The sequence below is a fragment of the Ictidomys tridecemlineatus genome, chromosome 2 (genome assembly GCF_052094955.1).
Source record: "Ictidomys tridecemlineatus isolate mIctTri1 chromosome 2, mIctTri1.hap1, whole genome shotgun sequence".
NCBI lineage: Eukaryota > Metazoa > Chordata > Mammalia > Rodentia > Sciuridae > Ictidomys > Ictidomys tridecemlineatus.
Window position 1 is genome coordinate 153,035,657 of NC_135478.1, and position 72,089 is coordinate 153,107,745.

The following is a 72,089-nucleotide window of genomic DNA, read 5'->3' on the forward strand; positions in this document are numbered from 1 at the left end:
TTGTGGCTTCAGGGACTATAGATATAATTCTGGCTTTAACTTCTCTCATGACCTACAAATGTCTCGCACTGATCACTGGCCATGTTGGATTGCTTGGAAGTACCTCAGTTCCCTTCTTCCTTTATTTCTAAATTCATAATTTTTCCCATTATCTCTAACCTCACCCAATCATTTATCCAAAGTTTCATCCTTGACACAGTCACCATCATAGCTCCTCTCAAGGAGCCTTGCAGTTTTACCTCTGAAACATTTATAAAATCGACTCGTTCCCCTTAGGCTTCTTTTGCTTCCGTTTAGAATCTCACCAGTTCTCACTCAGACCCAAACCTTCACAGCCATCTTAGGCATTTGTTTTGTTTTGTTTTTATCGCCCTCCTATTGCAACTCAAAGTGTCTTTCTAAAGCACACATTTTATTGAGAAGCTCTCTTGGTTCAACCAAAGAAAGCTGCTCACTAAAGCATGAAATCCAAACCTCATGACACCCACCAGTTCTACCTCCATGTGGTTTCTTGCTTATTCTGCTTTGGATTTGCTGAGCTTCTCTGACCTGTTAGTATTTTATATCAAAATTATTTCTTGAAATCTTTTCTTTCTCCTTTCTCTGTGGGATTCTATTTACCCATGTGTTGCATCATTTGCTGTTACCTCAAAATGCTAAGATTCTGTTCATTTTTTCTTTAATCTTTTTTTTTCCGTTCTCTTCAAATTAGGGAATTTTTATTAGCTTCAAATATATGCATTCTTTTTTTTTTTCATTATTAATCTACCATTGAGCCTGAAAAAATTTTTTTCATCTGTTATATAATTCTCAGGTGTAGAATTTCAGGGTTTTTTTCTATTGATATTTCTGTTTATTCATTGGTACATTTTTATTTAATTATCTGAGTATATTTCTTTCTTGCTTTCTCTCTCCCTATCTTTGAAGTGTTCAACTGCTAATCCAAAATGTAGGCCCGCTTGAAATCACCTTCCATTATTTTTTTTCCCTTTTCTTCCTCCTCCTCCTTTTCCTCCTCCTCCTTCTCCTTCTTTTTGTTTCTATAGGTCTCATTGCCATTTGTTTGCAAGACTAGTAATTTTTTGATGGAAAACCAGACATTGTAAATGAAATTCCCTTATCTCTTCTGAAATTGTTGATTGTTTTTCCTAGTAATCAGTTGATTTGCCTGGGCACAAACAGCAAACTTTGTCTTCCCACTGGTTATGGCAAACTATATCTGTGTCTTTGCTATGGTTTGGATGTAAATTATTTCCTCAAAACTCCTGGGTTAATGCAGGAATGTTCAGATGATAAAATGATTATGAGGGCTAGTATCTCTCCTGTGAAGTTTCACTTGCTTTTATATCCCTGACATTTGATCTCTGATACCTTGAGCTTGTAAATCTACAATTTCTACTGTGACTGTTTTACACAACCCTATCTTTGGGGTTTGGCAAGTGCCCATAAGCTAGAAACTTACAAAATCAGAATTGTTATCCTTTACAACTATATAGTTCCAAGAATAAACAATCCAATTGCTTCTGTTTTCTTTTGGATAATTTTTAGTATTTTAATTAATTTTTAAAAATTCAGGGGCTTCAGGTGTAGCTCAAGGGTAAGGCACTTGCATAGCATACATGAGGCCCTGGATTTGATCCCAACTCTATAAAAAACAAAGAAACAAATTTCAAGGTAGAATTTCTCATGAAGGTTTTCTGTTTTCTATGTTCTATACTATTTCTACCAAAGATTATTAGTTTTAGAGTATTAGAATTTTGAATATAAAATGAGTTCTTTCTTCACAGGGAGAACCTTTCCCTTTTAAGATTAGGGTTTTTTCAAGAATGTAAGTTATACTATTCTTTTTGGAATCTATTGATATCTTGAGATTGGGTTTTCTATTATCTATTGTATGGAAATATGCTGAGCCTTAGCAAACAACCTTGAATGGACTGATAGAACTAGTCATTCATGGCTAAATGATACAAATGAATTGGCAGGAAGTCCGATTACAGTTAAGAGCAAGTGCTGCCATAATAGAAGATTCTTCTGCAGCATTTGGATATTATTTCCCAACATGTCAATCTACAGGAATCTTGAGCTACAGAATTCCAACATTGCTTTAGAGATCATTTTTAACTTGCAGAATTTGAAACTAGCACTGTACAGAACTATTTCATTTTCATTAGGTTATCTGCCTAGCCATTGGAGTATTGTCTATTTGAAGTGCCTTTGAAACTACTGGAAAAATGCTAACTCTATGTCTCATTCTATCCTGAGATAATGAAGTCAGCTTGGAATTTACTGTTGGTGGATGTAACAAAACCAAGTTAGTGAGATGGATTTCATAATGAACATGCAGTTGTTCATGCAGTGAACAGCTTCTGGATTTTTTTATAAGTCAAAACCTCAAGTGTCCTCAAGTTCTCCAGACTTCAGAAGCCACCTCTTCCCTTTAATACTTAAAAAGCAATAATTCAGGTCCTATTTTGTAGGTTATCACGAAGTCCCAACATCTCTCCTAATGTTTATGAGGGTTCTTGGGAGAGGCACACAAATAACTCATCATCCCAGTCCTGAAACATAACTGCATCACGAATTCCAGCAACATAGGATGGTTGCACTCGGCTGTGACTATCCAAGGAAGAAAGCCACCACTACAGGTTAGCTCTCAAGCATTGTCAGCTGAGATACTTTGGTTCATCTCTCATTTACAAATATACAGAGAAATGGTAGTAAATAAAAGATATCTTTTTAATGAGATGATTGGGGGAAAAAAAGTGAAGTGGAGAACAATGGTTCTATTATGGTAGACAAGTAACTCTTATTTGAGATTCAGCCTATCTTAATGAATACTCTAGGAGCCCAAAGGACTCTCCAGCACACCTCTAGATAGAGAAAAGACTTAAGAACAGTGAGGTAAATTAGAAGTCACCATCTTCCCTACTAAAAAGTTAAGTGTTTCTATGAAAACATGAAACATCAGGCTGGGGTTGTGGCTCAGTGGTAGAGTGCTTGCCTTGTGCGTGTGAGGCACTGGGTTCAATTCTCAGCACCACATAAAAATAAATAAACAGAGTCAAGGTATTTGTCCATCTACAACTAAAAAATAAATATTAAAAAAAGAAAATATGAAATAACAAGTGCCACATGAAATATCATAGTCTTGCAGTTTAACTTCTTGTGTCTTCATACACCACTTCGATTTAGGACCAGGATGTGTGCAGAGAGCACCCATTTTGTTGGCAAAGGCTGCAGCAGAGGTAATATCATTCAGGAGACGGCATCTGCAGTGGCTTCTAATTCTGCTTCAGTGGTTTCCTAAGTGTGGCAGGAACAATGGTCCCTTGTGGGATGTGGCTTTGCATATCATGGCACCCCAGTCTATGGTGTCTTTCTAGAGCTCCTCCAGGATTTCACAGGCTACCTACATTCCATAGTAAATCCTTTTATTAAACTAAAAGGGGAAGAATGCTGTTGACCCAGTTCATTACACTGCCCATTTCTCAGTATGTCAGCTGGTCCTAATCTGTTATTCATTTGTAACTTTGATAATTATCACTGGAAATCACATAACCAAGCTTGTTAAGGTAATAAGCTCAATACACTTCTTAGTCATCAGGTTTAGTGGAGTGTTATAGAGTAAAGTGCACAGATTTGGACACTATTTTTGTATTTTATTCTGAAATAGACCATTAAGTTTCTAGTTCTGGGAACTGATAGGTAAAGATGTCTAGAAAAGCAGAAAGTGCCATAATAAAATTGGACATAGAATAAATAAATATATATATGCTAAACCTTTTAATTCTAAAAAGGAAGGTAATACTTACCTGAGAAGAAAAATTCAAAACTTTCAAACATGTTTGCTCTCCAAATTTTCTTCCTAAGTTTTAAAATCTTTCATCACAAAATTTCTTCTTCTCCTTCTTCTTCTTCTCTTCTTCTCATCCCTCCTCCTTATTTTCCTTTTTCTTTTTCTTTTTGGTATAGTACTAGGTGTTGAACCCAGGAGTGCCTCACCACTGAGCTACATCATCAGCCTTTTTTACTTATTTTGGAACAGGGTCTCATTGAGTTTCCCAGGCTGGCTATGAACTTGCAATCCCCCCCCCCCCGCAGCCTCCCATGTAGCTGAGAGTGCACTACCCTCATTCTTGCCCAGCTAAATATATTCTTGTTTAAACATTGTTACTTATACTGTTTATTACAAACTTTATTCCATGGTATTACCCACAGTAAAGTCACACATAGCTGGCATGTATACCAAGGTGTCAAAATTAATTACTAGCTTGAAGATAGCAAATCCCAAATATACTGGCATCAGTAGCTCATCATAAAATTATTGCTGTAAAATAAAAGTAAACATGGAAAACAAATATATGGTTATTTAATTTATAAAGTTAATTAAGTTTGGCTATAAATATTGGTATTAAAACTTGAAATAAACATAAATCATTATTTTTTTGTTTTTTAAAGAGATGTATGATTAATAATGATAATATGAAAGCACAAAGACCATTATGATTAACTCTGTGATGTGTTTAATTCTAGCACTTATTCTATAGGTAGATTTTATTGTTTATTTATTTATTTGTTTATAGTATAGGGGATTAAACTTAGGGGTACTTAACCACTGAGCCACATCCGCAGCCCTATTTTGTATTCCTATTTAGAGACAGGGTCTCACTGAGTAGCTTAACACTTTTATAGGTGTAAATACCTGAGAATTCCATGAGTTGTCTCTTTCACTTATTTTTTAAGCATACTGTTTTTTTTAATTTTTACATATTCCACCTAGTTTTATGAGTATATGTCTAGCCCTAGCATCTAATAAGTTAAGTGTTTTCCCTATTAGCAATAACAAAAATTTTGGGTTGTTTTCAGTTTATGGTGATATAAATAATTGTATGACAAACATCTCAGTGTGTGCAGTTATTTTTTCATATTTAGGATTCTTGATTTAGGAGAGATACCCAGAAAAGTAATTAGTGGAACTTCTTGAAGAAAATTTACTACAAGCTTTCTAAAATGAATATTCCAAATTATATTCCACTTGAAATGCCAGAACTTGAGGGAAAACACTGTGAAGAAATCAAACCACTGGATATGAAAAAGAGTGAATAGGTAATGGTGCAAGGTAATTTGAAATTTGTAATTGCTAGTGAAACTGAAAATTTTGCCACATATTTGTTAACAAATCAACGCTTCTGTTTCACGAATTATGACTTATGGGAGTCTTGGTAGTCATCTCATTAAGTTTTTTGTAAGCAACTTTTATGGAATAAGATTTCAGTATGTGGCCTTAGACAAGATCACAGGTAGTTGAGGGAGAGGCAGGTCCAAGACCACTTGTAACAACCAGCAATTATCATAGTACCAACAGTATCAGAGTATCAGAAATCAGAATAGCAAGAGATCAAAGAAAGAAACATACAAGGAATAAAAGGCTATGTCAGAAGCCAGCTTCTGGGTACTCTTGTGGCCTCATAAAAGAATTAGTTGAACAAAGGATGAGTACCACAAAGCTTTGAGGTAACGAATTTAGTTCCCAAGTTTCAAAGTTCCATTAAGTGTTTTATACCATTAATATAGCTAAGAAAATGTTGCTGGTTCAAATATTCAGGATCTCAAAGAGAACTGGTAAAATTTATTTCATGGACCTTATGAATAGTAACTCAACAAAATTATATTTATATATTTACTTCCTTGAAATGTGTGTTTCCTGAAATACAAAAGCATGTAGAATATTTGGGGTATATGGTGTAACAATAAATGGGCTAAGGGTGCATGGGAGAAGGTATATTGTGAGCCTGCATAGAGGCCTTGAAAGTTTTGCCTAATTAGATTTGAAAGCCAAATTATTTAAAAAATACATTGTTAAGTTAACACTCTTTCAGTCTAAAACAGAAAACCTCCTTTTTTATCCCTGAAGAGAGGACCTATGCTGGTGTGTATGCACAGTCTGAGCAGCTTTGCTGCTGAGCCCCTGGGTCCTGGGAGCCTTTATGCTCTCTGTAGAGGCCTCTGTGGTAGAGGCTGAGGGCTGGCTGGTTGAAGGGAAGTGCTCATCTCTGGACTGTAAAGATAACTATCTGTCCAGGAGCAGATAGTGGCTTCCTTCCCCGTGGAAATACCTAGACTTACACAAATAGAACAGCATCCAGGTGGCACTTAGTATGAGGACCTCTGATTGGTCAGATTCAAGGAGCAATGACTGAGCAACTAGTACTCTCCAGGAATATTGCTACCTAGTAGGAGGAAGTTGAGTGGGGAGGATATCTTAAATAGAAAACCGAATAAAAAATGATTTTTGGCATTAAGAAATTAACAATCTAGAGAGAGAGAATAGTTGACAAATAGTCCCAGCACAGGTAGAGTGACAAAGTGGTACGGTCTCTTGGGAGGTGAGGCCCCTGCCTGGGGTATGGGAACCAGCCAAACCATTTGGTTACAGGGGAATCTCAGACTCCTTCCAGCTATGGGGGTGACTCTTCTATCACCCCACCCCCCGTATTTGGCAGAGTTCCTTCTACTCCTTCAAGTACTTCCTTCTGTTCACCAATTCTTCCAGAGGGTCATGGCAATCTCCATTTCACAGGCCTTTACACCAAACCCAGTGTAGGCCTCTTACTGAAAGAGGAAAGGGAGAAGATATTTCCTATTAGGGTAGATTGTTTCAGTACAGAACAGATATATAAGCAATATTTTAATAAAATATGAAAGGAAATGTGTTTAATTCTTACTGGGGTCTCCTATGAACAGCACGAGTAGAAACCTCAACATGGTAGTTTTATGCTGTATTTAAAAAACCATCAGCTGTGTGACAGAAGCTTATGGTCTTCGGAGAGAGGAATGGGGAGATGAGGCAGAACATTTGCTTTATGATCACATCTTACAGATTCTGAATTTCATTCCAAGTTGATTGGGCTTTACTTTGTGAGAATAAAATTAAATTACAATGTGCTCACTTTGGCAGCAAATGAAGTAAAAAAGAAAAGAGAGAATAATAATGTCTACTGCATTTGAAAGCCTACTATAGCATACACTTTATATGTCATGGATAATTAAATCCCTAACACTGCCATATAAACAAACATTATTATTCCCATTTTACAGACAAGGAAAATAAGACTCAGAGAGATTATAAGACATACACAAGATCATTCAGTAAATTGTCTTCAGTGATTCTGCTTGATCTCTTATGGTATGTTGAGAATATATGTTCCAGTATGGGCACTGAGAAATTTTGTAAGACTTTGAGAGGAAGAGAGAAATTTGAAATGTGATTTTTAAAGCACCCATGATGATGGTATAAAGGAAGTGTTAAGGAGGGGAAAGAAAGGAGGCAGGGAAACCTATCAGAAGACAGTGAATGTGTAAGTAAAATAAGGAGAAATCTGCAAGATGGCAGCATCAATGGCATTACTGAGAGGAGAGATACAAGCATTATTATGGAGGTAGGACTGATGGAGACTAGAAAGTAATTGTCTATGTGGGGCTGGGAAGAGACCTGAGTCACTGCAATTTCTAAATGATGGAATTGGGAAGGTAACACTGCAGGATTGAGGTGCTGGCAGGTCTTCCATATGGAGATGATCAAGAGGCATTCAAAATGGTACTGTGGACATAAAACCTCAAGTCACAGTGTTCCCATTTCTCAGCTGACTTACCTGACTTTACTAAATGCCCATGAGTCTGTTCTAGGACTCAATGTTTAAAGGACATTTTGTGAGAAAGCTTGTATTCCAATAGGATGGAGATCTATGGTTCTGATATGTATCATTTATTTTCCTTATTAGCATATAACAGTGATCATTATCATAGCTCCTGTTCTAACAGTTCTAGGGTACAAAAGAATAAAAAAAATCTGTAGCTATGTGTGAGAACTTTTCTTCTTACATTTTATTATTCATTAAGTACCTATGGGGGGGAAAATAAACCCAGTATTTCCCAAGTTGAAGTTGGCAAATTTAGCAAACAAACATATAGGACACCAGTTTCATTTGAATTTCAGATAAAAAATAAATATCAGTTCTGTTTAAATAGGCCCTCTATAATATTTTGAATATATGTATATTTAAAAATGTATTTTTCTTTTTATAAAACTGAAATTCAAATTTCACTGGGCATTTTGTATTTTATATAGCAGTATTACCTGAGATGTTTTTTGTTGAACATGTCTCTATGAAATGTTGAATATTAAATGGGAAAAATTATATGATACATTAAAAATGTAGAGAAATTCTGGAAAAAGAAAAGTTAGAATTTCTTTCCTTCAGGATGTCTCAGGAGCTTTAGTCAGCTTCTACACGTTGGACATTTCATAAAGGAAAGATTTCCCACATTTTTTTTTTTTTTTTTTTTGCCTAGGTATTTCCTTGCTGCTTTGTATATATTGTGTGGAAGATGGTGGCTGATCTTTTTCTTTGTTCCCCATCGTGGTATGATGTTGTGAACAAGGCACAAGATATAGGTTCAGGAATGTAGATTCAAGTGCCAAGCCTATCAGTCTCTGGGTATTTGAAACTAAGCAGGTTTCCAAACGTCACCAAGCTCCATTTCCTCCTTGAGGAATACCCTAACACATAACTTTTGACATTCTTATGAGGCTTAAGAGAGACAATTTGTGGGGCAGCGATTTGCACTTACAAAGCACAATACAGATCTTAGTTTTCTTTATGTAGACTACATTCTTGTTTAGCCTCTAAAATCTTAACTAACGTGTGAATTCATCCTTGACTGAGACAATAAATCTGCTTATCATCTTCTCTGCCTTGTGGGCTTAGGTTAGTGTGGCATGTACGTGTGTGCAGGAGCACAATTCACTAGGACTGTGATGTTAGTGCTTGTGATGCCACAAAGTTGCGTAGTCTACATTCTGTATGGTCATGTGTGCTGGCCCCATTGATTGTAAAATTATTATAAAAACAAGAGGAAAAAAAATGAAGGCTTAGATCCAAGGAGGTGCTAACCATACACCTTTCTCTGAGGTGTCCCAGCCGTAATATTTGAATTCTCAACCTGATTCCCTGTATTTTACTCTTGACCACAATGTCTCATCAGTGTCCAGTACTCCTGGGTGTTGATTACTGTCTTAGAAGAGCTTCTGTCTCATAGTTGGAGCAGAAGTTGCTATCTGGTCCAGATTTCATGCAGTTCTGACTCTGAACACATAGTTGAATCCTATGAGGGTTGACAAGAACATGGAGGGAGCAGTCCATCTGATTCTTGGAAAGTCAATTTAGCTAATTTACTCCTTTCCATTAATTATTCAGTTTCAGCTGGCTGCTTTTCATTGTCATATCAACTGTAGTTGTTTCTGTGCAAAGCTCATGATAGCATTTGGAGTGACATTCAGTTTTTCGTTCCCTAGCTTCTTGTTATAGCTGAGAATGAGTGGAAGTAAGAAAGGAGACATGACAGAGAGGAGAGACAGGGGAGGCAGGCTTGAGGAGTAAGAGGGATCCTTATGAAACTCTTTTTCACTAATAGATTATTATTTGTAGAGATTCTTCAAGCCTAATATTGGCAAATCAGTTATTTGTTAATGACTTTTGCAAAACTGATCTGGAACCAAACAGAAATATTCTTAAAGATGGTCAGGGTTGGTGTTTTCTTTTGTTAGAAAGTCATGGAATCTCCTATTCTAGTTTTGTTATAGTTTGAATAAAGCCTAGTGGGGCTCACCAGGGGAAGATTCTGGGCCCTGAGATGGGTTAAGTTATACCAATTCACATATATGTACATTCTTAACCTTGTACATAGTTAACCAACATAAAATAAGAAAGCTAACAGGAAAACATGGATTCCAAGTACACTTCTAAATAGCAAAGTGAGGCTTTTGTGTTTCTTTGGATTGTTAAGATTTAAAACTGTTTATTTAGTTTTTAAACTTCTCATGTCACTTTGTCTTCCCATTTTTTTTTTTTTTAGTTTTGACTCCCAGACATTTTTGAGACCCTGGCTTCATCGTCTGTGAAGTGGTCCCTAATGGTGACAGTCACAGGGACTCTCTTCCCTGAATGCTATTAGTGACCTGTGAGAGAAGGGCGTGATTTAACTTGCCAGGGAAATGCACAACTGTAGCTGTGCAGAACGACTGAAGACAGCATACGCAACAAGCTGGTATTCATGTGACCTTTAACATCCCTGTGATAGATGGCTGCTGCAGATGTAACTGAACTATAACCAAGAGAAAAGAATTTGTCTCCTCTCTTCAAAGTATCATACTCTTAAAGACATTATCTCACCCAATTTGTTAACGATAAGAGCTCATAGCAGTAAGAACTTGCAGAAGGACGACAGAATGAAAGAGTCTTAATGTATTTTGCCAAAGGGAAATTTACCATCTGCCTGTCTTCATGAATCACATATGCTGAGAATAATATTTTAGAAGATACTGACAACAAGATGCAGTAATTTGTAAATGAAAATTACTGATGCTGCCCTTTTTAAAAGCAATCCGTGGAATAAATCAGTACAGCAATCTATAGGATTACAAGTCAAAGACTTGAAATAGGAGAATAATAAACTATATTATTGGCTTTTTGTAATTGTAATAAAGATACCAAATCTTTAAAATGTAATTACTTTGATTCAAACTCCCCTGTTTCCATTTGCACCCTTTCAATGTGCCCCAAGGCAGGACAGGAAAATACATTATTAAAGCCAAGAGTACAATCGAATCTTACTTGAAAAACATTGTCAGACATGCATTTAAAGATCTCAGAATTACATCATTGACAAGTCTGATCTCTCAGATGGTGTTCCCTATAGCACAAATCATGCAGTGGCCATCAATGGAAGATTTCAAATTTCAATGTGTGCTAAAATCACAAGGTGGAATTTTAACTATTGGAAAAAGTAAAATGTAACTTAAAATTGCAGAAATCCAGTCATAAATTTGGGAACAACCAAGAATTTTCCAGCAGTGGTCTGGTCATGTTCTTGCTTTATCATATACATATCATAAATTTAGAATGGAAAACCATTCAAAGTTGATATAAATTAGGAAATAGGTATTCTCTCCAAAGTTGGTTTTGAAAAGAGTATTAATGAAAATGGAAGGTTTATTTAGACAGTGACACCTCTTATATTATAAATCAGGTGATTTAAGCTTGATTGCATGTGGGCTGAGAAACCAAATTAAAACATTTATTTTCTTTCTTACTACAATTAGTGGTGGTACTGATACTGCCATATTTTTCTTATTAGCTTTTAAAAAATCATTGTATTAGTCAGCTTTCCAGTACTATAACAAATACCTGAGATATTCAATTTATAAAGAGAAAAAATTTTCTTTTCAATTTTATTTTATTTTTAAATTTGTAACTGAGTTGGGAATTGAACCCAGGGCCTCACGCATACTAAATAAATACTCTACCACTGATTACACCCCCACACCAAGGTCTAACTTGGCACAGAGTTTCCATGGTTTTGGTCAATAATCATTTGATCCCTTTGTTTTGGGCTGCTGATGAAGTAGTATATCATGGTGGAAATCCTTGGCAGAACAAAGTACTCACTTTATGGTTGGGAAGTGAAAAGGGGGAAGATCGAGGGCTAGGGTCCCACTATCCCTTTCAAAGGCATTCCCCCAATGATTGAAAGACCTCCAACTAGGCAAGAACTCTTAAAGTTGCCATTGCCTCCAATAGCAGGTGCAGGATTGGGGTCAAGCCTTTAAGACACGGGCCATGGTGGGCAGGGGATCCCAGAGTATTTATATGTTATTTTTATTGTTGTTATTATTAGAGATTGAATCTCTACCTCTACCACTGAACCATAACTCCAGTCCCAGCACTTTATTATCTTGAAACATTGTCTTACTTGCAGGCCTCAGACTTGTAATCCTCTTGATTCAGTCTCCTGAGCAGCTAGAATGACAGTTGTGCACCACTGTGCCTGACCCCAACTAAACCAGTCTTAAAGATGATTTTCTTTTTCTCCCTCTTTTTGGACAAGTTCTTACTATATTGCCCAGGCTGGCCTTGAACTCTCAATCCTCCTGCCACATCATTCTCAGTAGCTAGAGTTATAAGCAATCACAACCACACTTTAGTGGCATAAAGATAATTTTCTAATGGTGAACAGATTACATGAAAGACATGTCTGGAGGACCATGATTGTCTCTTTTTCCACAATAAAAAGTACATGTTTATTTTTCTCTGAAAGCTAAGTAAGAGAAATATTCTCACAAAGAAAAAAATGCATGTTCTGTCAGTATTTATGCATTTCTTCCATAATCCATAAATCTGAGTCTTAAAAGATAGCAGTATATTAGTTAGATATATTCTCTCTTGGATTTGGCAAAACAAGTTACCCAACTTTGTCATTATCACCCAATAGATGGTAGAATATATGGTATATAAATTCTGTTTACTGTATATAATTATTGTTTCTGCCTGAAGTATCCATTTGTATGACAATAAAGTAGCAGTTAGGGTCTGTTTTCTGTTTTCCTAGTTCCTTGAGGTATAGCCTGAAGGCATTAAAGTATATTCTCATTTAGCTTCCATTTTTTTCATGATTTTTGACTTTAAAGATGAAAACTATTTGATAACATCTGAATGTATAACTGAATCAGTATGAATTCCAAGCTGTTGGAAATTCCAAAAGGTGTCAAAGTGTCAATGAAAGTGTTTTTGCTTTCTTCCCCGGAGGATTTAAGAAGTAATAGATGAATTTGGAAGCTTCCAGGAAAAAAAAATTTTGGGAAAGCATTCCTGGCAGAGAAGAATTCAATTCTCAAATTATTGTTGGAAATTATAACTTAAAAATTATATAAAAAATTTTATCAAGAGGAAAAATAAAGGGCATTCAAATCAGAAAAGGGGAAGTCAAACTATCTCTGCAGATGACTTGATCTTATATATAGAAAACCCCAAGACTCTACCCCAAATTATTAAAACTAGTAAATGAATTCAATGAAGTTGCATGATCCAAAATCAACACCAAAAAAATCAACAATCTCGTTATATGTCAATTTTAAATCATCTAAAAGAAAATCAACCATTTGTAATAGCTACATTAAAAAAACAGGAATAAATTTATTCAAAGAGGTGAAAGATTTACAATGGAAGTTATAAAACATTGAGGAAAGGAATTGAAAAAGACACCAAAAAATGGAAAAATGTCCTATGTTCATGAATTGGAAGAATCAATATTGTTAAAAGCATTCATACCACCCAGATTGATCTATGGATTCAATGCAACCCTCACCAAAATACCAGTGATATTCTTCACAGAACTAGAAAAAGTAATCCTAAAATTTGTGTGGAACCATGAACAACCCATTTGTATTTCCATTTGCTTATTTTTTGCTTTTGCTACCTGTGCTCTTGGGGTCTTATCTAAAAAATCCTTGCCCATTCCAATGTCCTAAAGTGTTTCAGCTATGTTTTCTTTTAGTACTTTTATGCTCTACATGTAATTTCTTTAATCCATTTTGAGTTGATTTCTGTATCTGGTAGGAGGAGTCCAGTTTCATTCTTCTGCATGTAGGTATCCAATTTTTGCCATAGCATTTATTTATTTATTTTTAAATACCCTTTCTTGCAATGCCTGCTCTTAGCACCTTTGTCAAATACCAGTTGGCTGTATGTGTGTGGGTTTACTTCCAGCCTCTCTGTACTTGTTTCATTGAGCTATGTGTTTGTTTTTGTGCCAATATGCTCGTTTTGATTGCCACAACTTTGTAGTATCTTTTGAAGTCAGGTAGTGTAATGCCTCCTGCTTTGTTCTTTTTGCTCAAATTGGCTTTGGCTATTTAGGGTTCTTCATGGTTCCATACAAATTTTAGGATTACTAATGAGGAAGCCCTGCTCCCTCATTTCTCTCCATGCATGTATAGTATCCCAGTTGTCTAATAATAATAATCCAATCATTCTTTCATTCTTTCATAATATCTTTTAGTTTAAGCACCTGATATTTGGCAATAGAATTTTATTCTTATGTCCATTTTGCATATACTGTCTTAAAATCCTCAGCTCCTCAGAATGACCTTATTTGGAAATAGGATAGTTGTGCATGAAATAGGTTTAGATGAAGTCACACTGAGTAGGCTTGGTTATGAATCTCATAAGATTAGTGTCCTTATAAGAAAACGATCAATGTGAAGACAGAGATGAATAGCACGATGCTCCATTGGAAGAAGGAAAACCAGAGAGATGTATCTGCAACCCAGGAACACCTGGGGTTACCCAGAGTCAGGAAGAGGCAAAGAAGGAACTCCTGTAGATTTCAGAGGGAGCAGGGCTCTGCTGACACCTGAGTTTTGCTCATCTAGCCTCCAGAACTGTGAGAGAACAAGTTTCTGTTCTCTGAGGCCATGTACTAAAGGCACTTTATCATGGCAACCCTAGAAAACTAATATAGTGACCATTATCAGGTTCCTCACTGTGCCAGGTTTTCCATTTTTAAAGTAGGAGTAACAGGGTTGGGGGTGTGGCTCAGTGGTAGAGCACCAACTTTGCATGTGTGAAGCTCTTGGTTTGACCCTGAACATAGCAAAATAACAACCACAACAACCTACTATTAGGGTTGAGGAATTATATGAAGAAACCAGTGTGAACAATGAATATATTAACAACTTTTCTAAAACTAGGTATTTGATGATTGATTGTTGGCTTACAAAAATTTGACACGAAGATCAGAATATACTTCTGAGTACAAGCCCAGTGCTTATAGACTTTAAAAGCGGCCAAAACCAATATTGATAATAATAATTGAACAAAATGCTGCGACCATGTGAATCAGAGTGTTATAAGATTGGTAGTTGGCTTTCATTCTCTGGTGAATTTGCATTCTCAAATCAGGGTGAATAAAGTAGGCAACTGGATTTTGGAAAATGACAGGAATAGGGAATGCCTTTTATCTTCAGTATTTTTCATCAGTCCCTCCAATCATACAAATGAATAGGGGGTCAGCCAAGGGGAAGATTTTTGGAATGCTATTTGAGTTCTGGAAGCCCCAGGGAGCCAGAATTATTTCTATTGATATTTAAGCCAGGTTGGAATCACCATCAGGCTAGTGGCACCATATCTCAGCTAGGACTAGAACAGAATCGATCCATGCAGATGGACCCCTCCAACTCTGGACTGGCTATGGAGACAGGCTTGCCCAGTTATTTTCTCAGAAGAATGCAACCCTGAATTTCATGAAATTTGAGTTTTTGGAGTTCTTTTATCATGTTGTGTTTAGCAAAATCCATCAGTTTATTAAAAGCCTTGAATTTATCACCTTATTAAATGAGTATGTGGAAATATCTTGTGTGACTCATTTAGCAGTTACCTTTCTATTTTGAAACAGAAACCAATTATGTAGCTCAAGGATGTGAATACCTGTCTGGGTGCAGTTCTTTTCTTTAAATATCAACAGATATGCATATTGTACTCCAAATTAGAAAGATTGACATAGGACTCTCCCCCCCCACACACACCAAGGAGAATGCAATGCAAATAAGAGGTCCATTAGCATGTTGATTCCTGCTGCTGATCCATGCAGTTTTTCCACCTGTTTGGGTATTGTGATCTCTGAGATGAAATATCCAGATACTTAACGGACTTCTTCCTCTTCCCCAATTTATCTGGATATGTTTAGACATATAATATAGATTTAGGCTTACAGGGAAACATTAGACTTGACACTTAATTCTTAAGGAGCAAATTAGCCAGATTGTATGTTGCTAAAATAAGACAAATTAAGAGTGACTTGAATTTCCACCCAAGTGGCAGAATGAGAGGAGGAATAAATAAGTGACCAGGCTATTCTAATTTCAAGAAGCAGGAACCATAAATGATTTGAGGGAGATGACCTAATCAGTAGGGAGGCCTCCGTACCTACCTCCTGATGCTTTACAAAGATTCCTTTTATTTTCCAGGCTCACAGAGATTCCAGGCAGTTAGCAGAAACTTAGGGGTTCTAATTTTAGCCATGTGATTGGTCTTAGAATCCTGAATACTTGGAATCTATTCTCACATAGTTGATAAGTTGAAAGGATAGGCTAAAAAAAATCACCAGTAACCCAAAACATCTAAGTGAGGACCTGGAATCTCATTGACAGCATTCCTCAGAAAAAAGCATCTGTTTGTTGAATTTCACGCTGTTGCATTCTACTAACATATAAAGTAATGTGTAAATAACATTTCATGATAATACTGAGGGCTTGGTCTTTCCCTTCAATATGCTGTGCCTAAAAGCATATTCTGTAAGACTCACTGAGACTCAAGTGAGAGAGGGCAAGACAGCCCTGGTAGGGTGGCTGCTTCTGGCCTGCCATGTGATCCACCAGAATGTGAAGAAAGGCATTTGAAAAGAAGTACAGAGAATCATTTTGCAGTTTGCTGTACCATCTGACTTTTCACTTATCCTTACCTCACTGCCATTACCTTACAGCAAGACAATGCACATTCCTTTAACTGGAAATGCATCTCTCCATGACTAGCTCCAATGCACATATGGCTCTTCTCCAAACCCATAGGCTAAGACATTGCAATTGACATTGTGGTCTTTACACAAAGGGGACACCTGCTCATCGATCCACTGTGTGGGAAACCTCTTAGCTCAAATATTTAATATTTTTCTGATTTGAAAAAGCAATGTGAAGCTTAAACTTGCTATTATCAATGATGTTTGACCTTATAAAGGGCAATATGTATGGTTCAACCTAGTACTGTTCCTTGGTTTGGAGTGGAAAGAGTGGGGAGTTTATTTACTGATTCTTTTTTCCCTCCTAAGATTATGTAAATAAATCAAATAACATATTCAGGAACACATTTTTTTTAAATTCTAAATATCAAGTTTTTTACTCTCCTTACCTCAATTAAAGTATTTGATCAACTTTATTCTGTTTCAGATATACTTCAGATTCCTACTTAAATAACAAACCCAAGACCTTATTTATACTACTTGCCTCTTCAATTTTAAGTCATTTTTACCTTTTGATTTAGATATTCCTGGGCTGTGATATAGCTCAGTGGCAAGGCTTCTGCTTTGCATTCCCAAAGCCCTGGGTTCGACCCCCAGTTCCAAAAAAAAAAAAAAAAAAAAAAAAAAAGAAAAAGTAGAAATTCTAAACAAAATAAATGTCTGAAAAGAGATACTTACGTCTGCTTATTAAATTACTTACGTCATCATGAGTTAAAAAGGAAAGAAAAGCCAGATAACTTTTTTTTTTTCCCCTTCTGTTAACCCCTCTACCACAACAGAATGTAGGAATTTGTGACTTTTTCACTCTCTGAGCCTAGAAAATGCCTGGTGGCTCAGGTCAGCTATGAGAAAGGAGGCAAGCTTCCCTCAGTGTCATTTTGCCAAAGAACTAGCAGAACTCTTCCGGGAGGTGACATGCTTTGGGTTTCTTTAACACTCACATTAATAATGAAAAATGGCATCTGCTATTTAAAGGCCTCCTGTTAAGAGTACAGTTCTGGATTAAAAATTAAATTTCATCTAATCTTTTAGTTAGCTCCATATCCCCCCAGAGACTGTCTCCAATAGAAAGCATTTGATTTGCTAAAGCTGTACAGCATTTTCTTGCTGACAGCTAAAATTAGGACTTTCTGAGGGGGAAGGGGAAGGGAAGCAAGCAGGTGATGAAATATCAGATGCCCTTTGGGAAATGGTTCAAAATTTTTTGTACTGTCAGATTTTTAATTTTTCTCTACCTTTTAAAAAAATCTTTTTAAGTCAACTGGAGATAGAATTTTTAATTTTTTAATCATTTTTTGAAACCAAACTAATTTTGATCTCTTTTGGTCAAAATGGAGAATTTGTTTATAGGAATATAATGTGGACATTTTCAGTTGGAGCTTTAGGAAAAAAAATCTGAAATTTTAACCGAGTCTGGAAACTTTACCTTCCCCATGACTATATCCATACATATATTATTTTATTGTCTTTTTTCATAGGTTTTCTTTTCAGTTGGTAACCTGTTGAGAGTTCTTTATAGCATGGAATGCTATAGATATGATTAACCGTGTGGAAGAAAATAGGTATTTGCTATAGTAATAATTACTTTTTCTACTTATATGATACTATTAATTCAAGAAGTTTCAAACTCCTTAAAGTACTGTGTCTATTTCAATGACAGAAAACCACAGAGGAGTTAGGCACTATAATCATAGTTATAGAAAAGGAATTTGGGAGGCAAATAATTCTAAAAGACTGTAGATGCTTAAATATACTCAAACAATTACATGACTCAGAGGCTCTTTAATATTGGGTGGTAAAATTCAGCACCCCAAATTTAAATATCAGCATTTAAATTTCTTTTCCAACATCCAGGTCTAGTGTTTGTTTGTCTTTTCTCGGGTAATACATTGGCCAATAGTCTTTCCATATAGTGAATTTCAAACACAAAAATGTTGCAATCACATGTACAGAGTAACTGCAATAGTGATGTGAAAGCCAGCTTGCTGCTCCACATTGAGAGCAGGAAGAGATGTCCCAGACTGAAGGTGGTGGATTCCCTTGAATTTTTTAAAAATTTTATTTTATGGCAAAGTACATATTACATAATTTTTTATTTTAGCCATTTTTACATGTACAGTTTGGTGACATTAAGTACATTCATATTATGGTGCAACCATTAATACCATCCATCTTGGAACTCTTTTCCCACATTGAAATTCTATATCCATCAAAAACTATCTCCCAGTCCTCCTTATCCCCAGCCCCTGGCAACCATTATTATAGTTTGTGTCTCTGAATTTGACTTACCTAAGTGCCTCATTTACATGAAATTAGACCATATTTTGTGACTGGCTTCTTTCACTTAGCATGATGTCTTCTTTCATTGTAGTGTATGTCAGAATTTGATTCCTCATTCAGAAAGAGTGATATTCCATTGTATGTATATACCACACTTTGCTTATCCATCAGTCTGTGGACACTTGTGTTGTTTCTACCTTTAGGTACTGTGATTAATGCCAAAATGAACATAGGGGTACAAATACTTCTATGAGATCCCATTTTCAATTTCTTGGGTGAAATTGCTAGATTATATGATAATTCTGTTTAATATTTTAGGGAACTGTCATACCATTTCCCATAGTGGCATGTCATTTTAATCTCACCATTGAAGCACAGGATTCCAATTTCTTCACATGCTCAACAATTCTTGTTAATTGCTGTTTTTTGAAATAATAGCCATCCCAATGGAAGTGCACTGATGTCTCATTGTTATCTAGGATTTGTTTTGTTTGAATGGGTAGACCTGCATAGTGTTTCATCAAAATTTGATTTACTTGTAAACAGTGAGCCCAAAGAGCATTTCTGCCTTCTCACGAATAATCAGATGATCTAGAAGGCACTGAGCTCAAATTTTTGCAAGATGGTCATTTGAGTAGAGATGAATGGCTACTGCCCCCTCTGGATACTATAGGAGGTGCATGCTCAAGTTCTCTATAGACTCTGCCCCTCCTTATTGCACCCTTCTCTTACATTCCTCATGCTAAATTTTAATTCTCTAAGCTCGTAGGCATTTGAGTTTGCAACAAGTTTCTAAACTTAAAAGTCTCAAAGATGATAGTAACATAAAACATGAAATATAAAACATCAAATAGGAGGATCCTCCCACACCCCTCAGTATTAGTCTACTGGAGGGTGGAGAATAGAATGTATTTGAAGGGATAGTCGGAAGACTACAGCAATCTGCAATGACATATATGGTATGTTCAACATTCAATTCACAAAAGATATTGGGGCCTGACTATGTATCAGGTATTGTTCTAAGCATCTGAAAGATATTAGTGAACAAAATAAATATAAGCTCCTGCCCTGTCTTTGTAATACTTCTAGCTAGAGCCAAGGTGTAGAAAATATACAAAAGCATAATTAAATAAGTCAATTATATTATATAACAAGTTAAAAAAGCAGGGTACAAAGTTATTCATTATATTTAATTGTGCCATGTAAGAATCATATCTATTTATAAAAAAGAAAATGTGCAAAAATCTTAATAATTGTATGGTTTTAAAATTTCTGTCTTTTGTTTTCCAAAATTTGACTGTTATTTTTATTTGTCAATTTGATAAAAAAAATTTAACTTCTTGAGAAAAATAAAGTAGTTTATTCCGTTGTTGGACACCAATTTTTTTTATGAGAGACTAAAAATAAATATGCTGGTTTTTGCCATCTGGTGCCCAACATTTGGAGGTAGAGATTTTGCTTCTGGGTTCAAGTTTGTGAATGTATTTTTTAAAATACTTAAAATAATGCAAAAGTTGATATCAAACTTGAGCTTCAGGAAGATAGAGACTCCACAGATAGAGATGCTCAGGCTTACAGCAAGCATATTTTTAATTTTTCTAGGGGTTAGGCACATAATCTGAAATCTACATATATTTGGGCTATGTATTTTTAATATTGACAAAAATGCTGATTTAGTAGAAACACTTTTGGCATATGTAGTTTTTCTTACTTTTCAATTAACCTTTACAATGTTATAACCTTTAAATCTTTCTAAAATACATTTTTATTGGTGCATATGTGTGTAGTATTTATAGTATATAATATATACAGTGAGTTTTTTTCCAATATGAACACATCTGTGACATCAGTACCAGATTAAGAAACAGAACATTCTGTCCCTGAAATGGACATTTTGTCCCTCTTTCTAAACACTAAGCTGCCAAGGTTAAGCACTCTCTGGATGTTTAACAGCACACATTAGCTTTTCTTATTTTGTTTCTTATATAAATGGAAGCATAGAATGTCTCCATTTGATGATATGATTTAAGTAGAACTATACTTGAAAAGCTCAAAATTACAAAGTGACTTATATTCAGCTTCAAAGACATTTACTATTTGATGGAAGTATAACTCATCTCAGAATTTCTACCATTTGCCTACTGGTAGAAATGATAGAGGCATAATTAAAATACAGATTCCCAGGTTTCCTCACTGAAAATCCAAATCTAGCTGGTAGGGTTGGGCCTGGAAATCTGAATTTAGGTAAGCATTCAGGAGATTCTTGAGGAATTCTGGAAATCTCACTCCAGTAGGCTTCCAGGTGGCGAGGTAGTTTTATAGCATCAGGTAGGGATTGTTGATTTGATGTACCAACTCAGTGAAATCAGTCTTGGTTTATCTTGAAATCAGTTTTTTGGTTTCTTTCTTTCTTTCTTTTTTTTTTCTCAATGTGGCTCCCTCCCTTTCTTTCTCTCTCTCTCTCTCTCTCTCTCTCTCTCTCTCTCTCTCTCTCTTCCAGGGATTGAACCTAGGGGCACTCAACCACTGAGCCATATCCCCAGCTCTTTTTTTTTTTTTGTACTTTATTTAGAGACAGCATCTCACTTAGTTGCTTAGGGCCTTGCTAAGTTGCTGAGACTGGTTTTGAGCTCACGATCCTCCTGTATCAGCCTCCTCACTGCAGCCTGGCTTAGTATTTAGTTTTTGAGTGAGCCTCTTGCATTATTAGATGCTTGGTTAAAATGCTGGTGGAACAATGGGGTAACAGCATACTATTTATTTTCATTTCTGGGGTGAATATTGAGACTAATATTAAGTCTGACTAGATGAATAGAAGGATTCAGCAGTGGCCTGGCTCTACTCATATTTTGTTCTGTCTAAAAAAAGAGGAACTGGATTGAGATAAGCTCTACTAAGATGGTAAAACAAAAGAAGGGGACTTTTCCTGCCAATTCTTCCTTACTTTAAAGGCTAACAAAAGCAATTACATAAAATGAGTACAAAATGTTGCTATTGACCTTTGTGCATTGGGCCCTGAGTTTTTTTCCTTTTTCTTTTTTTTTTTAAATTAGGTATATATGACAGCAGAATGCATTTTGATGCATTGTACACAATTGCAGCACAACTTTACATTTCTATGGTTGTACATGATGTATTGTCACACCATATGTGCGGTCATGTGTGTACCTAAGGTAGTGATGTCCATCTCATTCTACCATCTTTCCTACCCCTATGCTTGCTCCCCATCTCTCCCTCTCCTTTTGGGCATTGAGTTTTTTAATGTGAGCCAACTAACAGTCATGTCAACTTTGTGTTCATCATTGTGTGCCATTCACTTCCTCACTGGAACAAAAGTGATATTATAGCTTATCTTTATCTGTTTAGCAAATAAAAGGCATAGCATTCTAGAGGTATGGGAGTCAAGTTCAATCTATAAGTCTGAAACTGCACGTAGTAAAATTCCCTTAAAAGTGGTATAGAAAAGCATTCTGATAAAGATTGACACCCTAGTCTCATTTCTATTCTCCAACAAACTCTGCCCATTCCCTCCTGTGGCTGAGTCTTTACTCACTCTTTGCCTTTTAATCTTTGCCACCCACACTACTGTTCTTCCTCTTCCCTTGGATCCTAGGATAACTGTCACATTCTCAGACATACCTCCTCTAACACCCAATCCAAAGTAGAAGTCATTCCCACCACAGTGGGTTTCAAAGTACAGTTTGGGGAGGCCAGGGGTCTCTAATATTTTATAGGAGTTCAATCAGAGCCAAACTGTTTCCATAATAATGATAAATCATTTTTTTTGCTTTTTTTATTCTTTTTTCATTGTACAGTGAAATTTTCCAGAAGCTACCCAAGGGTAAAGTCACATCTCTCTGATGGCTAATGGAACGTATACTTCAGTGTTTCTGCATTTTAAATAGTTTTCAGTTCTCATCATTGGCATCCTTAGTGATTTTTAAGAATGTATAGTATTTCTAAGACCAAAAAGGAATACTTTATTGCTCTATCACATTACCTCTTTTATTTAAGTAGCCTGCAATATTCTTTTACCATCGGATATTTTTCTTTTCATTTTTTAAAATATAATTAACTAAAGTTACCAGACATCTATACTCCCTTTAATCATTGTAAAAGTAACACAAGTTTATTTTAGCAAATTTGGAATATGCAGAAAATTATTTTTTTAAATCATGTGTATTTCAGCATATTTCCTTCTGGTGCAAATTAATCCATTGGCTCTGATGTCTTATTCATAGGCTGTTAGCACCATGAGGGGAGAGATTTTGCCCATATCACTTACTACAATATTTCAGAGTTTCCAATAGGGCCCAACATGTAGTGTTTTTTTTTTCTTTAAGGTTTCCCCATACTTAATCATTTATTTATCTCATAAATATTTTTTATTTATTCTAATTTGTTATATATGAAAGCAGAATGCATTACAATTCATATCACACATGTAGAGCACAATTTTTCATATCTCTGGTGATAACAAAGTAGAGTTACAGCATTCGTGTCTTCATGTATGTACTTAGGGTACTGAGGTCCATCTCATTCCACCATCTTTCCTACCTCTCCCCCTCTCCCAGCAAGAAAAATGAAGCAGGTGGCATCACTACACCAGACCTTAAACTATACTACAGAGCAATAGTTTAAAAAAAAAAAAAAAAAGCATGTAGACTTGTAGATCAGTGGTACAGAGTATAGGACGCAGAGACAAACCAACATAATTACAATTATCTTATATTAGACAAAAGCACCAAAAACATACATTGGGGAAAAGATAGCCTCTTCAACAAATGCTGCTGGGAAAACTGGAAATCCATATGCAACAAAATAAAATTAAACCTCTATTTCTCACCATGCACAAAACTCAACTCAAAGTGGATCCAGGGCCTAGGAGTTAAACTAGAGACACTGAGTCTAACAGAAGAAAAAGTAGGCCCAAATCTCCATCATGTCGGATTAGGCACCAGATTCCTTAATAAGACTCCTATATCGCAATAATTAAAATCAAGAATCAATAAATGGGATGGACTCAAACTAAAAAGCTTCTCAGCAAAAGAAACAACCAGTGAGGTGAATAGAGAGCCCATGTTCTGGGAGCAATTTTTTACCACAAGTAATCAGATAGAGCACTAATCTCTAGGATATATAAAAAATTCAAAAATCTTTATACCTAAAAAACAAATAACCTAATCAATAAATGGGACAAGGAACTGAACAGACACTTTTCAGAAGATGATATATAATCAATCAACAAATACATGAAAAAATGTTCAACATCTCTAGCAATTAGAGAAATGCAAATCAAAACCCTGAGATTTCATTTCACTCCAGTCAGAATGGCAGATATTGCCGCAGTCCGGCTGCAGCAAAATAACCGGGGGTGACGAGCAACTTGTGTAGATTGATACAGCAGGAGTGGGAGCCGTTTATTGTAGGACAGGAGAGGTATATATACATTCCACACAGCTTATCTTAATTAACATAAACTAGATACAGCAGTCAACCAATAAGAAATCTCCACACTTAATGGCTCGCTGGCGTTATTTCACAAACCACTCCCTCTGGCAAAACGCCAGGCGTCATCCAGACTTGTTTACAGACTCTAACAAGCTATTATGAAGACGAAAAACAAAAAGGGTTAGCGAGGATGTGGGAAAAAAAGACACACTCATATATTGATGGTGGGACTGAAAATTGGTGCAGCCAATATGGAAAGCTGTATGGAGATTCCTTGGAAAACTGGGAATGGAACCACCATTTGACCCAGCTATTCCACTTCTGGGTCTATATCCAAAGGACCTAAAAACAGCATACAACAGGGACACAGCCACATCAAAGTTTTAGAAGCACAATTCATAATAGCTAAACTGTGGAAGCAACCTATATGCCCTTCGGTAGTAGTTGTTTTAATAAACACTTATTAAATGAAAAAGCAAGTGAATGGATAAAGTCAGGAAAAGAAAACAAGATAAAAATAATTTCAAAGGACTATAATAATGTTAAATGTTGTTTGTACCAAGAAATAAAAATTAAAATAAAATTATTACTAAACACTTAAAATGCAAATGTCATAATGCTGTTGAGGTTATGTTGAGACAGGATTCTTTCTTTCTGCTGAAGTGAATATCTGTTGTCTTGTTATTTTTAGAAAGTATTAAGGGCCTTCAAAATGTACCTTCTCTCTTTGAAGCAATGATTAAATTACACTTCTGGAGATATTTTTAAAGGAAATAATTTGAAAAACCAAGTGTATTATTTATATTAGTTAAAAAATGAGAAAAAAAACACATGTTTAAAAATGCTTGTATGGTTACATCAGTTTCAACATATTCATGTAATGAAATATTCTGCAGTCATTGAAAATAAAATTTTTAAATCATATTTAATAGCATGGAGAAATAGTTATATTTATAATTTAAATGAAAAAGCATGATTAAAATGTATAAACACTGATTTCAACTATTAAAAAATGTAACAAAAAGTATTAGCATGAAATACTTCAAAATGGTAATAATGGTTATCTGCAGGTGGTAGGATTGTGGATGATTTTTATTTTCTCTATATTTTCCAAGTTTCTCACAATGAGTTTTTTATTAATATAATAATAAATAGCATATTATAAAACATGGTACATATGCTTATAATTTAATAGAGAAATAAAATGTTTAAAATTACATCACAGTTGTTAAACTGTCACAGACAAAATTGTAAAGACAGAATGGCATAAGGATCAGACTGGTATATCATGAATCAATCTGAGTTGAACTTCTGATGTGTGTGGTTTACTAGCAAGTCCCTGAGATCTGAAATATCAGTGTATTCATCTATAAGGTGAGACAATAGTACCTACTCAGAAGGTATGGTCAGGCTTACATAAGTCTTAGCCCAGTTCTTGGCATCTGTTAACACTGAAGAAACATTAACTATTATTATTATAATATTTAACTACTATTTTTTTTTTTTATATAGGCATCTTTTAGGAAAGAAATCAAAGACCTCTAGGTTTCAAGATTGCTCAGCCAATCAATGTACATGGACAAGATCACAGAGATCTATTTCTCAAGGTTCTGGAATCTCCACATATTGTGAGAAAATATATCCAAGAAGATAAAAGGAATACACAGAACACACATCCAAATGAGAACTGGGAAAAACTGGTGAATACATATCAATGAAATGTCTCTAGACTTTAAATTTTAAGGCTTAAATGTGACAATAAAAGCCAGGGTCAGTAACAGAAAGCTCTGCCTTCAGCCTCTAGCTGGGGTTGGTGATTTCTCACTGCCCTATGTGGGACACATTCTCTGTTTTCTGTATGTAGCTCCTGTCTGCTCTCTCCTTGAGCACCAAGATCTAGGTACATCCAAGCTAGCAACTTTGGCATTGTCCTTGACACCTTCCTCTCCTCTCTTCAACGGGATTGAACTTATTTTTCAGATCCTACTTTTTTTGACCCTGAAACATCCTTAATCTTTCCATTTCTTTCTGTCCTCACTGGCATTATCCTGAACCTACAATCTCCTCAAATGTCTGCCTCTGTCTTACCCCTCTCTAATTCATCCTTTCTACAATAACCAGGATCTCTTAAGAATTATGTCCCATCATGTTCCTTCTGTGCTAAAAGCCTATCAACAATTTTCCATTGCTGTTGCTCTTTGGATAAAGTGTATCCAAATACCCTATTTATGGAATTATGTTTAGACCCTTGAAAGCAATAGGATCTCAGCTGTACCCTGTCTTCCTGAATGCTCTCTATGTTCAAACTCTATCTTTCCTTCTTCCTTCTACCCATATGTTAAGCACTGAATGTTTTTGTCCCTTTAAAATTTGTGTCTTGATCTTAAGTTCAGCTGCCTGTGCAGGTCGGGGACAGCACTAGGTTTCTATTTTTGCTGCCTATCTATTTTGTGTCAAGCCACTAAACTTTCAGATGGTTTAATGCAGCTGATAAAGAATATATGGCCTTTTCCAAGATGGCCGCGAATAGAGGGCATCACACCCCGTGTACCGCGCCACTGCGAGGGTGAATAACGAGTTAGAACGACAAAAAACTATCTTGTTAGGAACTTACAGCAAAATGGGGGTGCACCAAAACCTAGAGGAAGGATTTCCAGCACCGAGGTCCGGTAATTGAGTCTCATACATGAGCCAACTGTGTGACTGGAGATCCAGGCTGACTGATCCGCATGGCCCGCCCCGCGGCTACAGACGGTGGGGAGCCGCCGAGAAGCAACCAGCAAGCAGGGAGATTGCTGCAGATTCTGTGGAATCCTGCCGCCTGAGCACTCACAGAGCCCTGGGCTGAGTTCGGGATTTCAGATGGGGAAGGAAGCGGGACAGTTCTATCCCCCACAACGGAAACTCCATCAAGGAAACCAGTGGCCACCATCCTGGAGAGCTGAAGTAACCACCACCACTCTCCGACAGATTGTAACAATAAAACAGGTGCATGTTACTCAGCTCATCTCCCATACAGCGGGAATTCGCATAAAATCTCTCCTAGGCTCTCGGGGGGGGGGGGGATTATCAGAGCAAGCCTGCATAAAGACGTGGGGAAAACTAGAGACACCCGACCCCCAACTCCCCCTCCCATCAGCGGGGAAAACGAAACCTGTATTGCCAATGCAGGGGGAGGGGCAAGCGGAAAAAATCAAAACAATAGAGTGCGGGGGGGGGGGGGAGCGGTGGGTTCTCAATAGCCACCCTCCATGCCCAACAAACGGCAGGCCCAGAGTATAGTTTGAACTGCCGAGAGGCATCACTCAGGGGAAATCTGGTCTAGCAGGAGAAACCAGGACTAGCAGGAGAAACCAGGGGACTTGAGGCCAGGCCTGCGCAACTGGGTGGCTGGAGTCCGCCCCCCCACCGGCGACTGACTGCGTGACTGGGCAGCTAGAGATTGCCTGCCCACCAGTGACAGCTAGCCCATTGCCCCTGCAACTGAGCTGCTGGAGACCGCATGTTCGTGGGCAACCGATCGCCCGCCAGCTGCCCACATGACTGGGAAGCTGGAGACCGCCTGCCCGCCGGTGACCGACCACACGAATAGGCGGCTAGAGATTGCCCGCCCACCAGCGACAGCCGGCCCATTGCCGCTTCGACTGGGCGGCTGGAGACCGCCTGGCCGCCGGCGTCCAGGAGCTGAAACCAACCAGAGACAGTCCAGTCCCACCCCTCCATTTGGATACTCCAGTAAGGAGCCTGGGGCCCGCCATAGCAGAGAGGTGATGTCACTGGAGCTCGGCCGTCGGAATTCCTTCCCAGTGGAATCCACTTTAGCAGGCATAGTCTACCAACACAAAGGAGAGACAACAGAGATATAAAAAACCAAAACAAATTTATAGAAGAGAGCAGAAACACAGCAATCAAATAGAGCTTGAAAGTAGCGTGAACATCATGAAAAAACAAGGGAACAAAGGAGTACAAACAATGCAGGACAACTTAAATTTACAGGGGGACCTAGAAGCATCAGAAACAGGGATAGGGAAAGAACTCAAGGCATACCTAACTCAGATGGAAAGGAATATTAGAGAAGACATGAGACAGCAAGTCCAAGCAATAAAAGTCTATTTTGAAAATGAATTAAACAAACAAATTCAAATGGCAAAGAACAAGCTTTACCAGGAGATTGAGATGTTAAAAAAAAATCAAACAGTAATCCTAGAAATGCAGGAGACTATAAACCAAATTAAAAACTCAAATGAGAATATTACAAATAGACTAGATCAAGTAGAAGTCAGAACATCAGATAATGAAGACAAAGTTTATCAACTTGAAAAGAATATAGTCAACACAGAAAAGATGCTTAAATCACACGAGCAATCTATTCAAGAGATATGGGATGTCATAAAAAAACCAAATTTGAGAGTCATCGGGATAGAAGAAGGCATAGAGAATCAAACCAAAGGAATGGACAACCTATTAAATGAAATAATTCTAGAAAACTTCCCAGAGATGAAAGATGGAATGGATTGCCAAATCCTGGAAGCCTACAGGACCCCAAACATTCAAAACCGTAATGGACCAACTCCAAGACATATAATTATGAAGATAGCCAACATACAGAACAAGGAGAGAATATTAAAAGCGACGAGAGAAAGGAGGCAGATTACATTCAGGGGTAAACCAATTAGGTTAACGACTGATTTTTCATCACAGACTTTGAAAGTGAGAAGATCCTGGAACAATGTATTTCAAACGCTGAAAAATAATGGATTTCAAACAAGAATACTGCATCCAGCAAAATTAAGCCTCAGGTTTGACAATGAAATTAAAATCTTTCACGATAAACATAAGCTAAAAAAGAATTCGCAGCCAGAAAACCAGCACTGCAAAGCATTTTGAGCAAAATACTACAAGAAGAGGAATTGAAAAATAGTGCCCAAAACTAACAGCAGGAGGTATCTCAGTAAAGGGGGAGGAAAATAACCAAAAAGTAAAAACTAGCCAAACTAAAATAAATAAATAATTAAACATGACTGGAAGTACAAATCATATTTTAATTGTAACCTTAAATGTTAATGGCCTAAACTCACCAATCAAGAGACATAGGTTAGTAACCTGGATCAAAAAAACAAATCCAACAATATGCTGCCTTCAGGAGACTCATATGATAGGAAAAGACATACACAGGCTGAAGGTAAAAGGTTGGGAAAAATCATATCACTCACATGGCCCTCGGAAGCAAGCAGGAGTGGCCATACTCATATCAAATAATATCAACTTCAAACCTAAGTTAATCAAAAGGGATGAAGAAGGACACTATATACTGTTAAAAGGAACCATCCACCAACAAGACATAAAAATTATCAATTTGTATGCACCAAACAATGGATCTGCAACGTTCATAAAACAAACTCTCCTCAAGTTCAAGAGTCAAATAGACTACAACAAAATAATTATGGGTGACTTCAGCACACCGCTCTCACCATTAGCCAGATCCTCTAGACAAAAGCTGAATAAAGAAACTATTGAACTCAATAGCACAATCAATAACCTAGACTTAACCGACATATATAGAATATATCAACCATCATCAAGTGGATACATGTTCTTCTCAGCAGCACATGGATCCTACTCAAAGATAGACCATATATTATGCCACAGGGCAACTCTTAGTAAATATAAAGGTGTGGAGATAATACCATACACCATATCTGATCATAATGGAATGAGATTGGAAATCAATGATAAAAGAAGGAAGGAAAAGTCCTACATCACATGGAAAATGAACAATATGTTACTGAATGATCAATGGGTTACAGAAAACATAAAGGAGGAGATAAAAAATTCATAGAGATAAATGACAATACAGACACAACATACCAGAATCTATGGGACACAATGAAAGCAGTTTTAAGAGGGAAATTCATTTCTTGGAGTTCTTGCCTCAAAAAAAGAAAAAACCAACAAATAAATGAACTCACACTACACCTCAAAAACCTAGAAAAGGAAGAGCAAAACAACAGCAAATGTAGTAGAAGACAAGAAATAATTAAAATTAGAGCAGAAATCAACGAAATTGAAACAAAAAAAAAACCATTGAAAAAATTGAAAAAACTAAAAGTTGGTTCTTTGAAAAAATAAATAAGATCGACAGGCCCTTAGCCATGCTAACAAAGAGAAGAAGAGAGAGAACTCATATTACTAACATATGGGATGAAAAAGGCAATATCACAACAGACACTACAGAAATACAGAAGAAAATTAGAAAGTATTTTGAAACCCTATATTCCAATAAAATAGAAGATAGTGAAGATATAGATAAATTTCTTAAGTCATACATGATCTGCCCAGATTGAGTCAGGAAGACACACACAATTTAAACAGACCAATAACAATGGAAGAAATTGAAGAAGCCATCAAAAGACTACCAATCAAAAAAAAGCCCTGGACGGATGGGTATACAGTGGAGTTCTACAAAACCTTCAAAGAAGAATTAATACCAATACTTTTCAAGTTATTTCAAGAAATAGAAAATGCTGAGAGCCATTAGCCAAGTAGGTATGACAATTTTCTTGCCAGCGTACCCCATGTTGCTTAGAGGAAAGACTCATGGAAATGGACTTGCCTTGGACATTTGCAGTGACATTGCATGTATGTTTGAGAAAGGTGACCCTGCTCAAGGACCAGGGTGGATCTGGGTTTAGGGAGGATCCTACTGGATTACAGCGGATCCAGGTTTAGGGTGTATCCTGCTAGGAATAGGGAGTATCCCGCTCCTTGGGTTTAGGGCAGTTCCAGGTTTAAGGTGTACCCTGCTGGGAATAGGGCATATCCTGCTGCCTCAGGCACGCCCGTTCCCAGAGTATTTGGGATTCAGAACGTGGATTTTGCCCAGAACGTGAATTTCCCCAGAATGTGTTTGTAGAGGGCCGGTGTGAGTTCGGGAATAAAGAATTGCTGTTTGACTCTACAAGGCTGTGAGTGGCTCATGATTTTGTGCCCAGCCAGACTGCGGCAAGAAAAAGAAGGAACTCTTCCAAATTCATTCTATGAGGCCAACATCACCCTGATCCCGAAACCAGACAAAGACACTTCAAAGAAAGAAAACTACAGACCAATATCTCTAATGAACTTGGATGCAAAAATTCTCAATAAAATCCTGGTGAATCGAATACAAAAGCATATCAAAAAAATTGTGCACCATGATCAAGTAGGATTCATCCCTGGGATGCAAGGCTGGTTCAATATACGGAAATCAATAAATACTATTCACCACATTACAATAGACTTAAAGACAAGAACCATATGATCATCTCGATAGATGCAGAAAAAGAATTTGACAAAGTACAGCATCCCTTTATGTTCAAAACACTAGAAAAACTAGGGATAACAGGAACTCACCTCAACATTGTAAAAGCTATATTTGCTAAACCTCAGGCTAGCATCATCCTAAATGCAGAAAAACTGAAGGCATTCCCTTTAAAATCTGGAACAAGACAGGGATGCCCTCTATCACCACTTCTATTCAATTTAGTTCTTGAAACACTGGCCAGAGCAATTATACAGACAAAAGAAATTAAAAGCATAAAAATAGGGAAAGAAGAACTTAAATTATCGCTATTTGCAGATGACATGATAATATATTTAACAGACCCAAAAGGGTCTACAAAGAAACTGCTAGAGTTAATAAATGAATTTAGAAAAATTGCAGGATATAAAATCAACATGCATAAATCAAAGGCATTCCTGTATATCAGCAACAAAACTTCTGAAATGGAAATGAGGAAAACCACTCCATTCACAATATCCTCAAAGAAAATAAAATACTTAGGAATCAACCTAACAAAAGAGGTGACAGATTTATAAAATGAAAACTACATAACCCTAAAGAGAGAAATAGAAGAAGATCTTAGAAGATGGAAAAATGTACCCTGCTCATGGATAGGCAGAACTAACATCATCAAAATGGCGATACTACCCAAAGTTCTCTACAGGTTTAATGTGATACCAATTAAAATCCCAATGGCATTTCTTGTAGAAATAGATAAAGCAATCATGAAATTCATATGGAAAAACAGAAGACCCAGAATAGCAAAAGCAATTCTAAGCAGGAAGTGTGAATCTGGAGGTATAGCGATACCAGAGCTCAAACTGTACTACAAAGCAATAGTAACAAAAACAGCATGGTACTGATACCAAAACAGGCAGGTGGACCAATGGTACGGAATAGAGGACACAGAAACCAATCCACAAAATTACAACTTTTTTATATTTGATAAAGGGGCTAAAAGCATGCAATGGAGGAAGGATAGCATCTTCAACAAATGGTGCTGGGAAAATTGGAAATCCATATGCAACAAAATGAAACTGAATCCCTTTCTCTCACCATGCACAAAAGTTAACTCAAAATGGATCAAGGAGCTAGATATCAAATCAGAGACACTGCATCTGATAGAAGAAAAAGTTGGCTACGATCTACATTCTGTGGGGTCGGGCTCCAAATTCCTTAATAGGACGCCCATAGCCCAAGAATTAACAACAAGAATAAATAAATGGGACTTAGTTAAACTAAAAAGTTTTTTTCTCAGCAAGAGAAACAATAAGAGAGGTAAATAGAGAGCCTACATCTTGGGAACAAATTTTTACCCCTCACACTTCAGATAGAGCCCTAATATCCAGAATATACAAAAATCTCAAAAAATTAGACAATAAGATAACAAATAACCCAATCAACAAATGGGCCAAGGACATGAACAGACACTTCTCAGAGGAGGACATACAATCAATCAACAAGTACATGAAAAAATGCTCACCATCCCTAGCAGTCAGAGAAATGCAAATCAAAACCACCCTAAAATACCATCTCACTCCAGTAAGATTGGCAGCCACTATGAAGTCAAACAACACTAAGTGTTGGCGAGGATGTGGGGAAAAGGGTACACTTGTACACTGCTGGTGGGACTGCAAATTGGTAAGGCCAATTTGGAAAGCAGCATGGATATACCTGGGAAAGCTGGGAATGGATCCACCATTTGACCCAGCTATCGTCCTCCTCAGACTATTCCCTGAGGATCTTAAAAGAGTGTACTATAGGGATACTGCCACATCAATGATTATAGTGGCACAATTCACAATAGCTAGACTGTGGAACGAACCTAGATGCCCTTCAATAGATGAATGGATAAAAAAAATGTGGCATCTATACACAATGGAGTACTACGCAGCAATAAAAAATGACAAAATCATAGAATTTGCAGGGAAATGGATGGCATTAGAGCAGATTATGCTAAGCAAAGCTAGCCAATCCTTAAAAAACAAATGCCAAATGTCTTCTTTGATATAAAGAGAGCAACTAAGAACAGAACAGGGAGGAAGAACATGAGGAAAAGATTAACATTAAACAAAGATGAGTGGGGGGAGAGAAAGGGAGAGAGAAGGGAAAGCATATGGAAATGGTAGGAGACCCTCAATGTTACACAAAATTACATAGAAGAGGATGTGGGGGGAAGGTGGGCGGGGAAACAAGGGAGAGAATTGAACAACAGCAGATGAGGTAGAGAGGGATGATGGGAGGGGGGATAGTAGGGGATAGGAAAGGTAGCAGAATACAACAGTCACTAATATGCCATTATGTAAAAATGTGAGTGTGTAACCGATGTGATTCTGCAATTTGTATTTGGGGTAAAAATGGGAGTTCATAACCCAATTGAGTCAAATGTATGAAAGATGGTATATCATGAGCTTTGTAATGTTTTGAACAACCAATAAAAAAAAATTTGTGTCTAGCCAGGTGCAGTGGTGCATACCTGTAATCCCAGCAGCTCAGGAGGTAGAGGCAGGAGGATGGAAGGTTCAAAGCCAGCTTCAGCAACTTAGTGAGGCTTTAAGCAACCTAGTGAGACCCTGTCTCAAAAAATAAAAAATAAAACAACTGGGAATGTGGCTCAGTAGTTAAATGCCCTTGGGTTTAATTGCTGAGAACAACAACAACAAAAAATGTATACTCCCCAAATCTCAATCCCTAGTATGACTCTATTTGGAGATAGGACCTCTATGAAGGTAATTAACAGTAAATGGGTTCATAAAAGTGGGGTCCTGATTTGACAGTATTATTGTACTTATAAGAAGAGGCACTAGAGAATCCCTCTATATATTATTTATATTATGAATTCTGTCATCTGAATTCCAGGAAGAAAGCCCTCACCAGAAACCAACACTGATGGCACTTTAATCCTGACTTTCTAGCCTCCAGAACTATGAGAAACTAACTTCTGTTATTTAATTCACCCTGTTACAGTATCGTGAGATGACCAATCCACCATATTTTGAACATCTCCTCTTCTTTTCTCATCTTATATATCAAAAGACTTCTACCAATGCAACTTTTTCAGTGGGTATGGTACAATATGAAAAATCATTCCTAAATCACTCACCTAGATATGGTACTCTCGCCCATTCTCTCACAGCACCAGGAGTTACTACCATACCATCCCTCATCATAACATCATCACCTGCTACGGTTTGAATGAATATCCTGTGAAATCAGGTATTGAAACTTCATAGCAAACTTGATAAGACTAAAGGATGTAGCCTTCATGAGGTGATTAGGTCATGAGAGCTCCTCCCTTATTAATAAGATTGCAGCCTTATGGGCTTCATGTAGTGACCAACTAGCTTACCTTCTTCCTTCTATCATGTGAGGACAGCATCCTGACCCTCCAGAGGATGCAATAGCAAGCTGCCCTTTTGGAAGCAGAGAGACTGGCCCCTCAGCAGCCAGCTTTGATCTTGGACTTCCCAGCCTCCAGAACTGTGAGAAAATAAAATTTTTTGTCTTTATAAATTACCTGTTTTATTGTATTTTGTTGTAGCAGCATGAATGGACTGAGACATCACTTCAGGTTTAATAGTTGGATCCCCCATTGAATGTAGGCACCATGAAGCTAATGAACCCAACTTGGAGTGGCCTCAGGATCTAGCACTATGTTTAATTCGGTGACATCTCTGAATATGCTATTGAAAATTTGACTTGACCATCTTCACCCATTCTTCTTAGCTATGATAAATCTTCATTAAAACTTTTGAAAAATATATTGAAGAAAATATCAAGAAGTAACCTCAGGGCAGTAAATTGATTTATTATAGGGTATGAGATATTGATCTTTTACACAATTCATCAATATCTATGAGCCTAAAACCAAATGAAGAAAAAAATTGCAAAAGCCTAAGTCTTTTATAAGGAATTTATAATTCCTACAAGTCAGATTGCATCACAGCTAAAAGTGATGACTTGGAGTCATGCTACCTCTAGTGGGACCCTTGCTGCTCATTACTTAATGGGTATGTGACCTTGAGGAATGTACTGAAATTCATATATATATATATATATATATATATATATATATATATATAGTTATAGGTGACACAATGTCTTTATTTTACTTTATGTGTTGCTGAGGATCGAACCCATTGCGACACGCATGCTAGGCGAGCGCGCTACCTCTGAGCCACAACCCCAGCCGATGCTACTGAAATTCTTTATCACTCTGTTTCCTCACTTGTTCATTGAGGACGAGAATTAGTACCTGCCTCCTAGAATTGTTGGGAAAATTAAATCAATAAATATAGGTGAAAGCTCCTGAGACTAACATCTAGAACACTCTAAGTACTTAAAAGATAGTAGCTCTTACAATTTTTTAAATTAATAAAACAGGTTCAGGAAAAGATAAACTGTTAGCTTTGTTGATGGGTCATGGATTATGCACTGAAATGTACTGTTTTAGATGCTGTGAAGAATTATTGATTTTCTTGGGTTCTCTTTTTGAAGTTGCCTTGTCCAAAACACAATATTTTATTTTATTTATATCCCACTGTGCTCCAAAAGGATTTCAGGGATCTTACAGATGACCATAAAAATACAACAAAGTAACATGAGCTAAAAGGTGGAATGAAAAAAGAGAGAAAAATGAGCCAAGACAAAGTTGGATGAGGAATAAATAATATATTAGTATAAATTATGAGTATGTTAAGGTTTAAGATGAAATACTAAATCAAAAGAAACTAAGAATGTTATTTTAATTTCCCTCTACCTCCTTTACTTTTCTTTTTCTTTCTCTAGATGATTTAAATGCTTTTTTAATTTTCAAAATTCCTATTTTTACTTTTAGCATTAAAAATTTCTATACCTGTGAATGAAAACTGATTTTTCCATATTTTGGTTCATGAAGCTATACTTAATCCTAGCGAATAGATGGACATATTAATGAACAGGAATGAAGGTATTTATTAAGTATGTATGTTCAGTTTTTATTAAGTATGTATGCCCTGCCAGATACCAGTCCAAACTGGTATCCTAAGTTGTACTTTGATACCACAGTTTTAGGATGTAATTAAATTTTCCATTTCATAAATGATGTTCATAGAGGTCAATGTACTATAGTTCTGAGTAGTTAGAACTCAAATTCATGACAGTCTCCGATGCTTGGACAGTGGCTGTCATCTCAGGAGCAACCATTTGAAGAGTGAATCATCAGAATAGTTCCAAAGAGTCCTTTAAAAAAGCTCAGCTTCTTGGTTTCATCTTCCTATTGAGAGATTTGGTAAGTGATCTGCATCATTAGTGGCTGTGTTTGTTGGATCTGCAAGATCATTAGCAAAAGAGACATTGAGGGGATCAGAATCAGCATGGACAAGGCAGGGCTATAGGAATCACTCCGAAGGTTCTAGAATCTGGCTCATGTATAACAGCAGCAGCAACAACAACAATCAAATGAAAAGGTATCAGATAAGCTGATGGATATTAAGATTCAGGAATGAGTACTGGAGTTAAAAGCTTAAGGTAGGATCAGAGATCATTAAAAGTACAAGTGGTGCCAAGGGTGAGATGAGGATGTTAAGGGCACTGTGCTCCTTTTATTCTTGTTGGAACACTAGGAAACAACTCCAGCTGGAATCATTGACCCTTCTTCCTCCTCTGGTAACTTAGATGCAAAAGGCAGAATGTAGGAAGAATTGAAAATTGAAATATGTCTTCCCATTGTCTCACCCAAAGAGTAGACATGGCCATTTATTTATTATTGTATAGGATCATTTTGATTTAGCTTCTAAAACCTTGGGTCTATCCATATTGACCAGGTGCAGTTTTCTGAATATTCTGTGAGTTTTTATGACTATAACTTTATACATGATTTATGATCTGTCTCGACTGTGCCATTCCTCTCTTAAACCTCTACCTTGTCTTACTCATCCTTTAGGTCTCTGTGAGAAGAGATAAAATTGGATGTGTGTTAAACCTTTTATTTTAAATGTCTGGGGTTTGGGTAAGGCAGGGGTTGACAAACTAAGACCAAACAAGCTGCTTACCTGCTTCTGTGATCTCGTACTTCATCTCAAAATCCTAGAAAAAGAAGAGCAAAACAACAGCAAAAGAAGTAGAAGGCAAGAAATAATTAAAATCAGAGCTGAAATTAATGAAATTGAAACAAAAGAAATAATTGAAAAAATTGACAAAACTAAAAGTTGGTTCTTTGAAACAATAAATAAAATTGACAGCCCCTTAGCCATGCTAATGAAGAGAAGAAGAGAGAGAACTCAAATTACTAACATACGGGATGAAAAAGGCAATATCACAACAGACACTTCAGAAATACAGAAGATAATCAGAAATTATTTTGAATCCTTATACTCCAATAAAATAGAAGATAGTGAAGGCATAGATAAATTCCTTAAGTCTTATGATCTGCCCAAATTGAGTCAGGAGGATATAGACAACCTAAACAGACCAATAACAATAGAGGAAATAGAAGAAACCATCAAAAGATTACCAACTAAGAAAAGCCCAGGACCGGATGGGTATACAGCAGAGTTTTACAAAACCTTTAAAGAGGAACTAACAACAATACTTTTCAAGCTATTTCAGGAAATAGAAAAAGAGGGAGAACTTCCAAATTCATTCTACGAGGCCAACATCACCCTGATTCCGAAACCAGACAAAGACACTTCAAAGAAAGAAAACTACAGACCAATATCTCTAATGAACCTTGACGCAAAAATCCTCAATAAAATTCTGGCGAATCGGATTCAAATACATATCAAAAAAATTATACACCATGATCAAGTAGGATTCATCCCTGGGATGCAAGGCTGGTTCAATATACGGAAATCAATAAATGTTATTCACCACATCAATAGACTTAAAAATAAGAACCATATGATCATCTCGATAGATGCAGAAAAAGCATTCGACAAAGTACAGCATCCCTTTATGTTCAAAACTCTAGAAAAATTAGGGATAACTGGAACATACCTCAACATTGTAAAAGCAATCTATGATAAGCCACAGGCCAGCATCATTCTGAATGAAGAAAAATTGAAGGCATTCCCTCTAAGATCTGGTACAAGACAGGGATGCCCTCTCTCACCACTTCTGTTCAACATAGTCCTTGAAACACTGGCCAGAGCAATTAGACAGACAAAGAAATTAAAGGCATAAAAATAGGAAAAGAAGAACTTAAAGTATCACTATTTGCAGATGATATGATTCTATACCTAGCAGACCCAAAAGGGTCTACAAAGAAGCTATTAGAGCTAATAAATGAATTCAGCAAAGTGGCAGGATATAAGATCAACATGCATAAATCAAAGGCATTCCTGTATATCAGGGACAAATCCTCTGAAACGGAAATGAGGACAACTACTCCATTCACAATATCCCCCCAAAAAATAAAATACTTGGGAATCAACCTAACAAAAGAGGTGAAAGATTTATATAATGAAAATTACAGAACCCTAAAGAAAGATATAGAAGAAGACCTTAGAAGATGGAAAAATATACCCTGCTCATGGATAGGCAGAACTAACATCATCAAAATGGCGATATTACCAAAAGTTCTCTATAGGTTCAATGCAATGCCAATCAAAATCCCAACAGCATTTCTTGTAGAAATAGATAAAAGAATCATGAAATTCATATGGAATAATAAAAGACCCAGAATAGCAAAAACAATGGAAGTTGTGAATCAGGCGGTATAGCGATACCAGACTTCAAACTATACTACAGAGCAATAGTAACAAAAACAGCATGGTTCTGGTACCAAAACAGGCGGGTGGACCAATAGTACAGAATAAAGAGCACAGTAACCAATCCACAAAACTACATCTACTTTATATTTGATAAAGGGGCTAAAAGCATGCAATGGAGGAAGGATAGCATCTTCAACAAATGGTGCTGGGAAAACTGGAAATCCATTTGCATCAAAATGAATCTGAATCCCTATCTCTCGCCATGCACAAAAGTTAACTCAAAATGGATCAAGGAGCTTGATATTAAATCAGAGACACGGCATCTGATAGAAGAAAAAGTTGGCTACGATCTACATACTGTGGGATCGGGCCCCAAATTCCTCAATAGGACACCCATAGCACAAGAGTTAACAACTAGAATCAACAAATGGGACTTACTCAAACTAAAAAGTTTTATCTCAGCAAAAGAAACAATAAGAGAGATAAATAGGGAGCCTACATCCTGGGAACAAATCTTTAATCCACACACTTCAGATAGAGCCCTAATAACCAGAATATACAAAGAACTCACAAAATTAGACAATAAGATAACAAATAATCCAATCAATAAATGGGCCAAGGACCTGAATAGACACTTCTCAGAGGAGGACATACAATCAATCAGTAAGTACATGAAGAAATGCTCACCATCGCTAGCAGTCAGAGAAATGCAAATCAAAACTACCCTAAGATACCATCTCACTCTAGTAAGATTGGCAGCCATTAGGAAGTCAAACAACAATAAGTGCTGGAGAGGATGCGGGGAAGAGGGCACTCTTGTTCATTGCTGGTGGGGCTGCAAATTGGTGCAGCCAATTTGGAAAGCAGTATGGAGATTTCTTGGAAAGCTGGGAATGGAACCACCATTTGACCCAGCTATTCCCCTTCTCGGTCTATTCCCTAAAGACTTAAAAAGAGCATGCTACAGGGACACTGCTGCATCGATGTTCATACCAGAAAAATTCACGATAGCAAGATTGTGGAACCAACCTAGATGCCCTTCAATAGATGAATGGATAAAAAAAAATGTGGCATTTATACACAATGGAGTATTACTCTGCATTAAGAAACGACAAAATCATAGAATTTGGAGGGAAATGGATGGCATTAGAGCAGATTATGATAAGTGAAGCTAGTCAATCGTTAAAAAACAATACCAAATGACCCCTTTGACATAAGGGGAGTAAACAAGGACAGGGTAGGGACGAAGAGCTTGAGAAGAAGATTTACATTAAACAGGGATGAGAGGTGGGAGGGAAAGGGAGTGAGAATGATATATAAGAGGAAAGGAGGGGTAAGACAAGATAATACAAATGGAAGAAATGATTTAAAGTAGAAGGGGTAGAGAGAGAAAAGGAGAGGGGAGGGGAAGGGAGGGGGATAGTAGAGAATAGGACTGACAGCAGAATAAATCAGACACTAGAAAAGCAATATGTCAATCAATGGAAGGGTAACTGATGTGATACAGCAATCTGTATACGGGGTAAAGTTTGGAGTTCATAACCCACTTGAATCAAACTGTGAAAGATGATGTATTAAGAACTTTGTAATGTTTTGAACGACCAATAATTAAAATAAATAAATAAATAAATAAATAAATAAACTGGCGTGCAGAAGGACTGTTGCAGAGAGCAGAGGTTGGAGACGGGGTGCAGAAGGACTGTTACAGAGAGCAGAGGTTGAAGCCTGTGATGCAGAAGGACTGATACAGAAAGCAGAGTTTGGAAACGGGGATGAAGAAGGACCGTTACAGAGATCAGAGTTTGGATACAGGTGTGCAGAAGGATCTTACGGGGAGCAGAGTTTTGAGACTGTGGTGTAGAAGGAGTGTTTCAGAGAGCAGAGGTTGGAGACTGGGGTGCAGAAAGACTGTTGCAGAAAGCAGAGGTTAAAGACTGTGGTGCAGAAGGACTGTTACAGAGAGCAGAGTTTGGACACTGGGGTGAAGAAGGATCATTTCAGAGAGCAGAGATTGCAGACTCGTGTGCAGAAGGACTGTTACAGAGAGCAGAGGTTGGAGACTGGGGTGCAGAAACACTGTTACAGAGAGTAGAGGTATGAGACTGAGGTGCAGAAGGACTGTTACAGAGAGCAGAGTTTGGAAACTGGGGTGCAGAAGGACTGTTGAAGAGAGCAGAGGTTTTAGACTTGGGTGTAGAATGACTGTTGCAGAGAGTAGGGGTTGGAGATTGGGTTGAAGAAGGACTGTAGCAGAGAGCAGAGTTTGGATACTAAGGTGCAGAAGGACAGTTACACAGAACAAAGTTTGGAGACTCGGGTGCAAAAGGACTGATACAGAAAGCATACCTTGGAGACTCGTGTGCAGAAGGACCCTTACAGAGAGCAGTGGTTGGAGACTGCAGTACAGAAGGACTGTTAAAAAGAGCAGAGGTTGAAGACTGGGCTGGAGAAGAACTGTTTCAGAGAGGAGATGTTGGAGACTGGTGTGCAAAAGGACTGTTGCAGAGAGCAGAGGATGGAGACTTGGGTTCAAGAAGACTGTTTCAGAAAGCAGAGGTTGCAGATTGAGTTGCAGAAGGACTGATACAGAGGACATAGTTTGGAGACTGTGGTTCAAAACGACTGATACAGAAAGCAGAGGTTGGATAATGGAGTACATAAGGACACTTTCGGGGAAAAGAGTTTGGAGACTACGGTACAGAAGGACATGTTTCAGAGAGCATGGGTTGAAGATGGGGTGCAGAAGGATTATTGGGGTGAGTAGAGTATGGAGACTGGGTTGTAGAAGGACTGTTTCAGAGAGCAGAGTTTGTAGACTGGGTTGTAGAAGGACTGCTGCAGAGAGAATACTTTTGAGACTGGGGTGCAGAAGGACTATTGCATAAAACAGAGGTTGGAGACAGGTGTGCAGAATTATCTTACAGAGAGCATAGGTTGGAGACTGGGGTGCAGAAGGACTGTTGTATAGCAGATTATGGAGACTAAGGTGTAGACGGACTGTTTCCGAGAGCAGAGGTTGTAGACTCGGGTGCAGAAATTTCATACAAAGAGCAGAGTTTGAAGACTGAGGTGAAGAAGCACAGTTGCAGAGAGCAGAGATTGGAGACTGGGGTGCAGAAGGACTGATTCAGAGGGCAGAGTTGGGAGACTGGGGTGCAGAAGCATCATACAGCGAGCGAAGTATGGAAACATGGTGCAGAAAGACTGTTGCAGAGAGCAGATGTTGGAGACTGCGGTGCAGAAGAATCGTGAAAGAGAGCAGAGTTTGGAGAGTTGTGAGCAGAAGGCCTGTTACAGATAGCAGAGGTTGGAGACTGCAGTACAGAAGGACTGTTACAGAGAGTAGATGTTGTAGACTGTGGTGCAGAAAGACTGTTGCAGAGAACAGCAGTTGGAGACTGGGGTGCATAAGGACCTTTGCTGAGAGAAGAGGTTGGAAACTGATGTGCAGAAGGATTGTTACAGAGAGCATAAGTTGGAGACTGTGTTTCAAAAGAACTGTTACAGAGAGTAGAGTTTGGAGACTTGGGTTCAGAAGGACTGATACAGAGAGCAGAGGTTGGAGACTGGGGTACAGAGGAATGTTGCAGAGTGCAGAGTTTTAAACTGGCATGCAAAAAGACTGTTGCAGAGAGCAGAGGTTGGAGACGGGGTGCAGAAGGACTGTAACAGAGAGCAGAGGTTGAAGCCTGTGGTTCAGAAAGACTGATATAGAAAGCAGAGTTTGGAGACGGGGATGAAGAAAGACCATTACAGAGATCAGAGTTTGGATACAGGTGTGCAGAAGGATCTTACAGGGAGCAGAGTCTTGAGACTGGGGTGTAGAAGGAGTGTTGCAGAGAGAAGATGTTGGAGACTGGGGTGCATAAGGACTGTTGCAGAGAGCAGAGTTTAAAGACTGTGGTGCAGAAGGACTGTTACAGAGATCAGAGTTTGGACACTGGGGTGAAGAAAGATCGTTGCAGAGAGCAGAAACTGGAGACTCGTGTGCAGAAGGACTGTTACCGAGAGCAGAGGTTGGAGACTGAGGTGAAGAAGGACTGTTAAAGAGAGCAGATTTTGGAGACTGGGGTGCAGGACCGATACAGAAAGCAGATTTTGGATACTGGGGTGCAGAATTATTGTTGCAGACAGAAGAGGTTGGAGACTGTGTTTCAGAAGGACTCTTGCAGAGAGCAGAATTTGGAGACTTAGGTGCAGAAGACTGTTACAGAGAGCAGAGGTTGGAGACTGGGATGCAGAAGGACTGTTGCAGAGAAGAGAGGTTGAAGACTGGGGTGCAGAAGGATCGTAGAAGAGAGCAGAATTTTCAGTTGAGGTGAAGAAGGACTCATGCAGAGAGCAGATGTTGGAGACTGGGGTGCAGAAGGACTGTTGCAGAGAGTAGAGGTTGGAGATTTGTGTGCAGAAGGACTGTTCCGGAGACGAGATGTTGGTGACTGGGGTGCAGAAAGCCTGTTACAGAGAGAAGAGTTATGAGAATGGTTGCAGAAGGACTGTTACAGAGAGCAGATTTTGGAGATTGGTTTGCAAAAGTATCAACCAGAGATTAGAGGTTTGATACTGAGATGCATAAGGACTGTTATAGAGAGTAGAGGTTGGATACTGAGGTGCAGATGGACAATTTCAGAGAGCAGATGTTGAAGACTGAGGAGCAGAAGGACTGTAACAGAGAGCAGAGGTTGAAGACTGAGGTGCAGATGAACAATTTCAGAGAGCAGATGTTGAAGACTGAGGAGCAGAAGGACTGTAACAGAGAGCAGAGGTTGAAGACTGAGGTGCAGAAAGACTGATACAGAAAGCAGAGTTTAGAGACTGGGGTGCAGAAGGACCATTACAGAGAGAAGAGGTTGGAGACTGCGGTGCAGAAGAACTTTTACAGAGAGCAGATGTTGGAGACTGGGGTGCAGAAGGACTGTTGTAGAGAGCAGATATAGGAGACTGGGGTACAGAAGGATTTTTGCAGAGAGCAGAGGTTGGAGACTGAGGTGCAGAAGGACTGTTACAGAGAGCAGAGGTTAGAGACTGGGGTGCAGAAGGACTGTTGCAGAGAACAGAGGTTGGCAACTGAGGTGCAGAAAGACCGTTGAAGATAGCAGAGGTTGGAGACTGGGGTGCAGAAGGATCTTACAGAGAGCAGAGGTTGAAGACTTAAGTGCAGAAGGAATGTTGTAGAGAGCAGAGTTTGGAGACTGGGGTGCAGAAGGATTGTTGCAGAGAGCAGAGTTTGGAGACTGGGGTGCACGACTGGTAAGAAAGCAGAGGTTGGAAACTGGGGTGCCGAAGGACCATTACAGAGAGCTGAGATTGGAGACTGGGGTGCAAAAATACTTTTACAAAGAGCAGAGTTTGAAGACTGGGGAGTGGAAGGACTGTTGCAAGAACAGAGGTTTAAGACAGGGTTGCAGAAGGACCTTTTGGAGAGAGCAGAGTTTGGAGACTGAGCTGCAGAAGTATTGTTACAGAGAGCAGAGATTGGAGACTGCAGTGCAGAAGAACTGTTACTGAGAGTAGAGTTTGGACCCTGGGGTAAAGAAGCATATTACAGTGAGCAGAGGTTGGAGAGTGGGGTGAAGAAGGACCTTTGCAGAGAGAAGAATTTGGGGACTGGGGTGCAGTAGGATTGTTACAGAAAATAGATTTTGGATATTGAGGTGCAGCAGGACTGTTGCATAGAGAAGAATTTGGAGATTTGGGTGCAGAAGGACTATTGCAGAGAGCAGAAGTTGGAGACTGAGGTGCAGAAGGACTGTTACAGAGAGCAGAAGTTTGAGACAGGGGTGCAGAAGGAATGATACAGAAAGCAGAGTTTGGAGACTAGGGTACAGCAGGACCAATACAGAGAGCATAGGTTGGAGTCTGCAGTACAGAAGGACTTTTACAGAGAGCAGAGGTTGGAGACTGGGGTGCAGAAGAACTGTTGCAGAGATTAGATGTTGAAGACTGGTGTTCAGTAGGACTTTAGCAGAGAGCAGACGTTTGAGACTGTGGTGAAGAAAGACTGATACAGAAAGAAGTGTTTGGAGACTGGGGTGCAAAAGGACCATTACAGAAAGCAGAGTTTGGAGACTGCGGTACAGCAAGACTGTTAGAGAGAGCAGAGTTCGGAGACGGGGTTGCAGAAGAATCTTACAGAGAGCAGAGGTTGGAGACTCAGGTGCAGAAGTACTGTTGCAGAGAGCAGACGTTGGGGACTGGGGTGCTGAAGGATCTTTCCAGAGAGCAGAGGTTTGCAACTGGGGTGTAGAAGGACTGTTGCAGAGAGCAGAGGTTAAAGACTGAGGTGCAGAAAGGCTGCTACAGAGAGCATAGTTTGGAGACTGGAATGCAGAAAGACTGTTGTAGTAAGCAGAGGTTGGAGACTGGGTTAGAGAAGGAATGTTATAGAGAGCAGAGTTTGTAAACTGGTTTGCGGAAAGACCGTTACAGTGTGCAGAGTTTTGAGACTGCAGTACAGAAGGACTGTTACACAGAGCAGATGTTTGAGACTGTGGTGCAGAAGGACTGTTGCAGAGCAGATGTTGGATACTGGGGTGCAGAAGGACTTTTGCAGAGAGCAGAGGTTTGTAGACTGTGGTGCAGAAGGACTGATACAGAAAGCAGATTTTGGAGACTGTGGTGCAGAAGGACCATTACAGAGAGCAGAGTTTAGAGACTGCGGTACAGAAGAACTGTTTTAGAGAACAAGGTTGGAGACTGGGGTGCATAGGGACCATTGCAGAGGGCAGACGTTGGAGAATGCGGTGCTGAAGGAATGTTACAGAGAGCAGAATGTGGAAACTGGTGTGCAGAAGAATCTTAAAGAGAGGAATTTTTGGAGACATGGGTGCAGAACGATTGTTGCAGAGAGCAGACGTTGGAGACTGGGGTGCAGAAGCATCGTTGCAGAGAGTAGATTATGGAGACTGTGGTATTGAAGGACTGTTCTAGAGAGCAGACGTTAGAGACTGGGGTGCAGGAGGACTGTTGCAGAGAGTAGTTGTCGAAGAGTAAGTTGCAGAAAAACTGTTACAGAGAGCAGTATTTGGAGACTGGGGTGCAGAAGGACTAATACTGAGAGTAGAGTTTGGTGACTGGGGTCCAGAACGATCTTACAGAGACGAAATTTTTGAGACTGGGGTTCAGAAGGATCGTTGCAGAGAGTAGATTATGGAGACTGGTGTATACAAAGACTGTTTGAGAGAGCAGAGTTTGGAGACTTGGGTGAAGAAGAACTTTTGCAGAGAGCAGTTGTTACAGACTTAGTTGTAGAAAAACTGTTACAGAGATCAGTGTTTCGAGACTAAGGTGCAGAAGGATTGTCACAGAGAAGAGAGGTTGGAGACTGGGTGCAGAAGGACTGTGCAGAGTGCAATGTTTGGAGACTGGGGTGCAGAAAGACTGTTACAGAGAACAGAGGTTAGAGACTGCTGTACATAAGAACTGTTAAAGAAAGCAGAGGTTTTAGACAGGTGTGCAGAAGGATCTTACAGAGAGCAGAGGTTGGAGACTGGGGTGAAATAGGACTGATGCAGAGAGGAGAGTTTGGAGAATGGGGTGCAGAAGGATTGTTGCAGAGAGAAGAGGTTGGATACTGAGTTGCAGAAGGCCTGTTACAAAGAGAAGAGCTTGCAGACTGGGGAGCAGATGACATGTAACACGCAGCAGAGTTTGGAGACTGAGTGGCATAAGGATTTTACAGAGAGCAGAGGTTGGTGACTTAGGTGCTGAAGGACTGTCAGAGAGAGCAGAGGTTGGAAACTGGGGTCCAGAAGGGTCCTTTCAAAGAGCAGAGTTTCCAGAATTAGGTTTAGAAAACCTGTTGCAGAGAGCAGATGTAGGGGTCTGGGGTGCAGAAGAACTGTTGCAGCGAGCAGAGGTTGGAGACTTGGGTGTAAAAGGATCGTTGCAGAGAACATAGGGTGCAGACTGGGGTGCCGAAGGAGTTTTACAGACTGCAGAATTTTGAGACTGGGGTGCAGAAGGATTGTTATAGAAAGCAGAGTTTGGAGACTGGTTTTCAGAAAGATCTTAAAGAGAGCAGAGGTTGGCGACTGAGGTGCAGAAGGACTGTTACAGAGAGTAGATGTTGAAGACTGAGGTGCAGAAAGCCCTTTTCAAAGAGAAGGGGTTGGAGACTGAGGTTCAGAAGGACTGTTGCAGAGTGCAGAGGTTGGAGACTTGGGTGTAGGACTGTTGCAGAGAACAGAGGTTGAAGTTTGGGGTTCCGAAAGACTGTTGCAGCTACCATACGTTAGAGACTGAAATTCAGAAGGACAGTTACAGAGCACAGGTTGGAGATTGAGTGCAGAAGGACTGATAGAGAAAGCAGAGGTTGGAGAGTGGGGTGCAGAAGGACCGTTACAGAGAGAAGAGTTAGGAAACTGCAGGACAAAGTACTGTTACAGAGAGCATAGTTTCGAGACTGGGGTGGAGAAGGACTTTTGTAGAGAGCAGATGTTGGAGACTGGGATGCAGAAGGACTTTTGCAGAGAAAAGAGGTTGGATACTTGGTGCAGTAAGACAATTGCAGAGTGCAGAGGTTGCAGACTTTGGTGGAGAAAGACTGTTACAGAGTAGAGTTTGGAGACTCTGGTGCAGAAGGACTGATACAGAAAGCAGAGGTTGGAAACTCGGGTGCAGAAGGACCCTTAAAGGAAACAGAAGTTGAATACTGCAGAACAGATAGACTGTTACAGAGAGCAGTGTTTGGAGACTGGGGTGTAGAAGAAGTGTTGTAGAGAACAGAGGTTGAAGACTGGGGTGCAGAAGGATCGTTGCAGAGACCAGAGTTTGGAGACTGGGGTGCAGAAGGACTGATACAGAAAGCAGAGTTCGGAGACTGGGGTGCAGAAGGCCTATTACAGACAGCAGAGTTTGGAGACTGGGGTGCAGAAAGATTGGTACAGAGAGTAGAGTTTGAATACTGGATTACTGAAAGATATTAAGGAGAGCAAAAGTTGGAACCTGAGGTGCAGAAGCACTGTTACAGAGAGAAGAGGTTGGAGACTGAGGTGCAGAAGGACAGTTGCAGAGAGCAGACATTGAAGACCCAGGTGCAGAAGGATTGTTTCAGAGAGCAGAGGTTGGAGACTGTGGTGCAGAAGGACTGATACAGAAAGCAGAGGTTGGAGACTCGGATGCCGAAGGACCCTTACAGTTACCAGAGGTTGGAGACTGATGTGCAGAAGGACTGTTGCAGAGAGCAGTTTGCAGACTGAGTTGCAGAAGGACTGTAACAGTGGGCAGATTTTCGAGACTTTGGTGGAAAGCAACTGATACAGAAAGCAGAGGTTGGATACTGGGGTGCATAAAGACCCTTACAGAGAGCAGAGGTTGGAGACTGGGGTGCAGAAGAACTGTTGAAGAGAACAGAGGTGTGAGACTGGGGTGCCGAAGGATCGTTGCAGCCAGCAGAGTATCGAGACTAGGGGGTAGAAGGACTGTTGAAGAGAGCACAAGTTGTAGACTGGGGTGTAGAAGGACTGTTGCAGAGAGCAGATGTTGGAGACTTGGGTGCTGAAGGACTGTTGCAGAGACCAGAGGTTGGAGACTGGGGTGCAGAAGGACTATTACAGAGAGCAGACTTTGGAGACTGGGGTGCAGAAGGATTTTTGCAGAGAGCAGATTTTGGAGACTGGGGTGCAGAAGGATCATTATAGAGAGCAGAGATTGGAGACTGTGGTGCAGAAGAACTTTTACAGAAAGCACAGGTTGAAGACTGGGATGTAGTAGGACTTTTACAGAGAGCACAGGTTGGAGACTCATGTGCAGAAAATCTATTGCACAGAGCAAATTTTGGAGACTGGGTTGCAAAAGAAATGTTGCAGAGAGCAAAGATTGGAGATTGAAATGCAGAAGAAACCCTACAGAGAGCAGAGTTTCAAGACTGCTTTTCAGAAGTACTTTTACAGAGAGCAGAGGTGGGAGACAGGTGTGAAGAAGGATCTTACAGACAGCATAGGTTTGAGACCGGGGTGCAGGAGGACTGGTGCAGTAAGCAGAGGTTAGAGACTGGGGTGCAGAAGAATAGTTGAAGAGAGAAGAGTTTGGAGACTGGGGTCAAAAGGCCTGTTATAGACAGCATAGGTTGAAGATTTGGGTGCAGAATGCCTGTTACAGAGAGCAGTGATTGGAGACTGGGGTGCAGAATGATAGTTACAGAGAGCAGAGTTTAAAGAGTGGGTTGCAAAAGAATCTTACAGAGACAAATGTTTGGAGACTGAGGTACATAATGACTGTTACACAGAAAAGAGGTTTGAGACTGAGATGCAGAAGGATCGTTACAGAAAGAAGAGTTTTCAGACTGAGGTTAAGAAGGACTGTTACTGAGAGAAGAGGTTGGAGACTAGAGTGGAGAAGAACTGCTGAGAAAAGTAGAGGTTGAAGACAGAGGTGCAGAAGGACTGTTACAGAGAGCAGAGGTTGGAGACTTGGTTTCAGAAGGATCTTACAGAGAGCAGAGTTTCGACAATGAAGTGCAGATGGGCTGTTGCAGAGAGCAGAAATTGTAGTCTGAGTTGCAGAAGGACTGTTACAGAAAGCAGAGTTTAGAGACCAGGGTGCAGAAGGACTGATACAGAAAGCAAAGTTTGGAGACTGGGGTCCAGAAAGACCATTACAGAGAGAAGAAGTTGGAGACTGTAGTACAGAAGGACTGTGACAGAGAGCAGAGTTTGGAGACTGGGGTGCCGACGGACTTTTGCAGAGAGGAGACATTGGAGACTGAGGTGCAGAAGGACTATTACAGAGAGCAGAGGTTGGAGACCTGAGTGCAGAAGGACTGATAGAGAACGCAGAGGTTGGAGAGTGGGGTGCAGAAGGACCTTAACAGAGAGAAGAGGTTGGAAACTGCAGTACAGAAGGACTGTTACAGAGAGCAGATGATGGAGACTTGTGTGGAGAAGTACTGGTGCAGAGACCAGATGTTGAAGACTAAGGTTAAGAAGGACTGTTGCAGAGAGCAGAGGTTTAAGACTGGTGTGCAGAAGGACTGTTGCAGAGAGCAGAGGTTTAAGACTGGTGTGCAGAAGGACTGTTGCAGAGAGCATACGTTGAAGAGTGAGGTGCAGAAGGACTGTTACAGAGAGCAGAGTTTGGAGACTGTGGTGCAGAAGGACTGATATAGAAAGCAGAGGTTGGAGACAGGGCTGCAGAAGGACCCTTACAGAGAACAAAGGTAGAAGACTGCAGTACAGAAGAACTGTTGTAGAAAACAAGGTTGGAGATTGGGGTGCAGAGGGAAAATTGCAGAGGACAGACGTTGGAGACTGGGGTGCAGAAGGAATGTTACAGAGACAGAGTTTGGAAACTGGGGTATAGAAAAGTTTTACAGAGAGGAATGTTTGGAGACTGGGGTACAGAACGATTGTTGCAGAGAGCAGACGTTGGAGACTGGGGTGCAGAAGGATCGTTGCAGAGAGTAGATTATAGAGATTGGGGTATAGAAGGACTGTTCTAAAGAGCAGAGGTTGGAGACAGGGGTGCAGAAGGACTGTTGCAGAGAGCAGTTGTTTAAGACTGAGGTGCAGAAAAACTGTTACAGGGAGCAATATTTGGAGACTGGTGTGCAAAAGAACTGATACTGAGTGTAGAGTTTGGAGACTGGGAAGCAGAAGGATCTTACAGAGAGGAAAGTTTGGAGACTGGGGTGCAGAAGGATTGTTGCAGAGAGCAGACGTTGGAGACTGGGGTGCAGAAGGCCTGTTGCAGAGAGCAGTTTTTCAAGATTGAGGTGCAGAAAAACTGTTACAGAGAGCAGTGTTTGGAGACTGAGGTGCAGAAGGACTGTTGAAGAGAGCAGTGTTTGGAGACTGGGGTGCAGAAGGACCGTTATGAAAAATAGAGGTTGGAGACTGTGGTACAGAAGTACTGTTAAAGAAAGCAGAGGTTGGAGACAGATGTGCAGAATTATCTTACAGAGAGCAGAGGTTGGAGACTGTTGTGCAATAGGACTGTTGGAGAGAGCAGAGGTTGGAGAATGGGGTGCAGAAAGATCGTTGCAGAGACAAGAGGTTGGAGACTGAGGTGCAGAAGACCTGTTACACAGAGCAGAGCTTGGAGACTGGGGAGCAGAAGGCCTGTAACATAGACCAGCATTTGGAGACTGGGTGGGATAAGGATCTTACAGAGAGCAGAGGTTGGTGACTGAGGTGCTGAAGGACTGTCAGAGAGAGCAGAGGTTGTAGACTTTGGTCCACAAGGATCTTTGCAGAGAGCTGAGTTTTTAGAATGAGGTTTAGAAAAACTGTTGCAGAGAGCAGATGTTGGAGACTGGGGTGCAGAAGAACTGTTTCAGAGAGCAGAGTTTGGAGACTTGGGTGTAAAAGGATCATTGCAGAGAGCAGAGGGTGGAGACTGGGGTGCCGAAGGACTGTTACAGAGAGTAGATTTTGGAGACTGGGGTGCAGAAGGACTGTTACAGAGAGCAGATGTTGAAGACTTAGGTGCAAAAGGACTGTTGCAGAGTGTAGAGGTTAAAGACTTGGGTGTAGAAGGATTTTTGCAGAGACCAGAGTTTGGAGATTGGGGTGCCAAAGGACTGTTGAAGAGAGCAGACGTTGGAGGCTGAGGTTCGGAAGGAATGTTACAGAGAGCAGAGGTTGGAGACTTGAGTGCAGAAGGACTGTTAAAGAGAGCAGAGGTAGGAGATTGGGGTGCAGAAGGACTGTTACAGAGAGCAGAGTTTGGATACAGCGGTGCAGAAGGACTTTTACAGAGAGTAGTGTTTGGAGATTGAGGAGCAGAAGGACTATTACAGAGTGCAGAGTTTAAAGACTGCTTTGTAGAAGGATCTTACAGAGAGAAGAGTTGGGAGAATGAGGTGACGAAGGAATTTTACAGAGAGCAGAATTAGGAGACTGGCGTGCAGAAGGGTGGTTTAAGGGAGCAGAGTATTCAGACTGAGGTTCAGAAGGACTGTTGCAGAGAGCAGATGTTCGAGACTGGGGTGCAGAAGGACTGTTGCAGAGAGGAGAGTTTGGAGACTGGGGTGCAGAAGGACTGTTATAGAGAGCAGAGTTTGGAGACTGGGTTGCTGAAGGATCTTACGGAGAGCAGAGTTTGGAGACTGAGGTGCAGGTGGACTGTTACAGAGAGTAGTGGTTTTAGACTGGGGTTCAGAAGGATCGTGCAGAGAGCAGATGTTTCAGACTGAGGTCAAGAAGGACGGTTACAAAGAGCAGACCTTGGAAACTGAGGTGTAGAAGGACTGTTACACATTGGAGAGTTTGGATACTCAGGTGCAGAAGGTCTGTTACAGGAAGCAGAGTTTGTAAATTAGGGTGCAGAAGGACTGGTACAGAGAGCAAAGTTTGGAGACTGCGGTATAGAACTGTTCCCGAGAGCAGAGGTTGGAGAATGAGGTGCACACAGTTAGATACAGAGAAGAGACGTTAGAGACTGGGGTTCAGACAGACTGAAACAGAAAGCAGAGGTTGGAGACTGGGGTGAAGAAGGACCCTTACAAAGAGCACAGGTTGGAGACTGCGGTACAGAAGGACTGTTACAGAGAGCAGATCTTGGAGTCTGGGGAGCAGAAGTACTGTTTCAGAGGACAGAGGTTGGAGACTGGGGTGGAGAAATAATGTTACAAAGAGCAGAGTCTGGAAACTGAAGTGCAGAAGGATATTACAGAGAGCAGAGGTTGGAAGCCGTGGTGCAGAAGGACTGTTGCAGAGAGCAGACGTTGGAGACTGGGGTCCAGAAGGATCATTGCAGAGAGCAGAGTTTGGAGACTGGGGTGTAGAAGTACTGTTGTAGAGAGTAGATATTGGAGACTGGGGTTAAGATGGACTGTTACTGAGAGCAGAGTTTGATGACTGGGGTGAAGAAGGACAGTTACAGAGAACAGAGGTTAGAGACTGGGGTTCAGATGGATCTTACAGAGAGCAGAGTTTGGAGACTGGGGTGCAAAGGACTGTTTCAGAGAGCAGATGTTGGAGACTGGGATGGAGAAGAATCGCTGAAGAGAGAAGAGGTTGGAGACTGGAGTGCAAAAGTCCTGTTACAGAGAGCAGAGTTTAAAGACTGGGGTGCAGAGGGACTGTTACAGAGAGAGGAGGTTTAAGACTGGGGTTAAGATGGATCTTACAGAGAGCATAGTTTGGAAACTCGATTGCAGAAGGATCTTAAAGAGAGCAGAGGTTGGAGACTGTGGTGCAGAAAGACTGTTGCAGAGAGAAGACGTTAAAGACAGGGGTCCAGAAGGATCGTTGCAAAGAGCAGTGTTTGGAGACTGGGATTCAGAAAGACTGCTGCATAGAGCAGATGTTGGAGACTGGGGTGCAGAAGGACTGTTGCAGAGAGCAGATTTTAGAGGCTGGGGTGCAGAAGGACTATTACATAGAGCAGAGGTTGGAGACTGAGGAGCGGAAAAACTGTTAAAGAGATCAGAGTTTAGAGACTGGGGTCCAGAAGGACTATTACAGAGAGCAGAGGTTGAAGACTGGGGTTCAGATAGATCTTACACAGAGCAGAGTTTGGAGACTGGGGTGCAAAAGGACTGTTGCAGAGAGCGGATGTTGGAGACTGGGGTGGAGAAAATTCGTTGCAGAGAAAAGAGGTTTTAGACTGGGGTGCAGAAGGCCTGTTATACAGAGCAGAGGTTGCAGACTGTTGTGAAGAACGACTGTTACAGAGTGCAAAGTTTAAAGACTGGGTTGCAAAAGAATCTTAAAGAGAGTAGAGTTGGGAGACTGAGGAGAAGAAGGACTGTTACAGAGAGCAGAGGTAGAAGACTGGGGTGCAGAAGGATCGTTGCAGAGAGGAGACTTTCAGACTGAGATGCAGAAGAACTTTTGCAGAGAGCAGATGTTGGAGACTGGGGTGCAGAAGGACTGTTGCAGAGAGCAGATGTTTGTAACTAGGGTGCAGAAGGACTGTTGTAGAGAGCAGAGGTTAGAGAATATGCTGCAGAAGGACTGTTGCAGAGAGCAGAGTTTAGAGACTGATGTGTGGAAGTCCTGCTACAGAGAGCCGAGGTTGGAGTCTTGGATGCAGAAAAAATGTTACAGAGAGCAGTGGTTGGATACAGGGGTGCAGAAGGATCTTACAGAGAGCAGAATTTGGAGACTGTGGTGCAGAAGGACTTTTGCAGAGATCAGAGGTTGGAGACTGGGTGCACTAGAATCATTGCAGAGAGCGAGGTTGGAGACTGGGGTGCAGAAGGATCGTTGCAGAGAGCAGATTTTTGAGACTGGGGTTCAGGAGGCCTGCTACAGAGAGAAGACTTTGGAGACTGGCATGCAGAAGGCCTGTTATAGAGAAGAGAGGGTGGAGTTTGAGGTGCAGGTGGACTGTTTCATAGAGCAATGTTTTGAAACTGGGGTGCAGAAGGACCGTGTAGAGAGCAGAGGTATCAGACTGATGTCCAGAAGGACTGTTACAGAGAGCAGAGGTTGGATACAGGGGTGCAGAAGGATCTTACAGAGAGCAGAATTTGGAGACTGTGGTACAGAAGGACTTTTGCAGAGATCAGAGGTTGGAGACTGGGTGCACTAGAATCATTGCAGAGAGCAGATGTTGGAGACTGGGGTGAAGAAAGAATGATACAGAGAGCAGAGGTTTGAGAATGAGGTGCAGAGGGATAGATACAGAGAGCAGAGGTTTGAGACTGATGTTCAGAAGGACTGATACAGAAAGCAGTATTTGGAGACTGGGGTGCAGAAGGCCTGTTACTGAGAGCAGTGGTTGGAGACTGCTGTACAGAAGGACTGTTACAGAGAGCAGATGTTGGAGACTGGGAGCAGAAAGACTGTTGCAGAGGACAGAGGTTGGAGACTAAGGTACCGCAGGACACTTGCACAAAGCACAGGATTAAGACTGAGGAAGAGAAGGAATGTAACAGAGAACAAAGTTTAGAATCTGGAGTGCAGAAGGATCTAACAGAGACCAGAGTTTGGAGACTGTGGTGCAGAAGGACTGTTGCAGAGAGCAGTGATTGGAGACTGAGGTGCAGAAGGACTGGTGAAGAGAGCAGTGTTTGGAGACTGGGGTGCAGAAGGACTGGTGAAGAGAGCAGTGTTTGGAGACTGTGGTGCAGAAGAATGGTTGAAAGGAGCAGAGCTTGGAGAAAGGGGTGAAGAAGGATCTTACAGACAGCAGAAGTTGGAGACTGAGGTTCAGAAGGACTCTTGTAGAGATCAGAGGTTGGAGACTGGGGTGCAGTAGGATCATTGCAGAGAGCAGAGGTTGGAGATTGGGGTGCAGAAGGACTATTGCAGAGAGCAGATTTTAGAAACTGGGGTGCAGAAGACTGTTACACAGAGCAGAGTTTGAAGACTGGTGTGCAGAAGGACTGTTACAGAGAGAAGAATTTGGAGACTGGGATGCAAAAGGACTGTTACAGAGTGCAGATTTTAAAGACTGGGTGTCAGAAAGATCTTACAGATAGAAGATTTGGGAGACTGAGGTTTAGAAGGACTGTTACAGAGAGCAGAGGTAGGCGACTGGGGTGCAAATGTGTCGTTGCAGAGAGCAGAGTTTTCAGACTGAGGTGCAGAAGAACTGTTGCAGAGAGCAGATGTTGGAAACTGGGGTGAAGAAGGACTGTTGCAGAGAGCAGATGTTGGTAAGTAGGGTGCAGAAGGTCTGTTGTAGAGAGCAGAGGTTGGAGATTGGGGTGCAGAAGTACTGTTGCAGAGAGCAGCCGTTGGAGACTGACTTGTGGAGGTCCTGTTACAGAGAGCAGAGGTTGGAGACTCGGAAGCAGAAAGACTTTTACAGAGAGCAGTGTTTAAAGACTGGAGTGCAGAAGAATCATTTCAGAACACAGAATTTTCAGACTGAGGTGCAGAAGGACTGTTGCAGAGAGCTGTTGTTGGAGACTTGGGTGCAGAAGAAATGTTGCAAAGAGCAGACGTTGGAGATTGGGGTGAAAAAAAATCGTTGTAGAGAGAAGAGGTTTGAGATTGGGGTTCAGAAGAACTTGTACAGAGAACAGAGGTTGGAGACTTGGGTGCAGAATGCTTGATACAGAGAGAAAGGTTTGGAGAAAAGGTGCAGAAGGACTGTTACAGAGGGAAGAGTTTGGAGACTGGTTGCCTAAAGATCTTACACAAAGCAGAGGTTGGAGACTGAGGTGCAGAACGAGTGTTACAGAGAGTAGAGGTTTGAGACTGAGGTGCAGAAGGATTGTTACAGAGAGCAGATTTTGGAGACTGGGGTGCAGAAGGACTGTTGCAGATAGCAGAGGTTGGAGACTGTGGTGTAGAAGGACTGTTTGGGGAAACAGAGTTTGGAGACTTGGGTGCAGAAAAATCTTGCAGAGAGCAGAGTTTGGAGGCTGAGATGCAGAAGGACTGTTACAGAGATCACTGGTTGGAGACTGGGGTGCAGAAGGACTGATAGTGATAGAAGAGGTTGGAGACTGTGGTGAAGAAGGAAAATTACAGAGAGCAGACTTTAATGAACGCAGTACAGGAGGCCTGTTACAGAGAGCAGAGGTTGGAGACTGGGGTTGAAAAGTACTGTTTCAAAGTACTATTTCAAAGTACTATTTCAAAGAAGTACTATTTCAAAGACTGGGGTGCAGAAGAACTGTTGCAGAGAGAAGAGGTTAGAGACTGGGGTGCAGAAGAACTGTCACAGAGAGCAGAGTTTGGAGACTGAGGTGCAGAGGGAATGTTACAGAGAGCAGAGGTTGGAGACTGGGGTGCAGAAGTACTGATACAGAGAGCAGAGGTTGGAGACTGTTGTGCAGAAGGACCTTTAGAGAGAGCAGAGTTTGGAGACTGCAGTACAGAAAGACTGTTACAGTGAGCATACGTTGGATACTAGGGTACAGAAGGGCTGTTTCAGAGAGCAGATGTTGGAAACTGTGGTTCAGAAGGACTGTTGCAGAGAACAGAGGTTTGAGAATCGGGTGTAGAAGGACTGTTGCAGAGAGCACATATTGGAGCTTGAGGTGCAGAAGGATTGTTACAGAGAGCAGAGTTTTGAGACTAGGGTGCAGAAGGATCTTACAGAGAGCAGAGGTTGGAGACTGAGATGAAGAAGGACTGTTATAGAGAAGAGGCTGGAGATGGGGAGAAGAAGGACTGTTACTGAGAACAGAGGATTGAGACTCATGTGCATCAGCACCGTGGCAGAACGCAGAGGTTGGAGACTGGGGTATAGATGGAATGTTACTGGAACAGAGTTTTGAAACTGTGGTGCAGAAGGATATTACATAGAGCAGAGGTTGGAGACAGGGGTGCAGAAGGACTGTTGCATAGAGCAGATGTTGGAGACTTGGGTGCAGAAGAATCGTTGCAGAGAGCAGAGATTGGAGACTGGGGTGCAGAAGGTTTGTTGCAGAGAGCAGACGTTGCAGACTGTGGTGAAGAAAGATCGTTGCAGACAGCAGAGGTTAGAGACTGGGGACCAGAAGGACTGTTACAGAGAGTAGAGTTTGGATACTGAGGTGCAGATGAATCATTGCTTAGAGCAGAGATTGGAGACTGAGGTTCAAAAGAACTGTTGCAGAGAGCAGAGAATGGAGATTGTGGTGCAAAAGGACTGTTACAGAGAGTAGAGGTTGGACATTGGCATGCAAAAGGCCTGTTACAGAGAGCAGAGTTCAGAGACTAGGGTGCAAAAGAACTGTTACAGAGAGCAGAGTTTTTAGACAAGGTTGCACAAGGATCTTACAGAGAGCAGAGGTTGTAGACCAAGGTGCAGAAGGACTGTTACAGAGAGCAGAGGTTGGTGACTAGGGTGCAAAAGGATCGTTGCAGAGAACAGAGTTTTCAGACTGAGGTGCAGAAGGACTTTTGCAGAGAGCACATGTTGGCGTCTGGGGTGAAGAAGGACTATTGCAGAGAGAAGAGGTTGGAGACTGGAGTGCAGAAGGACTTTTGCAGAGAGAAAGTTTGGATACTGGGGTGCATATGGACTGTTACAGAGAGCAGAGTTTGGATACTGGGGTGCTGAAGAACTGGTAAAGAGAGCAGAGGTTGGAGACTGGGGTGCAGAAGGATCGTTATAGAGAACAGAGATTGGAGACTGGGATGCAGAAGGCCTATTACGGAGAGCAGAGTTTGGAGAAGGGGTTCAGCAGTACATTTACAAAGAGTAGTTTTTGGTAACTGAGGTGCAGAAGAACCGTTGCAGAGAGCAGAGGTTGAAGACTGAGGGGCAGAAGGATTGTTACAGAGAGCCGAGTTTGGAGACTGGGTTGCAGAGGGACTGTTGCAGAGAGTAGAGACTGGACACTGGGGTGTAGAAGGACTGTTGCGGATAGCACAGGTTGGAGTTTGGAGTGCAGAAGGACTGTTGCAGAGAGCAGAGTTTGGAGACAGGGTTAGAGAGGCAGAGGTTGGAGATTTGGTGCAGAAGGACTGTTGCAGAGAGCAGATGTTAGAGACTGGGGTGCAGAAGGACTGTTACAGGGAGCAGAGTTTGTAGACTGAGATGCAGAAAGACTATTACAGAGAGCAGAGTTTAAAAACTGTGGTGCAGTTGGACTGATACAGTAAGCAGAGATTGGAGACTGGGGTGCAGAAGGACTGTTACAGAGAGCAGAGTTTGGAGACTGGGGTGCAGAAGACCTGTAAGAGAGAAGAGGTTGGAGACTTCTGTGCAGAAGGATTGTTACAGATAGCACAGTTTGGAGATTGGGGTGCAGAAGGACTGTTGCAGAGATCAGAGGTTTCAGCCTGAGGCTTAGAAGGACTGATACAGAGAGCAGAGTTTGGAGTCTGCGGTGCAGAAGGACTGTTAGAGAACAAAGTTTGGAGACTGGGGTGCAGAATAACCGTTTCAGAGAGCAGATGTTGGAGACTGGGGTGCAGAAGGACTTTTACAGAGAGCAGAAGTTGGAGACTGGGGTGCAGAAGGACTGTTACAGAGAGCAGAAGTTGGAGACTGGCATGCTGAAGCATCATTACAGTAAGCAGAGGTTGAAGACTTAGGTGCAGAAGAACTGTTACAGAGAGGTTAGGTTGGAGACTGGGGTGCAGAAGGATGCTTTCAGAGAGCAGGGTATGGAGATTGATGTCCAGCAGAACTGTTACAGATAGCAATGTTTCGCGACTGGGTTTCAGAAGGATCTAACAGAGAGAATTTTGGAGACTGATGTTCAGAAGGTCTGTTACAGAGAGCAAAGGTTTGAAACTTGGGTGCAGAAGGATTGTTGCAGAGAGAAGAGTTTTCAGACTGAGGTGCAGAAGGAATGTAGCAGAGAGAAGATGTTGGATTCTGCGGTGCCAAGGACTGTTACAGAGAGAAGAGTTTTGAGACTGGGGTGCAGAAGAATCGTTAGAGAGAGCACAGGTTTGAGAGTGGGGTGCAGAATGCCTGTTACAGAGAGCAGAGGTTGAAGTCTGGGGTGCAGAAGGCCTTTTACAGAGAGCAGAATTTGGAGACTGTGGTGCAAAAGAACTGTTACAGAGAGCAGAGCTTTGAGACTGAGGTGCAAAAAAACTGTTTTAGAGAGGAGAGGTTGGAGACTGTGGTGAAAAAGGATCCTTGCAGAGATCGGAGGTTGATGACAGAGGTGCAGAAGGATCGCTACAGAGAGCAGAGATAGGAGACTGGGGTGAAGCAGGACAGATACAGAGAGCACAGGTGGGAGACTGGGGTGCAAAAGAAATGTTGCAGAAAGCAGAGGTTGGATACTAGGGTGCAGAAGGACTGTAGCAGAGAACAGAGGTTGGAGACTGCGATTCAGAAGGACTGTTGCAGAGAACAGATGTTGGAGACTGGGATGAGGATGGATCCTTGCAGAGAGAAAAGGTTGGAGACTGGGGTTTAGAAGGACTGTTGCAGAGAGAAGATGTTGGAGACTGGGGAGCAGAAGAACTGTTGCAGAGAGAAGAGTTTGGAGACTGAGGTGCAGAAGGACTGTTACAGAGAGCAGAGGTTGGAGACTGAGATGCAGAAGGATTGTTACAGAGAGCAGAGTTTTGACACTGATGTTCAGAGGGACTGTTACAGAGAGCAGAGCTTGGAGACTGGTGTGTAGAAGGATCATTGCAGAGAACAGAGGTTTGAGACTGAGGTGCCGAAGGATCATTGCAGAGAGCCGAGGTTGGAGACTGAGGTGCAGAAGGATCGCTACAGAGAGAAGAGTTTCAAGACTGGGGTGCAGAAGGACAGTTACAGAGAGCACAGGTTAAAGACTGGGGTTAAGAAGAAATGTTGCAGAGAGCAGAGGTTGGAGACTGGGGTGCAGAAGGACTGTTACAGAGAGCAGAGTTTGGAGACAGGGGTTTACAAGCAGTGTTGAAGAGAGCAGATTTTCGAGACTGCGGTACAGAAGGACTTTTACAGAGAGGAGAGTTTGGAGGCTGGGGTACAGAAGGATTCTTACAGAGAGCAGAGAATGGAGACTGGGGTGCAGAATAACTGTTGCATAGAGCAGACGTTGGAGACTGGGGTGCAGAAAGTTCATTGCAGATAGTAGAGGTTTGAGACCGGGGTGTAGAAGGCCATTTGCAAAGAGCAGAGTTTTGAGTCTGGGGTGCAGAAAAACTTTTGCAGAGAGCAGAGGTTGGTAACTGAGGTGCAGAAGGACTGTTACAGAGAGCAGAGGTTGGAGACTGTGGTGCAGAAGAAATGATATAGAAAGCAGAGTGTGGAGACTGGGGTGCGGAAGGACCGTTACACAAAGCAGAGTTTGGAGACTGCGGTACACAAGGACTGTTAGAGAGAGCTGAGTTTGGAGACTGGGGAGCAGAAGGACTAATGCAGAAAATAGAGTTTGGAGAATGAGGTGCTGAAGAACAGTTACAGAGAGCACAGATGGAGCCTTGGGTGCAAAAGAAATGCTGCAGAGAGCAGAAGTTGGAGACTGGGGTGAAGAAGGATCGTTGCAGAGAGCAGAAGTTGGAGACTGAGTTGTGAAGAACTGTTACAGAGAGCAGAGTTTAGAGACTGGGGTGCAGAAGAACTGATACAGAAAGCAGACGTTGGAGACTGGGGTGCAAAAGGACCGTTACAGAGAGCAGATGTTGGAGACTGCGGTACAGAAGGACTGTTACAGAGAGCAGAGTTTGGAGACTGGGGTGCAGAAGCACTGTTACAGATAGCACAGTTTCGAGACAGGGTTGCAGAAATATTTTACAGAGAGCATTTTGGAGACTGAGTTTCAGAAGGACTGTTTCAGAGAGAAAAGTTTGGAAACTGGGGTCCAGAAGGATTGTTTCAGAGTGCAGAGTTTTCAGACTGATGTGCAGAAAGACTGTAGTAGAGAGAAGATATTGGATCATGGGGTGCAGAAGGACTGTTACAGAGAGCAGAGTTTGGAGACTGGGGTGCAGAAGAATCGTTGCAGAGAGCAGAGGTTGGGGACTGGGGTGCAGAAGGCCTGTTACAGAGAGCAGAGGTTGAAGACTGGGGTGCAGAAGGCCTGTTACAGAGATCAGAGTTTGGAGACTGGCGTTTAGAAGGACTGTTACACAGAGCAGAGTTTGACGAATGGGTTTCAGAAGGATCTTACAGAGAACAGAGTTTGGAGACGGAGATGCAGAAAGAATTTTGTAGAGCATAGAGGTTGGAGATTTAGGAGCAGAAGGACTTTTGTAGAGACCAGAGGTTGGAGACTGAGGTCCAGAATAATTGTTACAGAGATTAGAGTGTGGAGACTGGGGAGAAGAAGTAGTGTTACAGAGAGCAGAGTTTGGAGATTGGGGTGCAGTAGAACTGTTACCTGGAGCAGAGATTGGAGACTGGGGTGCAGAAGGACTGTTGCAGAGAGCAGAGTTTGGAGACTGAGGTGCAGAAGGAGTGTTGAAGAGAGCAGAGTTTGGAGACTGTGGTGAAGAAGGATTGATGCAGAGAGCAGAGGTTGAAGACTGAGGTGCAGAAGGATCGCTACAGAGAGCAGAGTTTGGAGACTGGGGTGCAGAAGGACTGTTACAGAGAGCAGAGGTTGGAAACTGGGGTGCAGAAAAACCGTTGCAGAGAGCAGAGTTTGGAACCTGGGGAGAAGAAGGATCATTGCAGAGAACAGATATTGGAGACTGGGGTTCAGAAGGACTGTTACAGAAAACAGATGTTGAAGACTGAAATGCAGAAGGACCTTTACAGATTGCAGAACTTCGAGAATGAGGTGGAGTAGAACTTTTAGAGAGGAGAGGTTGGAGATTGGGGTGCAAAAGGATTCTTACAGAGAGCAGAGTATGGAGACTGTGGTGGAGAAAGAGTTTTACAGAGTGCAGTGTTTGGAGATTGGGGTTCAGAAGAACTGTTACAAAGAGCAGAGGTTGGAGACTGGGGTGTAGAATGTCTCTTACAGGGAAAAGAGTTTGGAGATGTACGTGAAGATGAATTTTTAAAGAGAGCAGAGTTTGGAGACTTATGTGCAGAAGGACAGTTACAGAGAGCAGAGCTTGGAGACTGGGGTGCAGAAAGAGTGTTGAAGAGAGCAGAGTTTGGAGACTGTGGTGAAGAAGGATTGATGCAGAGAGCAGAGGTTGAAGACTGAGGTGCAGAAGGATCGCTACAGAGAGCAGAGTTTGGAGACTGGGGTGCAGCAGGACAGTTGCAGAGAGCACTGTTTGGAGACTGGGGTGAAGAAGGACTGTAGCCGAGAGCAGAGGTTGAAGACTGAGGTGCAGAAGGATCATTGAGGAGAGCAGAATTTGGAGACTGGGGTGTAGAAGGACTGTTTCAGAGAGAAGAGGATGGAGACTGGGTTGCAGAAGGACTGTTGCAGAGAGAAGAGGTTGGAGACTGAGGTGAAGAAGGACTGTTACAGAGAGCAGAGGTTGGAGACTTGGGTGCAGAATAACTGATATCGAAAGTAGAGTTTGGAGTCTCTGGTGCAGAAGGACCATTACAGATATTAGAGGTTGGAGACTGCAGTACAGAAGGACTGTTACAGAGAGCAGAGTTTGGAGCCTGAGGTGTACAAAGGCTTTTGCTTAGAACAGAGGTTGGAGACTGGGGTGCAGAAGGACTGTTGCAGAGAGCAGAAGTTGGAGACTGAGGTGCAGAAGGATCATTGCAGAGAGCAGAGTTTTCAGATTGAGGTGCAGAAGGACTGTTACAGAGAGCAGATGTGAAAGACTGGTGTGTACAAGGACTGTTGCAGAGAGTAGCAGTTGGAGAATGGCGTCCAGAAGGAGTGTTACCAAGAGCAGAGGTTGGAAACTGGGGTGGAGAAGAACTGCTGCAGAGAGTAGAGTTTAGAGACTGAGGTGCAGAAGGACTGTTACAGAGAGCAGACGTTGGAGACTGGGGTGCAGAACGACTGATACAGAAAGCAGACGTTGGTGACCTGGGTGCAGAAAGACTGTTGCAGAAAGCAGAGGTTGGAGACTGAGGTGGAGAAGGACTGTTGCAGAGAGAAGATGTTGGAGACTGGGGTGCAGAAGGACTGTTGAAGAGAGCAAAGATTGCAGACTGGGGTAAAGAAGGACTATTGCAGAGAGGAGAGGTTGCAGACTGAGGTATAGAAGAACTGTTACAGAGAGCAGAGTTTGGAGACTGGGGTGCAGAATAAGTGTTGTGGAGAAAAGAGGTTGGAGATTTGGGCGCAGAAGTACTGTTGCAGAGAGAAGAGGTTGGTGTCTGAGGTGCAGAAAGACTGTTACAGAGAGCAGAGGTTCGAGACCGGGGTGCAGAAGGACTGATACAGAAGGGAGAGTTTTGAGACTGGGGTTCAGAATGACCATTACAGAAAGCAGAGGTTGGAGACTGCAGTACAGAAGTACTGTTACAGAGAGCAAAGGTTTGAGACTGCGGTGGAAAAGGACTGTTACTGAGAGCATATTTTGGAGACTGGGGTGAGGAAGGACTGTTGCAGAGAGAAGAGGTTAAATCCTCGGTTGCAGAAGGACTGCTGCAGAGAGCAGAGGTTGCAGAGTGAGATGCAGAAGGACTGTTACAGAGAGAGGAGTTTGAGACTGTGGTGAAGAAAGACTGATACAGAAAGCAGAGGTTGGAGACTGGGGTTCAGAAGGAATTTTACGGAGTACAGAGGTTGAAGACCGTGATACAGAAAACTGTTGTAGATAACAGGTTGGAGACTGGGGTGCAGAAGAAATGTTACAGAGAGCAGCGTTTGGAAACCTGGGTGCAGAAGGATCTTACAGAGAGAAAATTTTGGAGACTGGAGCTCAGAAGGAATTTTGCAGAGAGCAGACGTTGGAGACTGGGGTGCAAAAGGATCATTGCAGAGAGTAGATTATGGAGACTGGGGTATAGAAGGACTGTTCTAGAGAGCAGAGGTTGGAGTCTGTGGTGCAGAAGGACTCTTGCAGAGAGCAGTTGTTGAAGACTGATGTGCAGAAAAACTGTTACAGAGAGCAGTGTTTGGAGACTGGTGTGCAGGACTGATACTGAGAGCAGAGGTTTGAGACTGGGGTGCAGAAGGACTGTTAAAGAGAGCAGAGTTTAGAGACTTGAATGCAGAAGGCCTGTTACAGAGAGGAGAGGTTGTAGACTGGGGTGCAGAAGGCCTCTTACAGAGAACAGAGGTTGGAGACTGATGTTCAGAAGGACTGTTACAGAGAGCAGAGGTTGGACACTGGGGTGGAGAAAGACTGTTGCAGAGTGCAGTGTTTGGAGACTGGGTTGCAGAAGGACTGTTGCAGAGAGCAGAGGTTGGAGACTGGCATGCAGAAGGACTGTTACAAAGAGCAGAGGTTGAAGCCTGGCGTGCAGAAAAATGGATACAGAAAGCAGAGTTTGTAGACTTGGTTGCAGAATGACTGATACAGAAAGAAGATGTTGGAGATGGGGTGCAGAAGGACCCTTAAAGAGAACAGAGGTTTGAGACTGCGTTACAGAAGGACTGTTATAGAGAGCAGAGGTTGGAGACTGGGGTGCACAATATATGTTGTAGAGGAAAGAGATTGGAAACTCTGGTGCTGAAGGACCATTGCAGAAAGCATATGTTGGAGACTGAGTTTCAGAAGAATCTTACAGAGAGCAGAGTTTGGACACTGAGGTGCAGAAGAACTGTTGCAGAGAGCAGAGGTTCGAGATTGGGGCGCAGAAGGACTGTTGCAGAGAGCAGAGGTTGGAGTCTGAGGTGCAGAAGTACTGTTACATAGAGCAGACGTTGGTGACTTCGGTGGAAAAGTACTTTTGCAGAGAGCAGATTTTAAAGACTGGGGTGAGGAACGATTGTTGTAGAGAGCAGAGGTTGAAGAGTGGGGTGCAGAAGGAATGTTGCAGAGAGCAGATGTAGCAGAGTGAGGTGCAGAAGGACTGTTACAGAGAGCAGAGTTTGGAGACTGTTGTGCAGAAGGACTGATACAGAAAGCAGAGGTTGGAGACTGGGGTGCAGAAGGATCTTACAGAGAGCAGAGTTTGGAGACTGAGGTGCAGAAGGACTGCTCCAGAAAGCTGAGGTTGGAGATTGGGGTGCAGAAGGACTGTTAAAAAGAGCAGAGTTCAGAGACTTGGTTGCAGAAGGCCTGTTACAGAGAGCAGAGGATGGAGACTGAGGTGCAGAAGGACTGTTACAGAGATAGGTGTTGAATACTGAGGTGCAAAAAGACCATTGCAGGTAGCAGATCTTGGAGACTGAGATGCAGAAGGACTGTTGCGGAGTGCAGAGGTTTGAGACTTGGGTGTAAAAGGACTGTTGCAGCGAGAAGAGGATGGGGATTGGGGTGCCAAAGGACCTTTGCAGAGAGCAAAATTTGGAGACTGACGTGCAGATGGCCTGTTACAGAGAGCAGAGGTTGGAGACTGATGAGCAGAATCATTGTTACAGAGAGCAGATTTTGGAGACTGGGGTACAGAAGGACTGTTTCAGAGAGCAGAGGTTTGAAACTGGGTGCAGAAGGATCTTCAAGAGAGCAGAGGTTGGAGACTGGGGTGCAGAAGAACTGTTGCAGAGTTCAGATGTTGGAGACTGGGGTGTAGAAGAATCGTTGCAGAGAGAATAGGTTGGATACTGGGGTGCTGAAGGCCTTTTTCATAGAGCTGAGTTCGTAGACTGGGGTACAGGAGGCCTGTTACAGAAAGCAGAGTTTGGAGACTGGGGAGAAGGTGGACTGTAACAGAGAGCAGAGTTTGGATACTGGGTTGCAGAAGGATCTTATATAGAGCAGAGTTTGGAGACTGAGGTGCAGTAGGACTGTTACAGAGAGAAGAGGTTGGAGAATGGGGTGCAGAAGGATACTTGCAGAGAGCAGAGTTTTCAGACTGAGGTGCAGAAGGACTGTTGAGAGTGCAGACGTTAAAGACTGGGTTGCAGAAGGACGGTTGCAGTGAGGAGATGTTGGAGGCTGGAGTGCAGAAGGACTCTCACAGAGAGCAGAGGTTGGCGACTGAGGTACAGAAGGATAGTTACAGACAGTAGAGTTTAGAGACAGAGGTTTAGAAGGACTGTTGCAGAGAGCAGATGTTGGAGACTGAAGTGTAAAAGGACTGTTGCAGAGAGCAGAGGTTGGGGACTGGGATAAAGAAAGACTGTTGCATAGAGCAGAGTTTGGAGACTGATGTGCAGAAGGACTGTTTCAGAGAGTAGAGTTATGAGACTGGGGTGAGGAAGGACTGATACAGAAAGGAGACTTTGGAAACTGGGGTGCATGAGGACCGTTACAGAGAGCAGAGATGGGAGACTGCAGTACATAAGGACTGTTACAGAGAGTAGAGATTGGAGACTACTGTACAGAAGAACTGTGGCACAGAGCAGATGGTGGACACTGTGGTGCAGAAGGACTGTTGCAGAGAGCAGAGGTTGGAGAATGGGGTGCAGAAAGACTGTTGCAGATAATAGAGGTTGGAGACTTGGGTTCAGGTGGACTGTCGCAGAGAACAGAGGTTGAAGACTGGGGTGCAGAAGGACCGTTGTAAAGAGCAGAGGTGGGAGACTGGGGTGGAGAAGGAATGTTACAGAGAGCAGAGTTTGGAAACTAAGGTGCAGAAGGATCTTACAGAGAGCAGAGTTTGGAGACTGGGGTGCAGGAGGACTGTAGCAGAGAGAAGACGTTTGATACTGGGGTGCAGAAGAATCATTGCAGAGAGAACATGTAGAAGACTGGGGTGCAGAAGGACGGTTACAAAATGCAGAGTTTAAAGACTGCGGTACAGAAAGACTCTTACAGAGAGCAGAGGATGGAGACTGGGGTGCAGAAGGACTGATCCAGAAATCAGAGTTTGGACACTGGGTTTTACAAGGATCTTACCGAGCGCAGAGTTTGGAGATTGAGGTGCAGCAGGACTGCTAGAGAGCACAGAGTTTGGAGAGTGAGGTACAGAAGGATCATTGCAGAGAGCAGAGGTGGAGACTGTGTTGCAGAAGGATCGTTACAGAGAGCAGAGGTTGGAGACTGGGGTGCAGAAAGACTGTTAAAGAGAGCACAGGTTGGAGACTGGGGTGCAGAAAAAATTTTGCAGAGAGCACAGGTTGGAGACTGTGGTGCAGAAGGACTGATATAGAAAGCAGAGGTTGGAGACTTGGGTGGAGAAAGACCCTTACAGAGAGCAGAGTTTGGAGACTGGGGTGCAGAAGGACTGTTACAGAGAGCAGAGTTTGGAGACGGGATAGAGAAAAATTGTTACAGAGAGAAGAGGTTGGGGATGGGGTGAAGAAGGCCTGTTACAGAAAGCAGAGGTTGCAGACTGAGGTGCAGAAGGACTGTTCCAGAGAGCAGAGGTTTTAAACTGAGGTGTAGAAGGACTGTAACAGAGAGCAGAGGTTGGAGACTGGGGTGCAGAAGGACTGATACAAAAAGCACAGTTTGGAGACTGCTGTGCACAATGACAGTTACAGAGAGCAAAGGTTGGAGACAGCAGTACAGAAAGATTGCTACAGAGAGCAGAGTTTGGAGACTGGGTTGGAGAAGGACTGTTACAGAGAGCATATGTTGGAGACTGCGGAACAGAAGGACTGTTTAAGAGAGCAGAGTTTGGAGACTGAGGTGAAGGAGGACTGTTGCAGAAAACAGATGTTGGAGACTGGGGTGCATAATGACCTTTGCAGAGAGCAGAGGTTGGAGACTGAGGTGCAGAATGACTGTTGTAGAGAGCAGAGTTTGAAGACTAGGGTGCAGAATGACTGTTGCAGAGACTATAGGTTGGAGTCTGAGGTGCAGAAGTCATGTTACAGAGAGCAGAGTTTGGAGACTCGGGTGCAGAAGAACAGTTACAGAAAGCAGAGTTTAAATACAGGGTTGCAGAAGGATCTTACAAAAAGCAGAATTTGGAGACGGATGTGCAGTTGGACTGTTACAGAAAGAAGAGGCTGGAAATTGGGGTGCAGAAGGATTGTTACAGAGACCAGAGTTTGAAGATTGCGGTATAGAAAAACTGTTACAGAGAGCCGAGGTTGGAGACTGACGTGCAGAAGGAATGTTACAGAGAGCACAGGTTAGAGACTGAGGTTCAAAAGGACTGATAAAGAAAGCAGAGTTTGGAGACTGCTTGCAGAAGGCACGTTACGGAGAGCAGAGGTCGGAGACTGCGGTACAGAAGGACTGTTACAGAGAGCAAATGTTGGAAACTTGGGAGTAGAAGTACTGTTGCAGAGGACAGATGTTGGAGACTGGAGTGCCGCAGAACACTTGCTGAAAGCAGAGGTTAAAGACTGGAGTGGAGAAGGAATTTTACAGAGAACAGAGTTTAGAAACTGGAGTGCAGAATGATCTTACTGATAGCAGAGTTTGGAGACTGTGGTGCAGAAGGACTGTTGCAGAGAGAGGGTTTGGACACTGGGGTGCAGAAGGACTGTTGCAGAGAGAAGAGGTTGGAGACTGAAGTGTAGAAGGACTGTTGCAGAGAGCAAAGTTTGGAACCTAAGGTGCAGAAGTCCTGTTACATAGAGCAGAGTTTGGAGACTGAGGTGCTGAAGGATTGTTACAGAGATCAGAGTTTGGAGACTGGGGTGCAGAAGGACTGTTACAGAGAGCAGAGATTTGAGACTGGGTTGCAGAAAGACTGTTGCAAGAACAAAGTTGGAGACTGGGTTGCCGAAGGTCTGTTGTAGAGAACAAAGGTTGGAGACTGAGGTGCAGAAGGACTGTTGCAGAGAGCAGAGGTTGGAGACTGTGGTGCAGAAGAACACTTAGATAGAGCAGAAGATAGAGATTGGGGTGCAGAAGAACTGTTATTGAGAGCAGTATTTGGAGACTGGGTTGCAGAAGGATCTTACAAAGAGCAGAAGTTGGAGACTGAGGTGCAGGTGGAGTGTTACACAGAGCAGTGTTTGGAGACTGAGGTGCAGAAGGATTGTTACAGAGAGCAGAGGTTGGAGTCTGAGTTTAAGAAGGACTTTAACAGAGAGAAAAGTTTGGAAATTTGGGTGCAGAAGGACCGTTACAGACTGCAGAGTTTGGAGACTGCAGTATAGGACTGTTACCGAGAAAAGAGGCTGGAGACTGGGGTGCAGAATGACTCTTACATAGAGCACAGGTTTGAGACTGAGGTGCCGAAGGATAGATACAGAGAACAGAGGTTGGAGACTGGAGTTCAGAAAGACTCATACAGAAAGTAGAGTTTGGAGACTGGTGTGTAGAAGGACCGTTACAAATAGCAGAGGTTGGAGACTGCGGTACAGAAGGACTTTAAAGAGAGCAGATCTCGGAGACTGGGGAGCAGAAGGAGTTTTGCAGAGGATCGTGGTATGAGACTGGGGCTAAGAAAGAATGTTACAGAGAGCAGAGTTTTGAAACTGGGAGTGCAGAAGGATCTTACAGAGAGAGAGGTTGGAGACTGTGTGGCAGAAAGACTGTTGCAGAGAGTAGACATTGGAGACAAGGGTCCAGAAAAATCGTTGCAGAGAGTAGAGTTTGGAGAATAGGGTGCAAAAGGACTGTGGCAGAGAGCAGATGATGGAGACTGGGGTGCAGAAGGACTGTTGCAGAGAGCAGATTTTAGATACTGGGGTGCAGAATGACTGATACACAAAGCAGAATTTGGAGACTGAGGTGCAGAAGGACTGTTACAAAGAGCAGAGTTAGGAGACTGGCGTGCAGAAAGACTGTTACAGAGAGCAGAGGTTGGAGACTGGCGTTCAGATGGATCTTACAGAGAGCAGAGTTTGGAGACTGGGGTGCAAAAAGACTGTTGCAGAGAGCAGATGTTGGAGACTTGGGTGGAGCAAAATCGTTGCAGAGAGAGGAGGTTGGAGACTGTGTTGGAGAAGGCCTGTTACAGAGAGCAGAGTTTGGAGACTGTTGTGCCAAAGGACTGTTACAGAGTGCAGAGTTTAAAGACTGGGTTTCAGAAGGATCTTACAGAGAGCAGAGTTGGGAAACTGAGTTGCAGAAGGACTGTTAGAGAGAGCAGATGTAGGAGACTGGGGTGAAGAAGGGTCATTGCAGAGAGCAGAGTTTTAAGACTGAGGTGAGGAAGAACTGTTGCAGAGAGCAGATGTTGGAGAATGAGGTGAAGAAAAACTGTTGCAGAGAGCAGATATTTGTACCTAGGTTGCAGAAGGACTGTTATAGAGAGCAGAGGTTGGATACTGGGGTGCAGAAGGACAGTTGCAGAGAGCAGATGTTGGAGAATGAGGTGCGGAAGTTCTGTTACAGATAGCAGAGTTTGGAAACTCAGGTGCAGAAGGACTATTAAAGAGTGCCGAGGTTTTACACAGGGGTGCAAAGGGATCTTACAGAGAGCAAAATTTGGACACTGAGGTGCAGAAGGACAGTTGCAGAGACCAGAAGTTGGAGACTAGGGTGCAGTAGGATCATTGCAGAGAGCAGAGTTTGGAGACTGGGGTGCTGAAGGATTGTTGCAGAGAGCAGAGGTTGGAGACTGTGGTGCAGAAGGCCTGCTACAGAAAGCAGAGTTTGGAGACTGGTGTGCAGAAGGCCTGTAAGAGAGAGCAGAGTTTGGATACTGGGTTGCTGAAGGACCTTACAGACAGCAGAGGTTGGAGACTGACGTTCAGGTGGACTGTTGCAGAGAGCAGTGGTTGGAGACTGGGGTGCAGAAGGACCGTGCATAAAACAGAGGTGTCAGACTGAGGTGCATAAGGACTGTTACAGAGAGCAGAAATTGGAGACTGAGGTGTATAAGTACTGTTACAGAGAGCAGAGTTTGGAGACTGAGGTGCAATAGGACTATTACAGAAAGCAGAGGTTGGAAATTGGGGTGCAGGAGGACCGTTACAGAGACCAGAGTTTGGAGACTGTGGTATAGAAAAATTCTTACAGAAAGCAGAGGTTGGAGACTGGTGTGAAGGTGGAATGTTACAGAGAGCACAGGTTAGAGACTGAGGTGCAGAAGGATAGATACAGAGAGCAGAGTTTTAAGACTGGGGTTCAGAATGACTGATAAAGAAAGCAGATTTTGGAGACTGGGGTTGAGAAGGACCATTTCGGAGAGCAAAGGATTGAGACTGTGGTAAAGAAGGACTGTTACAGAGAGCAGAGGTTCGATACTGGGGTTCAGATGGATTTTACAGAGGACAGAGGTTGGAGACTGGGGTACCCCCACCCTCGGAGAAAGCAGAGGTTGGAGACTGCGATGGAGAAGAAATGTTTGAAAGAGCAGATTTTGTAAACTAGAGTGCAGAAAGAACTTACAGAGAGCAGAGGTTGGAGACTGTGGTGCAGAAGGACTGTTGCAGAGAGTAGAGGTTGGAAACTAGGGTCCGGAAGTATCGCTGCAGACAGCAGAGTTTGGAGACTGGGGTGCAGAAGGACTGTTGCAGAGAGTAGAGGTTGGAAACTAGGGTCTGGAAGTATCGTTGCAGACAGCAGAGTTTGGAGTCTGGGGTGTAGAAGGACTGTTGCAGAGAGCAGAGGTTGGAGACTGGGTGCAGAAGGACTGTTGCAGAGAGCAGAGGATGGAGACTGGAGTGCCTAAGGACTGTTGCAGAGAGCAGAGTTTGGAGACTCATGTGAAGAAGGACTGTTACAGGAAGCAGAGTTTCGATATTGGGGTGCAGAAGGACCGTTAAGGAGAGCAGAGTTTGGAGACTGCGGTATAGGACTGTTTCCGAGAGCAGAGGTTGGAGACTGGGGTGCCGCAGGACTCTCAATATAAGAAGAGTTACAGACTGCGGTGGAGAAAGAATGTTAGATAGAGCAGATTTTGGAAACTAGCGTGCAGAAAGATGTTACAGAGAG